Genomic DNA, 67164 nt, shown 5'->3' with positions numbered 1-67164 from the left:
TCATTTTCCTTGTAATACTTCATCATGAGAAGTATGGCTGCTGTGCCAACCTTGTTGTTGGTCAAAACTTCCTCACTTTCTATCTGCTGGAGAAGTGTCCTTATACCAAGGTTTCATTTGAGCTTCTGGCTGGAGAAATAGTTAACAATCCTTCTGCCTTTGGTTATGAGGGCCCGACTTAAGCGCTCACTGATATCAATACCTGTGAGTTTCTGAAAGTGGTTTGAAAGACCTTTCCGAGTAAACAAGAATGGCCACTGCTCCTGAATTTCAGCTACTGAAAGTGAGGGACAACTGTTAATAAGCTGCCGCTGAGAAATATATGTGAGGCACATGAAGTCATCCACATCAGGTCTCTCCACAGCTCCAGGTCCTTGTGAATTAAAAATTGTTAACAGGATGTCTTTCTTTTGCAACCCAGTCTTTCTCCCTTTTCAGTAAAATCTGCAAATGTTTGAGGGTATCTGTTTAGTTTTTAATGATCTTAGCAACCTCTTCACAAGATGCACGTTTAGGGTTTCTGCAGAGGACTTGCATGGCCTCCACAACAATTCTAACCATACTTCTCCTGTCCTCTGGATGAGCTGGCAGCTGTGGTTGCCAGAATTTCACCGTGAAAAATAAACTGTAAATGTAGAACACAAAACGGTTTCCTATTTTGGTAACCATAAATTTCACAGTAAATAATAATTTATTTATTTTTTACCGTAAATGACTATGAATTTAAAAATAAATTGTAAAATTGTTTATGGGTAATTCATGTGAAAACAACAGACATTCCGTTAACCTGATTACAGTCTTACTTCGTTAAATATAGTGAAACTGTATAAAATAATATAGGGCTTTGGAGCGTGATGTCCCGGGAGGGGGCGTGGCCAAGATTTCTGGTCGAGCCGCCATCTTAGTGGGCCAAACAAAGCACACGGGAGCGAAAGCACACGGAAACATTAGCTATGGTTCGTACTTGCTGTGTTGTCGGTTGCAACGTTAGATCACACGATCGGGAAGGCAAGAAGCTGGAAAATGGGCTTTCTTTTTATTGTTTCCCCTCCTGGAAGCAATGTGAGGGATCTCATGTATCCGATATTACTAAACGAATGGTAAATGGCCTGTATTTGTACAGCGCTTTACTAGTCACTAAGGACCCCAAAGCGCTTTACACATCCAGTCATCCACCCATTCACACACTGGTGATGGCAGCTACATTGTAGCCACAGCCACCCAGGGGCGCACTGACAGAGATGAGGCTGCCGGACACTGGCGCCACCGGGCACTCTGACCACCACCAGTAGGCTACGGGTGAAGTGTCTTGCCCAAGGACACAACGACAGAGACTGTCCAAGCCAGGGCTCGAACTGGCAACCTTCCGATTACAAGGCGAACTCTCAACTCTTGAGCCACAATAAGATAAGATAAGATAAGATAACCTTTATTAGTCCCACACGTGGGAAATTTGTTATTGCCACCACGAAGACGTCAGGCTTGGATAGCAGCGGTGAGACGAGCTGATATCGAGTTCTCTGCAATCCCCAGTTTTGTGTTGGTTTGCTCGCGACATTTTCTTTCCGGTAAGTTCTAAATAAATTCATGTCACTCTTAATAGGCTTTTAGTGTTATTTTAAATGTGCTGAGGTCATAGATAATTAGATCAAACATCCTAATGAGTGATGCTGCAGAACCAGATCATGTTGACGGAGTAGCTTATTATTTGGCATTATTGCAGGCAAACCAGCATATGAAATGGATATAACAAATCCAGACTGGGCTCCAACGCTGCACATGGGGCATGACGACATACCTGTGTCAAACTCGGACCGGTGTTCTGCCTGAAAAAACGTCCTACCCAATGTTTCTGCGCAGACGCGACGCATGCGCACAACACCAACGCCGAATTAACTTCTTTTTCTGTCACCCATCCGGAATACTTCTTAAGGTTAAGGTTATGGTTAGGGTTAGGTTTAGTCGCAAGTCACCATCAAATTAGAATACGGGTAGCACGTTTTGTCAGAGTAGGATGGTTTCTCAGAACACCGGCATGCAAGGCAAGGCACACTTTTTGGAAGAAGTCTTGTGCTTGCTTTAAACGTGGTTCCCAAAAATCTACATCAGGGAAGATGCGTATCACAGCACAGTCTCTTTGTGTCCATACGACGAGGTCACAGTGGCTGGCGCCGGTAACAAAGGTTTGTGTTTGTACCTGAGAGTAGTATGGGTGCGCCCGCTTCAACTGAAGACCATTAACAGCTACCTCCGAGCAAAAGGCTTTGTCCTGTGCCAATGCCTGCTTAAAAGGACACTTTATCTCCAGACACCCCTTCCCACAACATTCACACATTGTGAGTCAGTCTGGAGATGTTCCGACTTCAGGAAAATTGGTGTTCACACAGAAACCACATAAACGAACCTGCAGTTTGTGGTGATGTGCTGCCATTATCTCGGTGTAGGCCTTTCGTGCGTCCTCTTCATGCTTGATGCCCCATCTTGTTTGCACAGTAGAGGTCCTTTCGGGGGTAACACACACGATTCACAACACTTTGGGCTGGAGTGTCCAAACTTGTAGCAAAAACAGCATGCATCACCGAAGCTCTGATTCTCCCTGCACGCCAGCGAAACCATGCAGGGGTCATGTGCTGTGATCTAGTCTGTGCTTCAATTTCTTCTGCCTGTGCCTCAGTAAGAGTTGCTGCCGTAAGAAACTTTACACAGTGCACCTGAAGATCTGGAAGGCCAAGGGACTCAGCGTCTCTGTTGTGTAATGTGAGTGACTGGGTAGTGTAATTGGTGTAATAGTTTTATAGATTTCAATTCCAGACAAACCCACAGTGTTACTGTGTTCCTGCAGTGTATCCAGTAACGGTGACAAATCCTCCAGCGTAGCAGTTGGAATTTGCCTTTTTTGCGGACGCCTCCTTTTGTCTTTCACTGCAGAAGGTGTGTTTATGTTTTCATCAAGAGCAAGTTTTTGGGCAGCAGCTGAGGAGAAGACAATGTTATGTGCAACCTCGGGCTGTATCTTGGTCATATTTCCGGGCAACACCCAATATGCAGGCTCATCTGTTACAGTTCTGGTGCCTCTGATACACACTGTAGCCTCGACTTTAAACAAAAGAGCAGTGACATGGATGGAGGTCTCTGCGACTCCGGCCATGCATGTGCAGTGGGCAGCCTCAACCCTCCCATTGGTGCTCACAATCACCCATGGCTTTTAAATACACGTAGACATTGAGGGCTAGCAGAAGGGGCTATGCGCTAACCTGCTGCTCTCTAGCAGGTAGCTCCATGCCCTCCTGGGTTTTAAAGGCACCTTAGAACACACATGCATCAACACTACAGGAGGGAGGTTTGGAGTCTTCACATTTCCCCCCCCGTTCTCTGCGGCCTGCTGGAGCGGGGGGGCTAGGAGGAGGAGTTGGCCGTCCGACTGGGGTCTGGAATGTGGGGCCTCCCTGCTGCTGCAGAGTCGGGGCGGTCTGCTTCTCCCCACCCCAAGGAAAAGGGTAACACCACCGGGGTCTGGGTGCAGTTCCCCCCTCCAGGGGCAAGGGTACCTAGACCCGGGGCTTAGAGTACGCTTGGGGAGTGTGATTGTGTGTACAGTGTCTCTCTATGTCTGTCTCCACGTTGGGTGAGTGTTGAGTAATTGCATATGAGAGCATGAGGGTGGGAATGGATGTTTGTATCTGTGTGTGCCTGTATGTCTGTGTCTATATGTCAGGTTGGGTATCAGACGCCACCTCCCTGGGGACATCCCAGGTCCTCCAAGGTATGGAGGCCTATCTCCCCCACCACTTCCCCTGCCAGCGGCAGATGGCCTCAGACATCGTGCGTTGGTGGTTCTTTGTGTCTGGGGATGGGCGTCCAGGTACACACCGGCTTACTCCTTGGTGGCTGCTTATCGGGGCCTGGAGCCTCGGGCTCGCTCGGGCCACTTCGGGGGTGGGGTGCCCTCGGCCTCTCGGCCTGGGGCTCGATCACTCTGGCACAGCTGGCTGCCGGCGGAGCTCACGGGCATGTCACTGCAACCCCCCCGGCTTCTGCTCCGCGGCTGCTGAGTGACCCCTCATCTGGGACTCTCCTCAGCTCTTTCTGGGACAGTGGCGCGGCTGCCCCTCTGTTGGTCTTCCTTGGTCTCTTGTGTTCTGAGGGCCTCTGGATGTCTGGAGTTTTGATCTCCTCCATACCTGCTTCATGCCCTGGTGGACGGGGCTGTGGCCCCCCCACACCCTCTAGCAGATCATTACATGAAGGAACCTTTTAAAACAAACGCATTCATGCTCACAGGTGTACACACGGGTGATCGCACCCACAAACTACACCCTTTTTGGCTCCTACCTCAAAGCACACTGTCTTCTGTTGATCTTATGTGCTGCACAATAATGTTTAACATTTAGTATTTACAGTTATATTCCCATATATCATCGTGATGTTGTTTATTCTATTGCTCTCATTTTCTTCTGCTTGTTTTCTTTTTTCATTCTCAACAGGTGAAATTAAAAAAGTATCTACTGTTATCTATTGTTAGCTAGTTTATTGTGATGGTGTTGTTTTTATTATGTTGCTCTTTGGTGATCGTGGTGATCCAGGTGTTTTGTTTGTTTTTCTTTTTTGTTCTTCCCCCCTTTCTCACCATCTCTTCCCCCCTCTATTTTTCTTTCTCTCCCTCTCTTTCTTTCATTCTTTCTCCCTGTCCTATCGCCCAGTCATGTCTGTCCCGTCTTTAAAAAATGAAAATAAAATAAATACATAATTATAATAAAGGTCAATCAAATGGACCAATATGGCAAGGCCGTGATGATCCACTTGGTAAAGTAAATCCACTTGGCATCTTTCTTGGCCTTCAGACAACAATTCTGATGGCTAAAGATCCAAACGGGACAGGCAATAAAAAAATATATATATATATATATATTACGGTAAATTAATGCAGCTGTGGTTGCCAGAATTTATAGTGATAATGCAGAATACATAACGGTGTACTTTGTTGATAAATGTAAAATTCACAGTGAACTTTGGTTTTTGTACAATAATTACATTGAAATAAAAAACTAATATAATCTAAACCAGTTAAAATACATTTTTAATAAGCTTGATTGCTGTCTCCTATTGACAAAGCACAGAAGAGCTGTATAATACAAAGCATGTTTTTTTTTAATTCAAAAGTTCATATTTACAGTAAATTATTGGCAGCTGTTTTAGGAGGTACAGGGGCGTCAAAAGGCTGCTGGTTATATCCAGGTGATGCAGAGAGCATCCCTCATGACTGAGGGCCCTTGTCTGTGTGGTAACGACTGGGTTTTTCAACAGGACAATCCTACAGTACACAATGCCCACAGGACAAAGGACTTCTTCCAGGAGAATAACATCACTCTTTTGGACCATCCTGCGTCTTCCCCTGATCTGAATCCAACTGAGAATGGACAACAGTTCCAGACAGTAGACGCCCTTCGTGTGGTCATCTTCACCACTTGGAGAAATGTTCCCACTCACCTAATGGAAACACTTGCATGAAGTGATCAACAATAACAGTGGACCTATTCATTACTGATTTCAAGTTTGGACCTTTAATTTCTGTTTTGGGGGTTTACCAATGTTTTTTTGGAGGTGTGGTCCTAAACTTTTGATCAGCTGTAAAACAGCCTGTTTCAGTTTAAGCATTGTTTTTAATAAATTACATGCTCAAAAAATGTTTTGCTTTACTCCTATTTCTGCTTGTGGCATGTTGAAGATCTACTTGGAACCTTGTTAAGATCCAACCATGCAAAATATCATTTTTTTGCCATTTTTAAAATGGTCTTAAACTTTTGATCAGGACTGGCCAAGCTAAAAATAACACCAATTAGTTTTCTTCAGCCACATACAACAGTGGACCAAGAAGTGCAGTTTTTGTTCAGACAAGTTTTGAGCAATAAAAAAAGTAGCTTATATGTAACCTCCTTTATTTGTTGATGAAAACAAACAAACTGAAATAAAGTTATCATGATGCATTGGAATATTGAATTGTATCGTTGACACGATAATTGCAATTGAATTGAAATTCGAGTAGGACTGGGTACCAAAACACGATACCTTTTTAGTACTGACTGAAAACATTCAGTAGGTATTGATACAAAAGAAAATTATATTTTCCGGCGCAAAATTTCTGTACTTTTCTAATAAAATCTCTGTTATTGAGGCTCACAGGTCCTTTTCTGCTGCTGTGCATCACATGCCAGCAGTGGCTTCACACATGCGCGATTCATTTGCAGTCTGGATGCAGTGGGGTAAAAATCATCTGTTCCATCTTCCACTCCACCACGTCACCAATTATGAGAGGCAACAGCCTTAAAAAGTTCCAGGTTTATATTAACTGTCCTGAGAGTTTGTTTGAGGACTGACTTCAGACAGCTTTGAAGAGGTATCAGAGTCAGAGTATTTAAACTGTTTAACGCTCTGATTCAGAATGGAGTGGGTGAACCATTCTTTTTTTTCACAAACAATTTAAGAAACAGCGCAACATCATATGACAAAATGCCCTAAAAATGTTGTGTCCTAATCAAAATGGCAAACCTTGCTGACAGATGTGAAAATATTTTTAAACAGTTGAAAAGCTGACTCAAACTTTACTCCTCCTATATCTGGTGTACCTTCAGCCTTGAGGTGTTCAACAGGAGAGTTGTACATCTCTATGGTGCATTCTGCTCCACACTGATTTCGATCACCACCGTGAAAAACAGATTGTGTCATTAAATAATATCTACAGAAATGATGTGTACGACTAAAGCAAAAGCCACCAGTGCAATGTAAGCCTAAATTATCTCCAGCATGCAAAACAAGGTTCCTTTAACTACAGTTTTATCAATTTATTTCCATAACCTAAAGGATTAACAACGCCAAGCAGGTCGCAATGAAATACATAACCCCTCAGTGACTTCACTGACTTGGCACAGAAATCAAAAAGGAACATTTAGCTGCTCCTGGTAAATTAAACCGGCATTTGTTTTACAGTAAAGCTAGCTAAAATATTCAACCAGCTGCATTAGCATGAGCTTTCTAGAAAACTAAATCGGACTGAAGGCAAAGCCTGTGACAGAGGAACGCTTTCAACACAACAAGAAAACTGACCAAGGTAACTATGGTTACAGCTGATATACGTTTCACGTCTGATCATATACTTACATTGAAATAGCAGGTTGTTGGTTCAGTGCTGGGTGCTGCTGTTTGGAGGACTACACGCTTCCAAGGAGTATTGGTGCCCTCTGCTGTTGCAGTACCTCACAGTCAGACAGCTATCTCTGACAACATAGCACCCTCCTCGTCTAAGTTTTTTTTAATATATATATATATATATATATATATATATATATATATATATATATATATACTAGGGGTGCAACGATATTCGTATCGATATTGAACCGTTCGATACAGTGCTTTCGGTTCGGTACGCATATGTATCGAACAATACAACATTTGTAATTTATTTTATCAATTTTCCTTCTGACGATGCTGTCTGTGTTGAGCGCTCAGTGAATCTGTGTTCGACTACTCCGCCTAGGCTGCACTGTCGAGCGCAGATCCACTGAGCGCTCAACACAGACAGCATAGTCAGAAGGAAGAGAGCAGGGCAAGCTAGCGAGACAGAAGTTAAGCTCTACTTGCAACAGGCAAATTGAACCTCATTCAGATCTGGCGTTTGGAATTATTTTGGTTTTCATGTGACGTATGACCCTGAAGGTAAGCGAGTCATGGACTAAAGTAAAACAGTATGTTGGATGTGCCATGCAATGCTCAATTACATTGGTGTGAACTAGTGTGTTAGCGCAGTTAGCTCGTTAACGTGTTTGCCGTCTAGCCCCATGCACGGAGTGATCGGCGGTAGCTCGTTAACGGAGATTTGCCGTGTTGTGGCGTTAAGGTCATTTCAACGAGATTAACCTGAAAGCACTAGTGGGAACACAACGAATATGACTGCACATTTACGCCGACATCATCCTAGTGCAAAGACAAAAACAACAAGCATGCTACTAACTTTAGCCGAGTCATTTAGACAGCTGTTAGCACATGATTCTCCTTATGCTGCTGAGAATATAGCCCAGAAGAAGCGGATAGTATAGCTTTTATTTTGGAAAGAGCTATTTCTCTGTAACAAACTCTCTTTTCCAAAGATGAGTGATTCCTCAATCAGATACAGGGCTTGCAATATCGCTAGCCCGACGTCCCGGAGCTAGCGATTTTTTCAGTCGGGCTACCAAAATCTATCTCTTCCCTGCCCGTCGGGCTATTGTAGGAAAAATATATGTCAATGCTTTTGCATTCTTTCAGAAATGTAGCTGGGTAATTATGTCATTGGCATCGGTGAGCCACTGTCAATATGTGACATATTGAAGTCGCGTTTGAATTTGCGCTTGTTTTTTTGCTTTCACTTTGCAATCGTGCGAACTGTGTATAGAGAGCGACAGCACTGATCTGTGAGTGATGATAATTTGTGCACCAATTCCTCTGACATCGTCTTATTAATCGTTAGCTTACTATGCAAACATGACAAGTGAAATCTCCCGCAGCTTAAACATGTGAGAGGTTGATCGCGCAGAGAATCGCTGAGCTTATGTGAGTGAGCGTGTAAAAGCATTTCAGTTCTGCTGAGCCAAATAAGACAGGTCAGGGTGAAGAAGTGACAGCCAAAGAAAAGCTTACCACAAAACGGAGAAGTTATGACAAATCAGACTATAAGGCAAAAAGAAAGTGCAGCTTTATGGTTTCATGGACAAAATAATTTCTGTGGCTGCAATATGATGAGCTAAATAACCAGGGCTGCACATAAGTGGTCCGCAGGTGCGCATTCGCTGTCAAAATAAAAAACACGCACAAGGGTTAGGGTTAAATTTAAAAACTGTACTTTTGAGTTAAAATATATATTTATAATTTTAATAAATGACAAATTAAAAATGCATGAACATTTTTTTTGTATCGGAAAAATATCGAACCGTGACACCAAAGTATCGAACCGAACCGAACCGTGAATTTTGTGTATCGTTGCACCCCTAATATATACATATATATACATATATATACATATATACACATATATATATATATATATATATACATATACACATATATATATATATATATATATATATATATATATATATATATATATATATATACTTTGGTGTCACGGTTCGATATTTTTCCGATACAAAAAAAATGTTCATGCCTTTTTAATTTGTCATTTATTAAAATTATAAATATATATTTTAACTCAAAAGTACAGTTTTTAAATTTAACCCTAACCCTTGTGCGTGTTTTTTATTTTGACAGCGAATGCGCACCTGCGGACCACTTATGTGCAGCCCTGGTTATTTAGCTCGTCATATTGCAGCCACAGAAATTATTTTGTCCATGAAACCATAAAGCTGCACTTTCTTTTTGCCTTATAGTCTGATTTGTCATAACTTTTCCGTTTTGTGGTAAGCTTTTCTTTGGCTGTCACTTCTTCACCCTGACCTGTCTTATTTGGCTCAGCAGAACTAAAATATATATCGTGCTGCTTTTACACACGCACTCACATAAGCTCAGCAATTCTCTGTGCGATCAACCTCTCACATGTTTAAGCTTGCTGCGGGAGATTTCACTTGTCATGTTTGCATAGTAAGCTAACGATTAATAAGACGATGTCAGAGGAATTGGTGCACAAATTATCATCACTCACAGATCAGTGCTGTCGCTCTCTATACACAGTTCACGCGATTGCAAAGTGAAAGCAAAAAAACAAGCGCAAATTCAAACGTGATTTCAATATGTCACATATTGACAGTGGCTCACCAATGCCAATGACATAATTACCCAGCTACATTTCTGAAAGAATGCAAAAGCATTGACATATATTTTTCCTTCCTACAATAGCCCGACGGGCAGGGCAGAGATAGATTTTGGTAGCCCGACTGAAAAAATCGCTAGCCCCAGGACGTCGGGCTAGCGATATTGCAAGCCCTGTATCTGATTGAGGAATCACTCATCTTTGGAAAAGAGAGTTTATTACAGAGAAATGTCTCTTTCCAAAATAAAAGCTATACTATCCGCTTCTTCTGGGCTATATTCTCAGCAGCATAAGGAGAATCATGTGCTAACAGCTGTCTAAATGACTCGGCTAAAGTTAGTAGCATGCTTGTTGTTTTTGTCTTTGCACTACGATGATGTCGGCGTAAATGTGCAGTCATATTCGTTGTGTTCCCACTAGTGCTTTCAGGTTGATCTCGTTGAAATGACCTTAACGCCACAACACGGCAAATCTCCGTTAACGAGCTACCGCCGATCGCCCCGTGCATGGGGCTAGACGGCCAACACCTTAACGAGCTAACTGCGCTAACATACTAGTTCCCACCCATGTAATTGAGCATTGCATGGCACATCCAACATACTGTTTTACTTTAGTTCATGACTCGCTTACCTTCAGGGTCATACGTCACATGAAAACCAAAATAATTCCAAACGCCAGATCTGAATGTTGCAAGGAGAGCTTAACTTCTGTCTTGCTAGCTTGCCCTGCGCTCTTCCTTCTGACGATGCTGTCTGTGTTGAGCGCTCAGTGGATCTGCGCTCGACAGTGCAGCCTAGGCGGAGTAGTCGAACGCAGATTCACTGAGCGCTCAACACAGACAGCATCGTCAGAAGGAAAGTTGATAAAATAAATTACAAATGTTGTATTGTTCGATACATATGCGTACCGAACCGAAAGCACTGTATCGAACGGTTCAATATCGATACGAATATCGTTGCACCCCTAATATATATATATATATATATATATATATATATATTATATATTATATATATCCCACCCAGGGACGCCAAAGAGAGGGAAGGTAGTCAGAACTGAGGGGATTGAACTACCAGAAGGCAACATTGCAGACATGGAGGACAGTTACAAGTACCTGGGGATCCTGCAGGCGAATGGGAACCATGAAGAGGCCGCTAGAAAAGCTGCAACCACCAAGTACCCGCAGAGGGTCAGGCAAGTCCTGAGGAGTCAGCTGAATGGTAGGAACAAGGTCCGGGCCATCAACACATACGCCCTGCCCGTGATCAGGTACCCTGCTGGGGTAATAGGCTGGCCAAAGGAGGAGATAGAAGCCACTGACATAAAGACAAGAAAGCTCCTTACCATGCATGGAGGGTTTCACCCCAAGTCCAGCACCCTGAGGCTGTACGCTAAGCGGAAGGAAGGGGGCCGAGGACTGGTGAGTGTCAGCACCACAGTCCAGGATGAGACAACGAACATCCAAGAATACATTGGGAAGATGGCCCCAACTGACCGAGTGCTCAGTGAATACCTCAGGCAGCAGAAACCCAAGAAAGAGGAGGGAGACGAGGAACCATCATGGAAGGACAGGCCCCTGCACGGTATGTACCACCGGCAGATAGAGGAGGTGGCTGATATCCAGAAATCCTACCAGTGGCTGGACAAAGCTGGACTGAAAGACAGCACAGAGGCACTAATCATGGCAGCACAAGAACAAGCTCTGAGTACAAGATCCATAGAGGCTGGGGTCTATCACACCAGGCAAGACCCCAGGTGCAGGCTGTGTAAAGATGCCCCAGAGACAATCCAGCACATAACAGCAGGGTGCAAGATGCTAGCAGGCAAGGCATACATGGAACGCCATAACCAGGTGGCCGGCATAGTGTACAGGAACATCTGTGCCGAGTATAACCTGGAAGTCAAAATGGGAGATGCCCCCAAGGGTGGTGGAGAATGACCGAGCTAAGATCCTGTGGGACTTCCAGATACAGACGGACAAAATGGTGGTGGCTAACCAACCGGACATAGTGGTGGTAGACAAACAGAAGAAGACGGCCGTAGTGATCGATGTAGCGGTTCCGAATGACAGCAATATCAGGAAGAAGGAACACGAGAAGCTGGAGAAATACCAAGGGCTCAGAGAAGAGCTCGAGAGGATGTGGAGGGTGAAGGTAACGGTGGTCCCCGTGGTAATCGGAGCACTAGGTGCGGTGACTCCCAAGCTAGGGGAGTGGCTCCAGCAGATCCCGGGAATAACATCGGAGATCTCTGTCCAGAAGAGCGCAGTCCTGGGAACAGCTAAGATACTGCGCAGGACCCTCAAGCTCCCAGGCCTCTGGTAGAGGACCCGAGCTTGAAGGATAAACCGCCCGCAGGGGCGTGCTGGGTGTTTTTTTTTTGTTTGTTTTTTTTTTTTATATATATATATATAGGCTATTAATGGAACCTATTCTCAAAGGGTCTCATTTAGGTTCATCCTGGGATAATATGGCAATGATATCAGAGCGTCTGATGAAAAAGGGGGTTACCACTGTAAGGCATTTGCTTGAACTTGTTGGTGCCAAAATGGATGATGCTGTCTCCTTGGCAAGAAGACTGGAGGTTCAATCTCTCCAGATTGTAGGCCTGATGTTGACAAAATTCAAGCGAGTGCTATCAGAAGATGATAAAAGACTTTTGAATGGAGGGGCCAATGGACTTTTCACACCTGATGAAATGGACCATTTCTTTAGATTGTGCATTAGGCCGCAGCTTAAGGGCTTTCAAAGCCCTGGTCCTTTTTTGGAGAAGGAGAAATATCCTGGACAGCACTGGATTTGGTGAATGTACAAAAGTACAAAAGATGTGTTAAGATGCTCTGAACAAAGCAAAGCTAAAAGGTAAAAATGATACACCTTGGAGAGATTATTTTAAAGTTGGTTTTGATGTGAAACCTGTATGGGGGTTTCTGTACACCATTGACTAAGAACACTGGTGATTTACAGTGACTGGTTGTTATATAGCACTTTTCACTTAAAGCATATCTAACATTCACACTCCAATGGATGCATCAGAGGGTAACATGGGGTTAATATCTTACCCAAGGATATTTGGCACGTAGACTGGTGGAGCCTGGGATCGAACCACCAACCTTCCGGCGGGTAGGTGACCCGCTCTACCACCTGAGCTACGGCCTCCCCACCCCCATGTGACCATCATTAAGCCTAAGGTTTCAGATAAGTGTCCTTTTTGTTCAATGAGAGAAACTATTTTTCATGGTTTTGGGCAGTATTTCAGATTATTGGATTTATTTTCAGTACTTTGTGGTATTTGGGATTCCTTTGGAGAATGTTTTACAACACAGTGTTTTATTTTTGGTTTCACATACGACAAAAGAAAGGAGAAAAGGGACCAATTGCTGAATTTTTTCCCGGGTCAAGCAAAGGTGGCAATTTACTTGAGTAGAAAATATAAGGTTGATAATAGACAAAATACTGATTGTGTAGAGCTTTTCAAGAGTATGTTAAGTATTATTTCAAAATGGATGAGTTGGATGTTTTTTGAAATCTTTGGGAGTATGAACTTAGTCGGTTGTCTTTAACAAATTCTGAACTTTAATTTAGGAATGTGTTGATTTGAGCTGTATTTTGCATGATTAACTATTAAGTGAATAAATGTGTTTTTAAAAATCAAATCTCTCTCTCTCTCTCTCTCTCTGGGGCGGAACTCATTGCAGATTCATGCCCTCGGCCCACGCTCCTCGGAGGAAGAAACACCTGAGCCTCATCAGTATGGCCAGCATTTAAGCCAGGGAGCGACTGCTGTTCTTCGCTGGATCCTTGTGTGACTCGCGTTGATGAAGTCATGCCTCAGCAAGTATTCTCTCGTGTCTTAGTGCTTTTGTATTGATAAGTGGTTCTCTGTGTACAGACTACCTGGACTGTTTCTCCTGTGTTTCCCGTGTGGTGAGTGTCAGAGAGAGAGACTGGTCTCGTGTGTGGTTTGTTTGAAGAGGAACGAGTGCTTTTACCCTCCGCTGGAGGATCCAAGGGGCAGCTTCAGCCTTCGCCTGTCTCTGCTGGATGGTCCATGGTACCTCTTCTGCCTCTGCTGGAGGGTCCAAGGGGCCCGTCCAGCCTTCGTCTGCCTCCACTGAAGGGTCCGAGGGCCCCTTCCGGCCATCGTCGCCTGCAGTGCCACCACCTGCAGCTTTCACAACATCGCCTGCAGCTGCTTCATCTGGTCCTTTCTCGTCTGGTCCTACCTCTTCTGGTCCTGCAGTTGCTACGCCACCGTCTGATCTATGTCCAGGGCTTCAACTTCATCGGCCACTTTCCAGGCCACAGGCTGGACGTCATCGCCATCGTGGGCGGCCTCTGGACCTGCTTAGTCGCCGCTGCTGCCTTCTGAGCAGTCGGCCCCCTGAACTGTTCTGGTTTGGACCGCTGTGCTGCTGGCCTCCTGGTCGGCCTCCTGAGTTGTTTCCACATGGCCACTGCCTTCCGCGTGGTTGGCCTCCTGAACATTTTCTCTCTGGGCTCCCGTGCTGCCATCCTCCAGGTTGGCCACCTGAACTGTGTTTTGAACGGTTCCAGTGCCATTAATAGACCTTTTGTTTTCGACGCTCTGTTCCCTGCGGTCCTGTGCCTTTTGTGAACATTTTGTTTTGGACATGAGGGCTGAGGGCAAAAACAACAAGAACAACATAAGAAAGAAAGAAAACAAAATTTAGAAACAAGCAGGGTTACAGGAGATGCCAGCTGTGCAGAGGTAAGCCTGTGAATCTGAATTTAACTCCTATATATGACCTCCTACTACAGAGTGTGATGACATCACTATGACTTCACTGGCTTTGTGCTTAGATGTGTGGTGATTGGAAGTGTCAGTGTGGTGCTGTCTGGACTGTCTAGAGACAGACTAGACTGGCTGCACCACACTGACACAGACACATCAAACCTCATCTGAGGCCAAAAACCACAAGAATAACATTTTTTAAAAAAACCAAAAAAAAACGTACCTCAGAAACATGCCGGGTTACAGGAGACGGCAGCAAAGCAGGTGCTGCGACATCTGCATGTTGCAGATGCTAACAGACTAAATAAACTGATCCGCAAGGCCATTAATGTTGTGGGGATGGAGCTGGACTCCGTTGGGGTGGTGTCAGTGAGGCGGATGTTGTCCAAGATAAAGAAAATGCTGGATAATAACTCCCACCTACTCCATGACATGCTGGCTAGTCACAGGAGCACTGTCATGATCCGGAGTTTGTGACTCCGTGTTTATGTTTTAGTAGTTATTATTATTCTGGGTTTTGTTTTCATGTGTTCCCCAGTCTGTGTGAAGTTTGTGTGTTGTGTCATTGCGTGTATGTGTTTCCTGTTTTATTTTGAAGGTCTGCGTCTTATGTGAGTGTTTTCAGTTTGCCTCCCTATTACTCGACACTGTTGAATGTGTTACACTGTTTTCTTGACATGCTTTACTGCTGAATCATAAAAAGAAAGATTGTTCAGGAGACTTTGTGTCTAGGGCAGGGGAGATAAACCACATTCCATACCCCCACCTTCTGTAGAAGCAGAGGAGCAAGGAGCCGAGGTCATAATTTAGGCGCCGTAAGGGAGAAAGAATGTGAATGTTTAGGCTTTTACGACTAGGTGGGAGCCACTAGAGGCTATAAGAAGCTGAGCAACCCGCCACCATTTTGAGATTTTGCTGTGACGCTCTTCATGCATGTCTCCCCATCATGATGGCTTATGCTCATAAGTGTTGAATTGTATGGAAATAAATGATTGTTGATTGAGCATTTATACACCGAGTACTGTCCTTCCTTCAGCCCAAAGATTAAAAGAATTGGGAGATTTCAACAGTACGAACCAGGCACCATGGACCCTGCGGCACTCAATCCGTCCGAGGAGCTCCAGGATGACATCAGCTACAATGTGGAAATCCTCCTCGGGCTGTGGCTGGAGAATCCTCCATACGAGCTTTGCCGCACCGTTGAAAACAGGCTACAACGGCTCTTTTCCGGCCTGCCATGGCTTTTGAAATCGCTTCCTCCGACCATGCAGGTTTTTCTCCGGCACACACCTCACCTTCTCTCAGCCACTCCTGCCTCGCTGCCTGACTCGCCGGGTGTGATCTTGCCCGGCCCGTCAGAGCCGTCTGCAGGGAGGAAACCCCGATCGCGCCACCGGCGCACCACCCCACAGCCGGACGTTCGGGCTTCTAATTCGCCGGCTGTGGTGAGTGAGGACTCTTTTCAGTTTTCTGACTGTGTGACTGTTCATTCAGGGGCTGTGTTCTGTGCTGCAGATGATTATGTGAACAGCGTATCACCTGCTCAGCAGCCACTCTCAGCTCAGTTAGCTGCCCCGCAGCCACTCTCTGCTCTGTCACCAGTGTCTCCAGTGCCACTTTCAGTTCAGTCTCCAGCGCCCCCAGTGTCACCTGTAGTTCAGGCTCCAGCGCCCCCAGTGTCACATGTAGTTCAGGCTCCAGCACCCCCCAGTGTCACATGTAGTTCAGGCTCCAGCGCCTCCAGTGTCGCCTGTAGTCCAGGCCCCTGTGTCACTGTTACTCGTAGTTCAGGCTCCAGTTTCACCAGTTTCACTCCATGCAGGGAGAAAGACTTGTTTCTACTCAAGGTTCCTAGCTGATTCTGGACCCCTGAAGTTTAAGCAGCCACCTGAGAACTGCACCATGTCAGCGTTGCCTGGGCAGAGCCAGTGCTCAGTGCATTGCCAGTCGCCTTTGTGTCAGCTAGTGGCATCCATGACTGCTGGCTTAGTGATGCCTTCTGCTGGAGGGTCCGATGGACCGCTCCGACCTTTCGTCTCGTGTCTCCGCTGGAGGGTCCGAGGGACCGCTCCGGCCTTCGTCTCGTGTCTCCGCTGGAGGGTCCGAGGGATCCTTCCAGCCTGCAGCGCCTCCGGCTCCCACGCCGCCGCCTGCAGCGCCCCCGTCTGGTCCAGCTTCAGAGCCTTCAGCCTCGTCTGGTCCAAGCACGTTCAGAGACTGAGATTACCAAAAAGCACCACTGAACAACACAGGAAATCATTCCTACCTGTGGCCATCTCCCTGCACAACTCCTCCATCTAATACACTGTAAACACTACAATAGTTACACCCTTTTGCACACGCTCCTTTCTACTTTTCTGTAATATTCCTGTCGATATTCTTGATATTTATTTATAATCACCTCTGTTAATCCTTGTATTTATTAGTGCTATTTTTAAACTTCTAAATCTGTAACATATTGTATCATTTAATTTGTTTAGTCTGTTATCCGAGCAACTGTAACCCACATAATTTCCTTAGGGATTAATAAAAGTATTCTGATTCTGATTAAATAGCAGCATATGCAGCATGCAATAGCATGCCAACTCAGTTTTTTGAATTTTATTTTAATAAAAACAAGATAAATCTGACAAAACTTAAAACTCTGCTTTTTTTTAAGGAAGCTCAGATGTGTGAAGCAAGGTGTTTGAGTCAGTGAGAGGCAGGCGGTTAATGAACAAACTGCTGTCCATCATGAACCAACCCATCACATCCACTCCACTCCACACTCCTTCTCCCTCAGACTAATTGAACCTAACAGCCATAAAGAAAGTTTCAGAAAATTGTTCCTACCATACTCTACCCATATGGAAAAGATATATATAAATCTTATAAAGTTTTTATCTGTCTTGTATGAAACTTGTATGAAAAGCATACAAGAGTGAAAACACATATAAGATCCCTTGAAAAATTGTATAATGAAACTTGTATGTTTTGTATACATACTAAAAAATATATGAAAGTAATGAGAAAGTGGCCACTTTCATGAGTAAATCATATAAGTTTTTACTATTTCTTTTCCATATGGGTATTAAGCTGTATAACAACTCTTAATTCTATGATAGGTGATTTATAATGTACATATTTATTTATTAATGCAATTTGCACTTCTCTTCTCTCTTACACAATGTCCCAATGTTTCATAAGACATCTTTCATAAGACTGTGTGTCTCACACACACACACACACACACACACACACACACACATGACATATGCAAACACTGTTTAATTTGTGCTCAAGCCTGTTTAACCACTTTCTGAAACTGCAAGGACACAGGAATTTTAAACTCAGTAAGTTTCTGTGAAGCATTAAATTTCCTGCTCAGGTTACAGTAATGATAAGTATCTAAAAGCAACATTTCAAATATGAGCCAGCTGAGACAGGCCAGCATTACATATCTGTGATGGTGAAATGTGAATCTCCAGTTTTAGTTGACAGTTTGAAAAGTAACTTATGATCAGTGGAGGGACAATCAGGTGTAAGGATCGCATCAGGAGCAAAATATGTAAGGGACGGAAAAACTAAAATAAGTCTCACTAGCTGTGCTGCTAGCATGGCTATAAAGAAAAGCTTTACTGTGGGAAAAGAAAATAAATTATCAAATGTGACTGCCTGTCCACTCAAAGGCATGTTTGCACTATAGACATGTACAGTAAAATTTATCTAAGTCTGCAGAGCACACAACAACCTATTCATAATGAGAAAAGAATATTTAAAAGTACACAAACTACTTAAAAGTTTGAAAGTGTTACCCATCACATTCCAAACAAATGGGAAAAGGGTTTCTTATGTTCAATGGAAGCTGATAAAATGAAAGAAGACAAAAATATCACACACTTCTGTATGTCTCTTGGCCTTGAATTTGTTTTGTCACAAAACATTTTCAGAGACAGCTTGTCTGTTTTGTTTCTTTTTCCACAGACAAGATAAACTGGCTGATCTGCCTTGCAGCACAGCTATGTCGGCGTGTCTGATATAATCTGGTGCAATAGGGCATCGCTTTGATGTACTTTTAAGTTGCAGTATTGTTTGTGGAGCTGCATTTGCACTTCCTCAGAAGACTCAGTGAAGATGGCACAGGTGGTTTTTGCACTCTTAGCTGTGTTCCTGGTGTCACTCTGCACCGGACAGGACTTTTGCCCAAAGGAAAAATGTCCTCAGTACAAAGTGGTTGAGACGCACCAGGTAGGCTTTGGAACAGTTCACATATACTATTGTTGTGTTCTTATTTCTAGTCGCCAAGTATAGTTTTTGCTTCTGTTGTGTGCAGGACTTTGAGGTGCGCTTATATGGTGCTACCGACTGGATTACCACAAAGCTCGACAGCACCAGGATCAGGGATTATTTAGCTGCAAATTCACGCCTGAAGACCTACGTCAAGAGACAGGCTGAAGCAGGTACATGAGGCACTGAAATATCACTCGAGTATGTAATTTAGTTTGTGATGGCAGTAGCTAAACTAAACATGGAACTGTATAAATAAGTAATATGTTGATCTAAGATCTAAGATGGTGTGCAGAACTTCTAAATTAGTTGAGAAATGTAAGATTAAAATCAACATAACAACAACTAGAATCTGATACCTTGTATTTCTTTAGTCTTGTGTTACCTGGTTTAATATTCAAGTTGCCATATTAGAACCTGAGCTGTTGTGGAGGGAAATATTTTAAGAGAGTAGGATATTTGATAAATGCAATCATTTATTAACTGAAATAAACCCTGGTCCCTAACCAGTACTTGACAAACAAAATCCTCTTTAAAGAGTTCCCACAATAACTTGCATCATATTAAACTGTTACAGGTAAGGAACAGTTCATTTTCTATTTTTTATTATGTTCTATGGGGTTCTTTGGCAAAAAATTAAGATTTCACATCATATCTTAAGAAATATATCACAAATTGAAATTTGACTCTTCAAGTTTTTTTTTCTTTTTGTCTTAAAAAACAGATTTAGTCCTTAGGCTTCCCACTTATTGGGGTGGCTTTAGCTCTGGTGGTAGAGCAGGTCGCCTACTAATTGGAAGGTTGGTGGTTTGATCCCCATCTGCTACAGTCTGCATGCTCTCCAGGTGCATCAGTGTATGAATGTGTGTGAAAGTTAGATAGAAAAAGTGCTGGACGAATGAGGCCTAGTTGTGTAAAGTGTTTTGAGTGCTCAGATAGAGTAGACAAGCATTATATAAGAACCAGTCCATTTACCACTTTGAGTTCTGTACAGTGTTTGTTTCTTTCAGGTTTTGAGATTCCTGATGATTGCTGGCCTGTACTGGTCACTGTTACTGAAGGTGAAGGTGATCCTAAAATGTCGGTGTCGTGGTTTGTTCCTTCTGGTGGCAAAAAGGGAGAAATATATGATCCATTAGTCAAACTAGAAACTAAACCTGAAGCCACTATCTATGTAAGGTGAGCGGTGTGTCCATTTATCTTTTAAATCACTTTGATTTCTTCAGTAGATCCAAAGTTTTTCATTTTGCAGTTGTATTGTAGAATAAAACTGCAAGTTTGTGCAAAATTGTGAAGTTCTAAATGAACAAAATCAGTCATTATGACAGAAAAGAGAATTAAAAGAGAGCAGCTAACACACAAGTCTAAATCTCACAGGGAAAGATGACTCAATTTTGCTTTTCTTTGTTTTAAGGGTTTTCGGTGGTGCTCCAAGCACTGAGACTGGCCAGGAAAACACAAAGACTCTTCGTGAGGCCTTGGCTAAGACTGGGAAAACCTTTGATCCCAGCACTCATGCTGCAGCTACCTATGAATCCTATTTTTCTTTTACTCACCACAATGAAATCTGGATCAGTGCTGCCTCACAACAACAGAACTAAGTAAATGCTCTTGTCAGGTTGCAGACCTTTTGCATTGGTTGCTGCATAGATATGATGTGTGCACAAAGGAACAGGGAAGAGAGAACCTCAACAGAACTAAGCAAACTGATTTCTGGAATGTTGTGGTTTAGTTTAGTTCCTGGAACTGAAAACATAGTAACAGTTTGTTCTACTTTTTCTTTATTCTCTTTCATCTGTGAATAGAAAGTAATGATTTCAGATCACCCCTTAATCCCAGGAGGACTTGGCTCACAAAACATTGTTTGCTGGTTGATTGTTTAGAACACCTTGATAACTTTTAGAGTCTAACATGACATTTTATGTCTATTTCTGGAGTTATCATATATATTGAAGAGTTTATTTTTAACCATCTTATTCTTAAAATTTGAAAAGTGCATTGTCCCTAAGAGATATAAAATTGTTTTGTCGTTTTTCTAAATTCCTGTTATTTCTTACTGGGTAATTTATATTCTGCAATAAAACAGCATTTTGTGAGCATTTTGCATTCTGTTATTGTGAAATTTTCTATAACTACACCTCCTATAAAAGTCCCTTCCCCACCTATACCTCACCTATACCCCACCTATCACTTTCATGAGCAAGTTCAGAGACAAGCTAGAAGATTCCACTCAGAAGTCTGCTGGACCAGAACGGGTGAATTCCCATGCCCTCAAGGCCTGCTCCCCCCAGCTTTGTGAAGACTTTTATAAACTGATGAGTCTGAGTCTGCAGAGGGTCATTCCTTGTTCCTGTACCAAAGACACCACGTCCCAGTGGCCCCCAGGATTACAGACCTTTAGCACAGGCTTCCCATGTCATGAAGACACTGGAAAAACTCATTGTTGACCAGCTCCAACCTATGTTCAGGCCACATTAGGTTCCCCTTCATTTTGCTTACCAGGCCCCCCTTGGAGCTTGGGACGCCATCTGTTCAATCACCCATCTGGACCAGCCAGCGAGCACTGTGAAGATCAGGCTTTTTGACATTTAATACCATCAGGCCGATCCTCCTCGGTGATAAGCTGACAGCGATGCAGGTGGATGCCTCTCTTGTATCCTGGATTGGTGATTAGCTGACAAGAAGACCACAGTCTGTGCATCTCCAACACCGAGTGTGTATAAGGTGATCAGCAACACAGGGGAACCACAAGGGACCATCCTGTCCCCTTTTCCTTTCACCCTCTACACCACAGACTTCAGCCACTGCACAAAGACCTACCATCTTCAGAAGTTTTCTGATAACTATGGTTGGATACGACGAGTGATGAGGCTCAACATTACAAAAACCAAAAAAGTATTTGTGGACTTTTGAGTTGAGTGAGAACCAGGAAACCTGTGACCCCTGTTTCAATCCAAAGGGGTCAATGCGGACATTGTGGAGGACTATAAATACCTTGAAATACACAGAGACAATAAACTGGACTGGGTTAAAAACACCACTGCACTCTACAGAAAGGGCCACGGTCGTCTCTATTTTCTGAGGCAGCTGAGTTCTTTTAACATCTGTCGGACAATGCTCAGGATTTTCTATGAGTCTGTTGTGGACAGCAGTGTTGGTCAAGTTACTTGAAAAAAGTAATTACTACCTAACTACTAATTACTTCTCCAAGAATGTAATCCCGTTACTTTACTGATTCAGTTCTATTTTTTTTTCTGCATAATCCATCATATAAAATTGAATCAAATGAAAAAGTCTCTTTTTAAAAATTGTTTTATTAGTTTTAATCTTTTGACTTTATGCACATTGCATTAAGCAAAAATTAAATTACATGCAACAGTCTTTGACTTGCGTTTAACATTTAAATCTATTTTCTGCATATTTCAGCATATAAAACTGCAAAAAATAAATAAAATTTAAGATTCAGCGGTTTCACATTCCCGTGGCAGCATGCTAGGTATTCACTCAGATTTGAAGTTTTTTCGCTGTAGAAAGAAGTTTTCTTCCCACGCAGAGTGTACAGCGCACACTGTACAACAGAAGAGCCACCTCCACGGGACAAGACTCAGCTGTCCATCTGCATCTAAAGGACAAAGGTCACTCTTTCGAGGATGCCAATGTTCACATTTTGGACAGAGAAGACAGGTTTGAAAGAGGAGTGAAAAAAGCCATCTATGTACAGTGTTGTGATGGCCAAACCCATGGCCACACTCTAAAGTCGGTAACTTTTGTATTTTCATTCTTCATTTTGAACATAGTAATACATTTTAGTTGCCAATAACTTCATTGATTGGTTTGGATACATTTGTTCTATTTGTAAGCGCGCACATTTAGTTTACTTATGTATTCATACTACTTCATTTCTTTGCTTTCTGACTAACTTTTGTCTTCTTATTTCTTACCTGCCATCATCCCTGGGAGTTGCTGGACAAAAGATGGTAGCCAGGGTTTGAAACCATTAAATATGGAGGAAGATAATTGGACCACACCACCACTTCCTGCTGAAGGGGGGAATGTGTGTTTTCTTTACTTTAAAAATAAAGTATTTGTATTTAATTAAATATTTGAGTTTAGGGTTTAATGGGGTTTTTTGATTTTCTTCTTTAGTGTTTAGTTTATTAACAAACTAGATTGTACTGCATCGTTTGTGATTTATGATTGTGTTTTGTTTGTTACCCCTCATGTGTCACAATGGTCTGATCAGCCATTATATATACCCTTGTATGTCATTTCATGTTTAGGTCAATTATGTATGTTTGGGCAGTCATTTGGTTTGTTAAGGTTGCAGTCTTTGCCTGAGTTCAGTTTTGTTTCTTTGACCTCTTTTATGAGCTCAACATTTATTAGTCTTGTAAATCTAATTTTTGGGGGTTAAATAAATGGAAACTATATTTTTCTAATAATTCCTGGGCTCCTCCTGTTTTTCAACTCGGTCCATCACAAGTGTGAACGACCATCTTTGAACACAGGCGGCAGTTTACGACATCAACTGTCTGCCATCTATAATCCAGTTCTGAGATCCCTTCCCAGACACCTTAACGCCCACTCACATCCTGGGCCATCTGACCTCAGGAAATCACATGATAGGGGCTAGGTTACACAATGAGCTCATCCGACACCTTAGCTGATAGTGACCTACACCCATTTTCACACCTTGGCTTGTATGATTAGGTAGAGGATCATTAGGGGGTCCATTGTCCCCCTTGGGGGGACACTCCCACAGGGCTTACATCTTGGACTCTCCACCATTTGACCCTAGAACTGAAGAAGCTTCTCGGATGAGAGGTGAAACGTCTTCAAGCAACTGAAAGAAGTCCAGACGCTTTTCTTTCTAAACTCCTTAGACTACGATGACCTGGATGACTGAGAACCTTCACCTCACCTGAGGCCAAAAACCACAAGAACAACATAAAAAAACCCAAAAATAAAACAAAATCAAAAACGTACCTTAGAAACATGCCGGGTCACAGGAGATGGCAGCAAAGCAGATGCTGCAACATCTGCATGTTGCAGATGCCAACAGACTAAATAAACTGATCCGCAAGGCCATTAATGTTGTGGGGATGGAGCTGGACTCCGTTGGGGTGGTGTCAGTGAGGCGGATGTTGTCCAAGATAAAGAAAATGCTGGATAATAACTCCCACCTACTCCATGACATGCTGGCTAGTCACAGGAGCACTGTCATGATCCAGAGTTTGTGACTCCGTGTTTATGTTTTACTAGTTATTATTATTCTGGGTTTTGTTTTCATGTTCCTATGTGTTCCCCAGTCTGTGTGAAGTTTGTGTGTTGTGTCATTGCGTGTATGTGTTTCCTGTTTTATTTTGAAGGTCTGCGTCTTATGTGAGTATTTTCAGTTTGCCTCCCTAGTCTCGTCACGTTAATCACTCACAGCTGTGTCCCCCACCTGTGTGTGATCTCCCTGTGTTCTCTGAGTGTTTTTAAGTCTGGTCTTCTGTCTTAGTCGTTGCTGGTTCGTCTGTGTTTCCCCTCGGTCTCCCTGCGTCTCTCCGTATGCAATTCCCCGGACCTCCCTGCATCTTCGTTTCTGGTTTGTTTTGTTAGTTTTACCCACTTTAGGTTTTCCTGTTTCACCTTCACCCACGCCATTGCTGTTTGTATTTTCTTTTGTTAAATAAATACTCATCTGCACCAGAGCTGCCGCATTTTGGGTCCTATCTCCAATTCCACACGTCTGCCACCGCGGATATGACAGTACGAACCAGCCAGCATAGACCCTGCGGTAGTGATGTGTCCTGTGTGTCGAAGCTTCGAATCGTGCGTCGGGTAATCGCGGGGGCGTTTTTCTGAAGCGCGTATCGAGGCTTGCTTTGATTACGTATGCAGTGACGTTCGAGGCCTCGCGGGCAGTCCGTACCACGTGACTGATTCAGGGACTGGTTCATCGGTTCGCGCCAGATTCGAAATAACATGGGCAGGAAAACAGCTGATTCCCCATCACACCATGTTGTGGAATTGGATTACGTACGTGCTACATAGTTACTTGTGCATTTCTTCTTCGATGGAACCAGCAAGGAAGAGATGGTTTTTTTTTTTAATTTTGTCTCTCCTAATAAAGTATGCACACAGTAATAAATATCACAAATGATAAACACCAAAATATAAATAAACAACACTACACATCCTATAATCTGATTTCTGTCTTTTAGTTTATTAAAAAGTGAAGCACCAAACACTAGTTTGTGTCATTATCCAGATGTACATAAGGTTCACACATCATTATAATCAAAGAGCCCGCTTCACTTGAATTGTCCACTTGATGGCGCAGTAGAGCAAATGAATCATCACAATGCTTCGAACCATGAGTCGACCAATTGGATGGAAAGCTTCAGTTCATCATGAGGCTTCATCTCACCATCACTACCCTGCGGCACTCAATCCGTCCGAGGAGCTCCAGGATGACATCAGCTACAATGTGGAGATCCTCCTCGGGCTGTGGCTGGAGAATCCTCTGTACAAGCTGCTACGGCCCTAGCCTCTCTCTCTCTCCTGAGGGTGCCTGTGTGGGCGTGTCCCACTACCTCCCCTGCCTGAGATGCCACCTTTCCCTCCTGTACAGCTGACTCCCATCAGCAATTAAGGGTATTTAAGCCCAGAGCAGGGTGAGCTCTGGGCCAGAGTGCCATTTTGTGTGGGTACAGCTAGTGAGCTGAGTGTTTGCGGTGGTTTCCAGCTAGTGAGCTGTGTAGTGTGGTTTCCAGCTAGTGAGCTGCGCTTTCCTTTTGACTTTTTGCTTTGTTTGACCAACGCCTGAGTTTTGTTTGTTTCTTTTATGGTGATAACGGCTTGTCCGTCTCTTTTAGTTGAATAACTTCAATAAAACTGTTTTATTTAACTGTTTTGCCTCCCTGACTCCTTTTTCTGACCCGGTCACTTTTCTTACTTCCCCCTCATCGCCTAGACCCCCCCAGGGGAATGTAACAAGTGGGGGCTCGTCCGGGATCTTTGAAAAGGGAATTCTGTGTTGGATTTGGGTTTTTTTTGATTATCTCACTTTGTCACCTTTTAGAGATTCACAACTTCCCAGTTTAGTTAGGTGAGTGTCCAGCTGAGCTTTGTTTTAAGTTCTTCCTTCGGGCACTCTTTTTTTTGTTTTGCCTTTTTTATTTTCGGAGTAAGGGCGGGGATTAGTTCCCTGTTGGGGGTAGGCAATTCAGGGCCCCGGTCGCTGAAGTTCTGCCTTTCAAGTTGCCTCGAGCCCAGCACGCTCCAGAAGATAGGTAGGCAAGTTTGTTGTGCTCAGGAACTGGGTAGGTCGTGTGTTGTATGGGTGTGTGTAGCAGAAGGTAAGTTGGTCAAGGAGAAAAAGTTGTTCGGTTACCATTAATTGTTGGCTAGCCTGTGAGAATTGGCACAGGTGTGTGTGTGTGTGTGTGTGGTGGTGGGTTTTTTTTTTTTTTCAGGCTGGAATGACGTTCCAGTTGAATCAGCTGGAGCTGACGAGCACTGGGCCTACATCTGTTGGTGAACAGGTGTCCAGAGGCTCGTTTATGAGCAATAACATCCACCTGGTTCCAGTTTTCTGTGAGTCCAATGTTCATAGCTTCTTTATCGCCTTTGAACGCATAGCGACCGCACTGCAATGGCCTCAGGACATGTGGTGCGTGATGTTACTATGTAAGTTGACAGGTAAGGCTCAGGAGGTTTGTTCTGCTTTGTCAATGGAGGACTGCTTAGTTTATGAAAAGCTTAAAAGTGCTGTCCTCCAAGCCCATGAACTCCTACCTGAAGCCTATAGGCAGAACTTTCGAGGTTTGGAGTTGGCACAGGGTCAGTCCTACCTTGACTTTGCTAGGGAGAAGGCAAAGCTCTTTGATAGGTGGTGTTCTGCAAGCCAGGTTAACGACGTGGGGTCCATACGTGAGCTTATGCTGGTGGAAGATTTTAAAAACTCGGTTCCTGAGTCTATTTCTTGTTATTTAAGTGAGCAAAGGGTTTCCACTCTACAGCAGGCTGCCATACTGGCAGATGGGTTTACCCTAACTCATAAAACAAACGCGGTGGAATGTGACATCCCTTCTCACGGTAACACATCTTGGAGAGCTAGGAGGGAGCCAGCTAACAAGGCTGAAAAATTTGTGGTTTCGAGACCCAAAACAAAGCTTTGTTTCTTCTGCCACAACCCTGGACACCTCATTGCTGACTGTTCGAAATTGAAACTCAAACGGAAAGCCGACTCAAAGCAAAAAGTGCCTGCTTTGAGAAAAGCTAGTCGTGGTTCTCAAACCGACCAGGTTGCCAGGCCTAGTAAAAGGCTACACTTGGAGCATAATTGCTCAATCGTGTCATGTAGTCAGTGTGAGAGGTCACCTAACCCTGAGCTGCTGCTGGTTGACAATGTCCCAGTTCCTCAAAATGACCTGCAGGTGGACAGATCATGTATAACACCACCACTCAGACCTGCACCAATGACTAACAAACATGCCTGTACCCGTGACCTGAGCAATCGTCTGAAAACTGTTGCAGTAAGGTCTTCTGACTGCCTGCTGTGTTCTCCACATGTGATGGCTCAAAAAAGCCCTGGCTATCACATGAGACATTGTTTTGAGGGTCTGCGGCCACCCTCAGTAAGTATTTTGAACCCATTGAGATGGGGTTGGCAGTTTCTGCGGGCAATGCCTAACCGTTGCTACGCGGTTTGGTAGGTGGAAAGCCTGCATTTCATCCTGACACGGCTATGGACTCACTTTTGGTTATTGTGATTTGACAAACCATGGGTTTGCATTTAGCAAACCCATGGTTTGCTGCAACATCTGCATGTTGCAGATGCCAACAGACTAAATAAACTGATCCGCAAGGCCATTAATGTTGTGGGGATGGAGCTGGACTCCGTTGGGTTGGTGTCAGTGAGGCGGATGTTGTCCAAGATAAAGAACATAGTAATACATTTTAGTTGCCAATAACTTCATTGATTGGTTTGGATACATTTGTTCTATTTGTAAGCGCGCACATTTAGTTTACTTATGTATTCATACTACTTCATTTCTTTGCTTTCTGACTAACTTTTGTCTTATTTCTTACCTGCCATCATCCCTGGGAGTTGCTGGACAAAAGATGGTAGCCAGGGTTTGAAACCATTAAATATGGAGGAAGATAATTGGACCACACCACCACTTCCTGCTGAAGGGGGGAATGTGTGTTTTCTTTACTTTAAAAATAAAGTATTTGTATTTAATTAAATATTTGAGTTTAGGGTTTAATGGGGTTTTTTGATTTTCTTCTTTAGTGTTTAGTTTATTAACAAACTAGATTGTACTGCATCGTTTGTGATTTATGATTGTGTTTTGTTTGTTACCCCTCATGTGTCACAATGGTCTGATCAGCCATTATATATACCCTTGTATGTCATTTCATGTTTAGGTCAATTATGTATGTTTGGGCAGTCATTTGGTTTGTTAAGGTTGCAGTCTTTGCCTGAGTTCAGTTTTGTTTCTTTGACCTCTTTTATGAGCTCAACATTTATTAGTCTTGTAAATCTAATTTTTGGGGGTTAAATAAATGGAAACTATATTTTTCTAATAATTCCTGGGCTCCTCCTGTTTTTCAACTCGGTCCATCACAAGTGTGAACGACCATCTTTGAACACAGGCGGCAGTTTACGACATCAACTGTCTGCCATCTATAATCCAGTTCTGAGATCCCTTCCCAGACACCTTAACGCCCACTCACATCCTGGGCCATCTGACCTCAGGAAATCACATGATAGGGGCTAGGTTACACAATGAGCTCATCCGACACCTTAGCTGATAGTGACCTACACCCATTTTCACACCTTGGCTTGTGTGATTAGGTAGAGGATCATTAGGGGGTCCATTGTCCCCCTTGGGGGGACACTCCCACAGGGCTTACATCTTGGACTCTCCACCATTTGACCCTAGAACTGAAGAAGCTTCTCAGATGAGAGGTGAAACATCTTCAAGCAACTGAAAGAAGTCCAGACGCTTTTTTTTCTAAACTCCTTAGACTACGATGACCTGGATGACTGAGAACCTTCACCTCACCTGAGGCCAAAAACCACAAGAACAACATAAAAAAAACCCAAAAATAAAACAAAATCAAAAACGTACCTTAGAAACATGCCGGGTTACAGGAGATGGCAGCAAAGCAGATGCTGCAACATCTGCATGTTGCAGATGCCAACAGACTAAATAAACTGATCCGCAAGGCCATTAATGTTGTGGGGATGGAGCTGGACTCCGTTGGGGTGGTGTCAGTGAGGCGGATGTTGTCCAAGATAAAGAAAATGCTGGATAATAACTCCCACCTACTCCATGACATGCTGGCTAGTCACAGGAGCACTGTCATGATCCGGAGTTTGTGACTCCGTGTTTATGTTTTACTAGTTATTATTATTCTGGGTTTTGTTTTCATGTTCCTATGTGTTCCCCAGTCTGTGTGAAGTTTGTGTGTTGTGTCATTGCGTGTATGTGTTTCCTGTTTTATTTTGAAGGTCTGCGTCTTATGTGAGTGTTTTCAGTTTGCCTCCCTAGTCTCGTCACGTTAATCACTCACAGCTGTGTCCCCCACCTGTGTGTGATCTCCCTGTGTTCTCTGAGTGTTTTTAAGTCTGGTCTTCTGTCTTAGTCGTTGCTGGTTCGTCTGTGTTTCCCCTCGGTCTCCCTGCGTCTCTCCGTATGCAATTCCCCGGACCTCCCTGCATCTTCGTTTCTGGTTTGTTTTGTTAGTTTTACCCACTTTAGGTTTTCCTGTTTCACCTTCACCCACGCCATTGCTGTTTGTATTTTCTTTTGTTAAATAAATACTCATCTGCACCAGAGCTGCCGCATTTTGGGTCCTATCTCCAATTCCACACGTCTGCCACCGCGGATGTGACAGTACGAACCAGCCAGCATGGACCCTGCGGCACTCAATCCATCCGAGGAGCTCCAGGATGACATCAGCTACAATGTGGAGATCCTCCTCGGGCTGTGGCTGGAGAATCCTCTGTACAAGCTGTTACGGCCCTAGCCTCTCTCTCTCTCCTGAGGGTGCCTGTGTGGGCGTGTCCCACTACCTCCCCTGCCTGAGATGCCACCTTTTCCTCCTGTACAGCTGACTCCCATCAGCAATTAAGGGTATTTAAGCCCAGAGCAGGGTGAGCTCTGGGCCAGAGTGCCATTTTGTGTGGGTACAGCTAGTGAGCTGAGTGTTTGCGGTGGTTTCCAGCTAGTGAGCTGAGTGTTTGCGGTGGTTTCCAGCTAGTGAGCTGAGTGTTTGCGGTGGTTTCCAGCTAGTGAGCTGTGTATTGTGGTTTCCAGCTAGTGAGCTGCGCTTTCCTTTTGACTTTTTGCTTTGTTTGACCAACGCCTGAGTTTTGTTTGTTTCTTTTATGGTGATAACGGCTTGTCCGTCTCTTTTAGTTGAATAACTTCAATAAAACTGTTTTATTTAACTGTTTTGCCTCCCTGACTCCTTTTTCTGACCCGGTCACTTTTCTTACTTCCCCCTCATCGCCTAGACCCCCCCCCCCCCCCAGGGGAACGTAACAAAGCTTCGAACCGTTGAAAACCGGCTACAACGGCTCTTTTCCGGCCTGCCATGGCTTTTGAAATCGCTTCCTCCGACCATGCAGGCTTTTCTCCGGCACACACCTCACCTTCTCTCAGCCACTCCTTCCTCGCTGCCTGACTCGCCGAATGTGATCTTGCCCGGCCCGTCGGAGCCGTCTGCGGGGAGGAAGCGCCGATCACGCCGCCGGCGTGCCACCCCACAGCCGGACGTTCGGGCTTCTAATTCGCCGGCTGTGGTGAGTGAGGACTCTTTTCCGTTTTCGGACTGTGTGACTGTTCATTCAGGGGCTGTGTTCTGTGCAGCAGATGATTATGTGAACAGCGTATCACCTGCTCAGCAGCCACTCTCTGCTCTGTCACCAGTGTCTCCAGTGTCGCCCGTAGTTCACGCTCCAGCGCCTCCAGTGTCGCCCGTAGTTCAGGCGCCTGTGTCACCAGTTTCACTCATTCACTCCATGCAGGGAGAAAGACTTGTTTCTACTCAAGGTGCTTTTCATGGTTTAGCCGCCATTGGCACAGTTTGCCGCTCCAGGGCTTCCCCAGAGGCTAGGTCTCAGTCCCCAGCTGATTCTGGACCCCTGAAGTTTAAGCAGCCACCTGAGAACTGCACCATGTCAGCGTTGCCTGGGCAGAGCCAGTGCTCAGTGCATTGCCAGTCGCCTTTGTGTCCGCTAGTGGCATCCATGACTGCTGGCTTAGTGATGGCTTCTGCTGGAGGGTCCGAGGGACCGCTCCGGCCTTCGTCTCGTGTCTCCGCTGAAGGGTCCGAGGGACCGCTCCGGCCTTCGTCTGCAGGCTGGAAGGATCCCTTGGACCTTCCAGCCTGCAGCGCCTCCGGCTCCCACGCCGCCGCCTGCAGCGCCTCCGGCTCCCACGCCGCCGCCGCCTTCAGCCCCGTCTGGTCCAGCTTCAGAGCCTTCAGCCTCGTCTGGTCCAAGCACGTTCAGAGACTGAGATTACCATAAAGCACCACTGAACAACACAGGAAATCATTCCTGCCTGTGGCCATCTCCCTGTACAATTCCTCCATCTAATACACTGTAAACACTACAATAGTTACACCCTTTTGCACACGCTCCTTTCTACTTTTCTGTAATATTCCTGTCGATATTCTTGATATTTATTTATAATCACCTCTGTTAATCCTTGTATTTATTAGTGCTATTTTTAAACTTGTAAATCTGTAACATATTGTATCATTTAATTAGTTTAGTTTGTTATCCGAGCAACTGTAACCCACATAATTTCCTTAGGGATTAATAAAAGTATTCTGATTCTGATTAAACAGCAGCATATGCAGCATGCAATAGCATGCCAACTCAGTTTTTTGAATTTTATTTTAATAAAAATGTATAAAACAAGATAAATCTGACAAAACTTAAAACTCTGCTTTATTTAAGGAATCTCAGATGTGTGAACCAAGGTGTTTGAGTCAGCGAGAGGCAGGCGGTTAATGGACAAACTGCTGTCCATCATGAACCAACCAATCACATCCACTCCACACTCCTTCTCCCTCAGACTAATTGAACCTCACAGCCATAAAGAAAGTTTCAGAAAATCGTTCCTACCATACTCTATTAAGCTGTATAACAACTCTTAATTCTATGATAGGTGATTTATAATGTACATATTTATTTATTAATGCAATTTGCACTTCTCCTCTCTCTTACACAATGTCCCAATGTTTCATAAGACATCTTTCATAAGACTGTGTGTGTCACACACACACACACATAGTGATGACATATGCAAACACGGTTTAATTTGTGCACAAGCCTGTTTAACCACTTTCTGAAACTGCAAGGTCACAGGAATTTTAAACTCAGTAAGTTTCTGTGAAGCATTAAATTTCCTGCTCAGGTTACAGTAATGATAAGTATCTAAAAGCAACATTTCAAATATGAGTCAGCTGAGACAGGCCAGCATTACATATCTGTGATGGTGAAATGTGAATCTCCAGTTTTAGTTGACAGTTTGAAAATTAACTTATGATCAGTGGAGGGACAATCAGGTGTAAGGATCGCATCAGGAGCAAAATATGTCAGGGATGAGCTCTAAGTCTTAAGTTCAAGGATCTTTAAGGTCCTAGATGGAAAAACTAAAATAAGTCTCACTAGCTGTGCTGCTAGCATGGCTATAAAGAAAAGCTTTACTGTGGGAAAAGAAAATAAATTATCAAATGTGACTGCCTGTCCACTCAAAGGCATGTTTGCACTATAGACATGTACAGTAAAATTTATCTAAGTCTGCAGAGCACACAACAACCTATTCATAATGAGAAAAGAATATTTAAAAGTACACAAACTACTTAAAAGTTTGAAAGTGTTACCCATCACATTCCAAACAAATGGGAAAAGGGTTTCTTATGTTCAATGGAAGCTGATAAAATGAAAGAAGACAAAAATATCACACACTTCTGTATGTCTCTTGGCCTTGAATTTGTTTTGTCACAAAACATTTTCAGAGACAGCTTGTCTGTTTTGTTTCTTTTTCCACAGACAAGATAAACTGCCTGATCTGCCTTGCAGCACAGCTATGTCGGCGTGTCTGATATAATCTGGTGCAATAGGGCATCGCTTTGATGTACTTTTAAGTTGCAGTATTGTTTGTGGAGCTGCATTTGCACTTCCTCAGAAGACTCAGTGAAGATGGCACAGGTGGTTTTTGCACTCTTAGCTGTGTTCCTGGTGTCACTCTGCACCGGACAGGACTTTTGCCCAAAGGAAAAATGTCCTCAGTACAAAGTGGTTGAGACGCACCAGGTAGGCTTTGGAACAGTTCACATATACTATTGTTGTGTTCTTATTTCTAGTCGCCAAGTATAGTTTTTGCTTCTGTTGTGTGCAGGACTTTGAGGTGCGCTTATATGGTGCTACCGACTGGATTACCACAAAGCTCGACAGCACCAGGATCAGGGATTATTTAGCTGCAAATTCACGCCTGAAGACCTACGTCAAGAGACAGGCTGAAGCAGGTACATGAGGCACTGAAATATCACTCGAGTATGTAATTTAGTTTGTGATGGCAGTAGCTAAACTAAACATGGAACTGTATAAATAAGTAATATGTTGATCTAAGATCTAAGATGGTGTGCAGAACTTCTAAATTAGTTGAGAAATGTAAGATTAAAATCAACATAACAACAACTAGAATCTGATACCTTGTATTCCTTTAGTCTTGTGTTACCTGGTTTAATATTCAAGTTGAGCAGGTCGCCTACTAATTGGAAGGTTGGTGGTTTGATCCCCATCTGCTACAGTCTGCATGCTCTCCAGGTGCATCAGTGTATGAATGTGTGTGAAAGTTAGATAGAAAAAGTGCTAGACGAATGAGGCCTAGTTGTGTAAAGTGTTTTGAGTGCTCAGATAGTGTAGAGAAGCACTATATAAGAACCAGTCCATTTACCACTCTGAGTTCTGTACAATGTTTGTTTCTTTCAGGTTTTGAGATTCCTGATGATTGCTGGCCTGTACTGGTCACTGTTACTGAAGGTGAAGGTGATCCTAAAATGTCGGTGTCGTGGTTTGTTCCTTCTGGTGGCAAAAAGGGAGAAATATATGATCCATTAGTCAAACTAGAAACTAAACCTGAAGCCACTATCTATGTAAGGTGAGCGGTGTGTCCATTTATCTTTTAAATCACTTTGATTTCTTCAGTAGATCCAAAGTTTTTCATTTTGCAGTTGTATTGTAGAATATAACTGCAAATTTGTGCAAAATTGTGAAGTTCTAAATGAACAAAATCAGTCATTATGACAGAAAAGAGAATTAAAAGAGAGCAGCTAACACACAAGTCTAAATCTCACAGGGAAAGATGACTCAATTTTGAGTTGAGTGAGAACCAGGAAACCTGTGACCCCTGTTTCAATCCAAAGGGGTCAATGCGGACATCGTGGAGGACTATAAATACCTTGAAATACACAGAGACAATAAACTGGACTGGGTTAAAAACACCACTGCACTCTACAGAAAGGGCCACGGTCGTCTCTATTTTCGGAGGCAGTTGAGTTCTTTTAACATCTGTCGGACAATGCTCAGGATTTTCTATGAGTCTGTTGTGGACAGCAGTGTTGGTCAAGTTACTTGAAAAAAGTAATTACTACCTAACTACTAATTACTTCTCCAAGAATGTAATCCCGTTACTTTACTGATTCAGTTCTATTTTTTTTCTGCATAATCCATCATATAAAATTGAATCAAATGAAAAAGTCTCTTTTTAAAAATTGTTTTATTAGATTTAATCTTTTGACTTTATGCACATTGCATTAAGCAAAAATTAAATTACATGCAACAGTCTTTGATTTGAAGAAATGTGTCTAACATTCAAATCTATTTTCTGCATATTTCAGCATATAAAACTGCAAAAAAATAAATAAAATTAAAGATTCAGCGGTTTCACATTCCCGTGGCAGCGTGCTAGGTATTCACTCAGATTTGAAGTTTTTTCGCTGTAGAAAGAAGTTTTCTTCCCACGCAGAGTGTACAGCGCACACTGTACAACAGAAGAGCCACCTCCACGGGACAAGACTCAGCGGTCCATCTGCATCTAAAGGACAAAGGTCACTCTTTCGAGGATGCCAATGTTCACATTTTGGACAGAGAAGACAGGTTTGAAAGAGGAGTGAAAAAAGCCATCTATGTCCAGTGTGAACGACCATCTTTGAACACAGGCGGCGGTTTACGACACCAACTGTCTGCCATCTATAATCCAGTTCTGAGATCCCTTCCCAGACGCCTTAACGCCCACTCACATCCTGGGCCATCTGACCTCAGGAAATCACATGATAGGGGCTAGGTTTCACAATGAGCTCATCCGACACCCTGGCTGATAGTGACCTAAACCCATTTTCACACCTTGGCTTGTGTGATTAGGTAGAGGATCATTATTAGGGGGTCCATTGTCCCCCTTGGGTCTTACATCTTGGACTCTCCACCATTTGACCCTAGAACTGAAGAAGCTTCTCGGATGAGAGGTGAAACGTCTTCAAGCAACTGAAAGAAGTCCAGACGCTTTTCTTTCTAAACTCCTTAGACTACGATGACCTGGATGACTGAGAACCTTCACAGAGACAGCCCGCACTAATGTTTTTGTCACTTTTTACGTAATGAAACTGGAAGTAATGTCAGTACTTCCATGCTTTAACCTCTGCATGGCCGTACCCTCTTCTGCACTATTATCCATTGTTGAGCTACACACATCCCACACTGTAAGTATGCACAAATGACTTAATTCTAGGGCTGCACGATTTTGCATAAAATGAGAATCACGATTTTTTGGCTTAGAATTGAGATCACGATTCTCTCACGATTTTCTTTTCCAGTATAAATATTTATTGCACTTATTAACTGCACATCAACTTCGTAACAGTTGAGACTGAACATAAAAACAATAAACAAACATAAAAACAACAAATGTCTCACGTTTTGTGGTTGCCGCAAAATGTTGTACTGCTTGAAATTCCGCCTCCACCGTTGCTCGACACTGTGTGTATAGAGCAGGTAGTGCAACAATAGAAAAATAGTTGCGGGACGGCACTGTGTAGTGTTTGTCTAGGGTGTTGATCATTTTCCTAAATCCCTCGTTTTGCACAGTGTTGGTGGGAGCCATATCCTTGGTCAGGTGATAAGTAATAGCCTCTGTAATTTCTTTGTGCCTGCGGGAGTTCGACGGGTATAGGGAAGCGCTGTATAAGGTTCCCGTTATTGATGTTTGGGTGGTTGACCGGGACGGATTTTCTCCTGTTACTTTCTCGTCATCCCTGACGTGCTCGCCGTTGTTTTTTCCCTGCTAATTTTAGCATCACACGGCACAGCTTCTGCATCACGTGGTATAAGGCTCCGCCCTTGTCATTTGTTGAGCAGGAAGAGTGAGCGCTTGTTTTCATGCAGATTACGTCCCGGATCAAAATGCGGTACAATCGTCATCGTCTTTTTTTTTTTTTTTTTTTTTTTTAATGGTTGTCATTTGAAAACGAGATCACACATAAGTATGAATCGAGATCGCGATTTTCTAACGATTAATCGTGCAGCCCTACTTAATTCTGCAACATAATAAAATATAAAGCAACATATAACTGAGCATTTGCTTTAACTTGCTGAATGTTTGTCTGCTGGCAACAGAATGCTTACACAAACAAACCCAGGATAGTAAGTGCAGCAATGTTACTTTGACAATAGCAAATCATAGCTAATACATATATAGAGAGAATAATGTGCATAATGTGCATAAAGTCAATACTTCTGGACAAGTGCTCATCCACTTGTCACAGGTGGCCAGTGCCATCCTCTATTCTGTTGCATGTTGCATGCTGGGGCAGCAGGTTGAGGGTCGCAGATCCAACAGATTCAATATACTGATCCGCATGGCCAGTAATGGTGTGGGGATTGAGCTGGACTGGCTTAAGGTGGTGTTAGTGAGACGGATGTTGTCCAAGATAAGGACAATCACTCCCACACACACCATGACATGCTGGGCAGTCAGAGGAGCACTGTAATGCATGTAAAAAGACAAACTGGCCTGCCTTGCAGGTTGAATGTTATGCAGCACACCCACATACACTGTAAAAAAGAAAAAGTTGAGAAAACTTAAAATTTCAAGGCAACATGATGCAAGAGATTTTTGAGTTTTCTCAACTTCTGCCAACTGTAGTTGACTTAACTAATATTTTCATGTTCTGCCAACTTGGATCTACTTGTTGACCTAATTAGGATAATCCTGTAAGTCTAACAAAGAAATTCTGGTTTCAATGCCATGTATTTCTGCCTTCACCAAACAAAGATATTCCTGTTGAATTAACATACAATTATTCCCTCCAAGGCCATGTATTCCTAAATTCACCAAACGCAGATATTCTTGTTGAATAATCATACAATTCTTACTCCAGTGAGTTGAAAATTTACCAATATAAATAAAGAAAAATGTATGCTGTTATCGTACATGAAAAAAACACTCAAACAGATATAGAATAAAACAAAGCACAACTGAATGTTATGTAAAAACGTATTTATTTTTTTCAACAGTGCTTTCAGTATATTTCAGAAGGTCATGGGCAGTGGGGTGAATTTCTGTAAAAAAGCAAACAAACAGAAAAAAACGTGTTGCCAGTTTCTTTAGGGTGCTTTGAGCACCCCAGCAGAGACATTAAAATTCCAGAGTCCAGAAAAAAAGAAAAGTGTCCAGCAGCTTAGTCATTCACGTTCACACCCTGGCTGTCCTGTAAAAGCTTAACTTAACTATTGCACACTAAATAGGGTAGTGCAACAAACAATTGCCTATGTACCCAGACATCGACATTTTACATGGGCTTACTATGATGAACTACAGAAGTCAAAAGTTATTAGAAATGTTACCATCAATGAACAGCGAACTATCAGGTAAAATACCAGTTCCATACTTCAGGTGGAGTGAAAAACACTGTAACAAATCTTTTAAAATCCTACAAGACAAAATTTCACCATAGATTCTCAATAATACAGATTCATCTGACTAATATTTACATTTCAAATAATCCCTTATCCACTTCAACTTCATATTGATCGACCAGGTCAAAATGAACCATTCTGTTTTGACTGTTCCTTCTTTTCTCCCTTCTTCCTTTCCTCCCTCTTTCCTTCACTTATTCCTAATTAATTTTAACAGTTCAAACACTAAATATGCAACTCTTTGTAACAGGTGAACGATTATATAGAGGGAAAGGGGTTGAACTACTGGGTTTTTTTTTTTACATGACTCTACAATGCACTTGAACATGTTTAAGAACAAGTTAAACTCATGTCTGGCTTCCCCATTAACAGTCACAGCAAAAGCTTTGTTTTTAGAGACCTTATGCGCTGTGAGCATCGAGAGCCACCGAGTTCAAAAAAGATGCCCTGAATTGCTTCAAAGGTATAACTCATCTGCTTTGGATAATCAATGTTGAGGGCATACAGAAGGCCAAAGAGGTATGCCAAGGCAGTAGAGAGGTCTGGAATGTTATGTAGCACGATGTCCCCTTCCAACACAACAGCATGTTCTCGCACAGACGTATCGGCATCGTCATCTTGCAGGATGGTGAGGATGGCAACTGATGCACCGTTCAACACTGGTTCCAAAATGTCAGTGTCCTGAAGAGAAGAAAAGTAAAATATGAATTATTGAAAGCTAAGAAAAATTAAAGACAAAATACATTTCTAAAGATCTTAACTTTAACCTCTATACCATGATGCTCATTTGACTCATGGAGGTTTTAAAAAGAAAAAGCTTATTTTCCTTTAATTAACAGCACAATATCTTTCACCAACCAACCTTGTGATGAGTTTTGTACAAAAATATTTTCTGCTGTTGAACACCCACTAACAATGCCCAGGTGCTCCTCAGCAGAAAAAAAAGCAGCGAGAGTTATGACAACTGCAATCCTCACCATAAAATTATCTGGACTGCACTGAGGAAGTGGACATTTCCATTTTGGATTAAATCATCTTTTAAAAACATCTCATAGCAATTAGTTTTGCTTGCATTACTTTTTTGTACTTACTAAGCACTTCAGGAAAACCTGTGTTGCATCCTCTCTGAGGAAAATGGGCAGGCCTCTCAGTGCTGCTGTCTTTCGGTGGGACACAATGTCAGATGTCTAAAGAGCATTCAGTGGAAAACAAGCATTTAAATTAGTATAGTAACGTGGTGTACCTACACACAATGCAAAATCAGAACTCTTATAGTAATGAAAATAAAATACAGATCAGGCCCAGCAACATGTAAAACTTAAAAAAACAAAACACCATTTTAACGATTTTACTTTCTTTTTACAAATTAAATAAAATACCGCCAAATAAAAACAAAGTAATGACTGATGACATTCATTTCCATTGATGTGTTTTGGCTGAAGCCAACATTTTTTTCTGTTATGACAAAGGTATACTCTCTTCTAAAAATGTCAGGTAAAGGAGCACTTACCTGTTCATCAAGTTTATCCAAGAGGTCTTCCATGTCCTCACCAAGAGCTCCCTTCTTAGACCGGTATAGTTTCAGCAGGCCAGGCACAAATTTGTTGAGGGATGCATTGAACGTCCCTAGGAGGTCTTTGCTTGTGATCCGATGAAATTCTTCAGATATCTAAACAAGACAATAACCAAAATATTGCCATTTATTCAGCACAGAAAATTTCTGGGTAGCTGCCTTGTACAGTCTGCACCATGTTATATGCCTGACTGTGTTATCAACCGCAAAACCTACTTCAAAAATCTCTCATGAATACACATTTTGCACAGGAATAGAAACACCCTCCACAAAAAACAGTATCAATATGCAAATACATATTATGTTCTACGTTGCACCAAAATCTGTGACGAATCAGATTATGTGACCTGCCTTAGTATTCTTTCCCTAAAAATCTCAGTCTATAGAAGTCCTATTTCCAGCACTAAAATAAAAAAAACATACATGCTAAGTCAAAAATTATGTGATTGACTTTCTGTTTCACAGGAAGAACAATTTTGATTTAGCATGGGGACTCTTTTCTTGTACTGGCAGAAATGTTCAGGGTAAGAATATTATGACAGGTCAAATAATCTAATGGGTCACAGATTTCAATGTGGACTGGTTGCACAAGGTATAATAAAGTTGGCCAATGCATTACACCAGCAAATACTGTACTACTTCAATAATAGTCCATCTAGTATAAGTCATGCCCAATTTGAATAATAATTAAATTATAAATAAATTTGGACACTCTTACCTCCTCAGAGGAAAACAGCCCAGGCCATCTCTCCTGGACCTCAGATACCATAGGTTGACACTCCACAACCTCTCTCCGCCTGAGAGAAAATGTCAGCGCCATCTTCTGCTGTATGACTTTCAAGTTCTTTTGTTTCTTCTTCATTTCACTGACCAGAGCAACTCTTTCCTCTTCAAGAGTAGAATCATCATGGTGCTGTGGATAATCTGGGACATGATTGACCTCTCCACGTTTGGGCTTTTTAAGGGTGAAAGGACTGCTGGCTTCATCTTCTCCTTTCCTTTTCCTGTTTACATTTACTTCATTGCAGCCTGCCCGACGAAGCTTTGATCTGTAGTTTCCAAGTTTGTGCTTGATACTTGCTTTCCATCCCTCGTAGCCTGTGATGCTACCTGGCTCCTTCAGGCATGGATATTTGAGAACCAGTGCAGAAGCCACTGACTCAACCTCATCTTTCTCAGGGTAGGCTTTAATTTCAAACACTGCCTCTGCAATTTTATCCAAAATCTCCATCTTCATGTCTCTTGTTACTGCAAGGCCCTTCTTAGATTTTTCATATGTCACATTAGCCTTACACAATTTCAGTTCAACATCATGTGAAAACTTGGGAATAGAAAATGGAGAGGGCCACTCTGACACATGTCTTAAGTTCATCTGGATAGTATCGGTCCAGCTAGGCCTGAAATCATCAGAGTGCACACTTATTGTGTCCTGGGAAGAGACTGAAGCAGAGGACACTGAAGCAATGGATTGGTTAAGTGTAGATGAATCACAGTTCCACATTATATGCAGGACTGCACGCTCAGCTGGTAATTCAGATATTGCTGTAAGATTGCATATTGCATTTCCGAAATCTGGATCCTCAAACTGTAGTGAGAAGTCACCTGCAAGTTCAAGTCTTTCTTTAAGTATATCAATCAATTGTCCCACAGATGCTGGTACTTCAGGAAGCTGGACTCGCCGGGCTTCTCTGGAGGAAAGAACTACCCGAAGTAACAAAGTCTGAAAAGAGGAGAAAAAAAAGTTGGCAGAAAATCAATAGCCAAACACAATTAGAAGACAGTTGACACCTATACCATACAGCTGCCTTTTTCCAGATGAATCTGCTGACTACATTTGATTTGCAAATGATTTAGTCTACAAATGTAAAAAACACACACACACAAAATTTTTTTAAATAAAGCTCAAGTCTATATCCAAGTTTTCATTTTCTTCAGCCACTGTACTCAACTGGCCTACACTTGGGAAAACCTTCAATTCATTCAGCACAAAACTAATGCTTAATGAGGAGAAAACAAAGGAGAGAGAGATAATTTGGTGAGGATAGCAGAGTGATAGAAGAAAGAAGTGTGTGGAGAAGAAAAGAAAAAGCAAGGGGAAATGAGTTTTGAAGTAGAGTACAATAGAGAAAAAGGGTGGGTGAGAGGGGAGATCAGAATAGGAGACAGGGTGGAGGGGAGAGAACATACCATTATAAAGTTGCTTTAATAGAGAAGGTACGTCCTTGGGGTCACCATCAGCTTTCCACCAACTGTGTATGCTGTTAGAGGGTGATAATCCGTCAGCACATCTGGATCCAGCACAAGAAGGTCTGCACAGGTGTGTTCAACAAGCTCATAGGACCTGAAATGTTCAATGTACCAGGAACTCAGTCTTTTACAAATGAATGTCACCTCCTCTGCATTGACAAGAATGGTCACAATCTTGTGGAATTCTGGGAGGCCACTGCATTGCCCAGCAGATAAAATCATGCCCGCCACATACTGTGTCCCAAAAAAATGAACGGTTTTAGACAGAGACACACTGTCTAGATGAGGGTACTTCTTTTGTATTTCACACTTGATTGATGGATCCAATTCTGAAACCCTGACCACTTTCACATTGTCAACATAGAGCTTTGGTTTTAAAAGGTTCCCACTATCCAGATGGTATGCCATCATTTGCTGGTGTTTCAAGGAAAGAGTTAGCAGCACATTTTTCCAGTTGTGAGTGTCATGGACCACCTTTTTAAAGAAGCTATGTTTTGCTTCAAATCTCATCGTCCACAATTCCACTAACGGCCCATAGCAGCGTATAAGATGTGGGTAGTGGTCAATGAAGTGGTGTTTTTGCCTTAGTCTGAAGTCCGGAAAGGTACTGGTAAGCAACAAGCGATGATCCAGTAGTTTGCAAGATAAATAACACAATGCTTCCTCAGTGAGTCTGTTTGAGACAACAATGTCAACAATTTCCTTGAGGTCCATTAAAATCTCCCAAGCTGGCTCCTGTTCTGGTATCTTACATCCAATTATAAAAGGAAGTAAGCGCAGCAGTGTCCAATTTTCATGTCCATTACCAAAAACTGTTCCTTTCTCAAAGCTTGTTTTTGGAATTTTTTGAGGCTTGTTTACTTTGTCCGAATATTTGTAGGGAAATGATTTTATGAAGTTGTTTAATGTATCAAATGTAATGAACCCTTTTGAGATCAGCTTTTTTAAACATAAGGACAACTCCAAAGGAATGACGCCTTCAAAAAGGTCATGCAAAATATCTGGAGGAAATCCGGTTATTGGGTGAAAGAATAGTAAATGTTTGCTCAGTACACATTCCCTTTTTACCCCATTAACACTTTGGAGGTTGTCAGTTTGCCTAAGCTCTTCCAGAAATGAATTGTGTTGATCAACACCCCTCAATTGGAAGTCATTAACTTCAGTCGTTGCAATTTTGTCCCGACTTATCAAACAAAAGCGACAGAACTTGTCAACAGTAAAACTTTCATAAAAGCCTGCCAGACCATGTGCACCAAGGTTATCTGCGCTCACACAATATACAGTGCCCTTAATAAACTGGCTTACAACTTCCACAAAAATTCCCTCTTCTTCTAGACACCTTATATCTTTAATCAGTGGCTCAAAAAACTTTTCATAACCATATTGTTTGACATCCACACTTTTACCTAAGAGAGCAAGCTGAATTGAACAAAGATTAGATCGAAATCTGGGTGGTAAATTAAGAACTACCCAATATACTGCAGTAATCTTGTGACGTTTTCTAGAGGTGCCCAGTGGGTTACAAACTTCAAAATCATCAATATACAACCCCAAACTGATACATAAGTTTTGTTGTCCCAGTAACTTATTGCCCTTGTAGTACTTGCCGTCTTGAAATGACTTAAAGTGTCCAGATAAAGCTTCTTGATTAAATACAATTTGGTCCAAAAAATCTGCCCGTCCCAGTAAAGTCTCAAGTATCTTAGTGACAGATATATAAACAAAAGAGTTTTTATGAGCTGTGTTGTACAGATACTCTGTGGGTTCTACAACAGAAAACTGCTCTTTGAAATATATATTCCTTCTGTGATCTGTAGATAGGGAACCTTTCTCCGATGTTGTTAAAAGCAGTGGATTAGTTTGAACTAGGGCATTAGAAATGTCTTGCAAAACACAATCATTTACTTCTATTTCATGCTTTGAAAGGATCTCTTTTACACTGGTGAGAGTATGAATGTTAGAGAAAGAGAGCAGGTTATGGAAATCCTCTACAATCTTTTGTGTTGCAGCTCGAGAAACATGCAACACTGTTTGCATACACAGAAAGAGAGATGCCAGTTTGTGTTCAAGTGTCTCACTATCCACATCCTTTACAATCTTGTCAAGCTCATCTGGTCTCACAAAATTATAAGCTGATGTTCCTGCTTCACAATCAGATTGCTCACTTTCAATTATCTCATCTTCAGAAACAGTTCTTGCAATTGTTCGAAAATCCTCAAGTGTACAATTTTTATGGTTTCGACTTCTGTGAGAACTGAAGGTTGGGCGAATGTTTGTTTTAAAATTACACCTTAAAAAGGGACATTGTACGGTTTCTCGGTTCTTTAAATGATGTCCAAGATGGTTCCAAAAGGTTTTCTCACTGCAAATCTCCTTAAAGTCACACAATTCACACTGAAATGTGGAATTTTTGTGGATTTTTACTATTGAGTGTGACCTTGAGAGGTGTGATTGTAATGCTCCAGGTGTTTTAAATACACATACACAGTCTGTGTGAATGCATGGCCAATGTGCACCTTGTCCGTGATGAAGGCGGAAATGTTTCAAAAGAGTCTCTTGACTGGAGCTTGTGAATTTGCAAAATCGGCACTGCATGAAATCCACCCCTGAAACACAAGAGACATAGTCAATTTTGCCAAAAGCACTTTTGCAATGGGATAAAACATCCATATCTAACACACAGAAGGAATCCATAGATGCAGGAGCTGAATACATCAACAAGCCAAAACCAGAGACATCATGAAAAAAATATGTAAGGAATCATATTAACTTACATATGACCACTTGTCTACTATATCAAGTATATGATTGATAACATACATGACATGTAACATAAATGCAAGCTTGAATTCAAACATTTTTTTGTTACTATGATAAAAAAAATGCAATAACTATAGAAAAAAATAATACTATCTGTAACACAATATACATCAGCAACACACAATCATTCCTTAAATATTGTCTCCTTCCCCATTATGTAAAAAGCTCTGAAAATGTAGCAATCTTATAATACAGAGCATGAAGTACAACTTTAATTTGCGTGTGACATTAACTTACAGTACATTAGGCAATCTTACACCAGCTGACAAACTGTCAAGTCAGCTTTAAACATTACTTTAAAGTAACAGTGCTGCACCGGATAAACGGTGACTATTGAAAAAGTGAAAAAACAATATTAGACAATATGCAAGTTACTTATATCACTGTCATATAATTGGCGCACATATCCTACACCGACCCATGAAAGCGTCTCCATGACAACGCGTGCTTGGCCCAGTTTGTTGTCAATGTTAACATAACGTTTTCATGCAAAGATAACATTGAAACTGGTTACAAAACGGGTAATAAGCTAATAAGTTTTACCATGGCAGAAGTGCTGTAAAAAGCCAGTGTGAGATACCGTCATTTAGTGATGTCTGTCTAAATATCAGAGTGTTTAACATTAAACATTACTTTTTGCGCTGGCCACTACTCTGAGCTAAAGCCTTCAGAGGCTGCTTGTAGCCCGATTACGACACAGCGGCGCGACGAAGGCTGCCCAAATTCATAGTGGACTCCTCTAAATTTGTCCGAGAAATACGTCCTCCTTATAATAAGCATCTCTTAAAATGTTTGCAATATTGAAACATTTCAATATAATGTAGAAAAAAAACGAGAGAAAAAAAGTTACGGATCGGACTCCCCGATCCTTATTGCGCATGTGCAAATTCTACCTGTGGAATTAGTTTTAATATTACTCTTTCTGGGTCACAAAATAAACTTTTAAGATATTTTCAGGCGTTAATGTAGCTATGTAAATTGCTAATATCTGTTCAGTTTATTAAGACAACATATACTTGCAAGAGTGCGCCGACGCTTTCGGAGACGTCTGTTACCCACCAGCTCGATAGCTAGCCAAGGGGGGGGGGGGGGGGGGTGTCAATTAAGTCACTTAGATAACTTAAAAATGCTATTGTTGGCCTTTTTCAGTGTTTTACTAGTTCCATTCTCCCGGGTCCTCAGGAGGATGCAGCCTAGGCGCTTGTAGAAAATCTTAATAACACATGTAGTTAGCTTACCTGCTAGGGTAAATGGTCGGCAGCTCCAGCACCTGTCCAAAAGAATTATACACTCCAACTGCAGAAGTGAAAATCCTCAATGGTCGAAAAATTGCAATTTGCATCCAAATCCAGCCACGATGGTTCAAATTTTCTTAGGAGGTTTTTAGTCTAGAACACATGGTAAACCACTATCACACAGCTCAGGTCTGCTCAGGCTCAGTTGAAAGTCCGTTTGGTTTAGTTCAAACTTGTTCAGACCACATGTGCCAGTCATCTACGGGGTTTCCCACTGGTTCCCAACTTGACTCAGAAACTCTGCTCAAAAGTTGATAATCTTTGTTATGCTGTCTAGAAAATCTTAGTTAGGACAACAATGAAAGAAATTTGTTGGGTAGACAAGCTTTTTTAGGTTGTAAATAGAAAGTTTTATTTCTAAGTCAGTTTAATTTAAAAACTTTAGTGAAATCAACAATTGCTAGTTATCGTTTTTACAGTGTAGTTCATGTGGGTGTGCTGCATAACATTAGACGTTACACTGTGATTATCTTATTAAACAGGAGGACTTAGTCCAGAGCTCAGTTCATCAGGAGTCTGTGATCATGGCACAGGTAATGTTTGCACTCTTCGCACTTTTTCTGGTTTCAGTCTGCACAGGACAGGACTTTTGTGTGGGAAAGTGTCCCCACTACAAAGTACTCGAGGCCTACCCGGTAAGTTTTTGGAACAATTCAGATACAGAATTTGTGTCATCTTCATTATAATGGTTCTTTAACATTTGTGCTTCTTTTGCATGCAGGACTTTGAGGTGCGCTTATATGACACTTCCACCTGGATTACTACCAAGATTGACAGCTCCCAGTCCAGTGATGTCCTCGCTGCAAATTCACGGCTGAAGGATTATGCCAAGAAGCAAACTGAAGCAGGTATACGAGGAACTGAAAGTGCAAGTGTGTGATGTAGTTTGTTTTGTAATGTTGATGTTTCTTTTCAAACACAGTAATCCAAGAGATTAGTTGTTTCAAATGGGCCATAAGAGGACCATAGCTATACAAATCAAGTTAATTCACTAGTTATTGACTGATGCGTAGGATTACAAAAATTAAAACTGATTATTTCCTGGTACCACTTGTAAGTACGAGGTAAGCAAAGTAAAGGAAGACAAGGTCTTATTATATATATATTTTATAAAAGTATATAAAACAGGTACAACTAGTTCTTCATAAGAAGAGTTGTTTGATTTTTATTCAAAACTGAAAGAAAGAAGAAAAAGGGGAGCTCAAATCTAAAATTTGTAACTTAAACACATTTGTACTGTTTTATTGTCCATATTAAAGAAATACTTGATATAGCATGGAGTCATTTTTCTTATTAAAAAATGTATTGAATTTAAAAAAAATATTTAAAGACTATAAAATTTCATAAATCACTGACTTATTTCAGAAATGTTTTAGCTCTGAATTTCTGCAGCCCCACACATTTTCAGTAAAATGCACCTTCAAGCATGTTTTTCTTTCTTTTTCTCTTTCAGGTTTTGAGATCTCTAGTGACACTTGGCCTGCACTGGTCAAGGTCACAGATGGTAAAGGTGATCCTGAATTTGCCTTGTCCTGGTTTATTCCTCCTGGTACCACAACACCTGAAAATTCTGATCCCTTGGTCCAACTGGAAAGTAAACCTGAAGCCACTGTGTATGTCAGGTGAGAAACAAGTCCATTTATCTAGTTTTTCCCCAGAAAACCAAGAAAGACTTTAATTCAGCAGTTATTTTGTAAATCTGTAAACATGTTACCACCTAACAAATACTGAAAAGGGAGGAACATTAATTTTGGACTAAGCTTCACCAGATTCCAATTTGGGGGTCAGAAAGAGAATTAACTATGAAGTTTCACATACATAATATGCAAAATTACTTACAGAGTAAACTTCAATGATAGCAAGTTTTTAAAAGCATTAAAAGGAGGGCAAAGCCTAAATCTCTTTAGTCTTTGGCCAACCTGAAAGATATCTAGAATTCTGCTTTGTTGTCTGCTCTAAGGGTTTTCGGTGGCGCTCCAAGCATCCAGAGTGGCCAAGAAAATGCAAAGAAGCTTCGTGAGGCCTTGATTACAGCTGGGAAAACCTTTGATCATGACACTTACAATGGAGCTGGATATGAATCATTTTTCTCTCTTACTCACCACAATGAAATTTGGATCTACGCTGCCTGACAACAGCAGACATCGTGAGCTGAACAAAATCTTTTCATCATGTAATCAAAGTGGGTTTTTCCATAGACATCATTTACTGTTTCACTTGCAGTAAAAAATCATGCACTGTATTTTTTGGGGGGCATCCGTAGATTTTTTGTTCTACACATCTCCAAAGGGGTTTACTTTTTTAAGTGTGTGTTTTGTGTCTTTTTCTATTTCTTTACTGTTTGCAAAAGCCCTTGTTTTTAATTTCATGCATTGGTAGAATGTTCCTTACATGAGTCAGCCCTGGAGGAACTTTCCTGCAGGTCTCCAATTACACAGAAATGCATTTAGACTTGTTTGTGCAAAAGCTGAACATACCTCCAGGGTTATTGTTTCTGGGCTACGTCCTGACATACTGGTTTATCTGCATGTAAATAAAGATTGCTCGCAAATGATAACACTTGACTACCTTAAGAAACTAAAAGATCCTCCCATTCCAAAAACATTACCCTTTCTGTTTGTTTGGATGCATAATTACATGAAACTGCTACAGTCACAGAAACATGGCTAACTACAACTGAAATAAAAAAGCCATCTACTTTGTAATAAAAAGAATTTGTAGCATCTGAGCCTGTTTGTTTGTCCTTGTTTTATATTTTGAAAAACAAAAATAAATTATATATTTTTTAAAAAGCCATCTACATAGCTACACCTGAAGATTGCTAACATCTACCTTCAAAGAAGAATAGCTAACAACGCATAATCCACAGAAAGACAGCGCAGTAGGCTAGAGCAGATTTTCCAGTGAGCAACATGGGCATATGCCCATGCCCACAGTTCATTACATTTTTAACTAGCTCCCACAGTAATATATTAAATACCAGGCAAAGTAAATCCCACAGATATGGAGACCAACTCTCTCTTCAGGGTGTTTTGTTGCTTTAATTAATTTATTATTAACAACAATATAAAATTATGCACAAAAGGAATTACTAAAAAAAAAAAAAAAAGTGGCTTTATTTATATATGTTTATATATAAATATATACGGTTGCCCCTAGAGACAAAGCATGTACAAACTCCAAAAAGCACGTACAAATTCCAAAGCATGTACAAACTCCAAAACACATTTCTAGCATTAATTGGACTTCCAAAACAGAGCTACCCTAGATCACTTAAATTACACAATTGAAAGCATATGTGTATTGTTTGTGTATTTACACACAAGCACTCATAGATATATTCAAATAATTAAAAAAAAAAAAAAAAGTTCATTTACCCGTCACTACCACACACCAAATCCGGTCGTTGGTACTTCCTGGCTTGTGTAGCCACTAGGTAACAAAAAGCTCAACACTGCCCCTTTTTTGTACGTGTTTTGGAGTTTTTAAGTGCTTCGGGGTTTGTACGTGTTTTGGAGTTCGTGCATGTTTCGTCTCTAGGGGCCACCGTAAGTATACTTTTATTTATTCACTCCACATAAAATGTAATAAATAAATCATATAATACAAAAAAAACCCCAACCATTTACATTTCAACTTTTAACTATTTAAATTTTCAGCTTTTTCCTTCTAAACAAATTTAAAGTGAAACAACACAATTAAATATAAACGTGAAAAAATATGAAAACAAAAAGAAGATGCACATTCTCTGTCATATGGGCCTGCATGAATAAACTTTCTGAATCCTTTATCATCCGCAACTGAAAATAGTTGTGGATCATTGTCAGGGACCAAGCAGTAAAGCATAAAGGACACAGGTGGTTTCAATTTTTAAAAAAGGGGGGGGGGTTTATTGACCCAAAAATATGAAAATATATTTAACAAAGCCAAAACTTAAACAGGCAGACCAATAAAAGAGGTCAACTCAATAGACTAAACTCAAGATAATAATTAACAAAACCTCAAACAAACATATTGTAATGACCTGGCTGGGGTTGTTAGCCAGATGCATTTTGGGTATTGTGTTGTCTGTGTTTTCTATCGTTCTGCTAGTTCCTATGTGTTTGATTCGCATGTTGTGTTAGTGTTATGTTAATGTAAGCCACAGTGAAGTTGATGTGTGTTCTGTGGAGTGGGTTGAATTGGCATGGTTGGCTGACACCGCGACTCTATGTGGTGGGAGCGGGATAGGGGTTCGGTGTCAGCAGCGTTACGTTGTTGTAGAAAAAGATGGTAAATAAATGACTGGTGTGAACCACTACTGCCTCCTGCTGGATCATTTGGGGATTATCAGTCTGCTGCTGAGACGCTCGGGGTCGTGCGGTGTATGAGGCACGAGCGCTCTCCATCCGTTGTGAAGTTTAGCGATAGCCGCTAGCGCCCCGCTAGCCGTTTAGCTAGTGAGCAGTTTAGCCAGTTTAACTCCACTAACCCACGGTCGTTACAATATGATAAACTGACCTCCTGAAATGACACACAGGGGAACTTAAATACTGGTTTAGCTAAACCAAATGACACACATGGGGGAAACAAGATGGCTGCCATATAACCAACTAATACAAAACAATTAAACAAACATGAAACACCCCCCGGGCAATGAAGCATGTGGTGCAATCCAATTAGGCTGTCAGTGGTACTTCAGGTCTCCCAGCCCTTTGCCACACAGGAGGAGAAGCCAACCCCCAGGTAACTCAAACAAAGATAGATGTATTAATATAACATAAAACAGAACTTTGACCTTGCAAGGTTAATATGTGTGCACGCCATATAAACATTGGAAGGTATGATGGAAAAATAAATACATTTAATAAAGAAACAATATTGAACAATAAGTAGAATATTTAGAAGTAGTGACTGTAAATTAAACTAAAGTGAATCAGCGGGTGGTGAGGTGTGGAGCTTACCATGTTTGGCATGCCATCACAGTGACAATTAAAAATTAATGAATCAATGGTATGGAAGTGGAGGAAGCAAGAAGATGATCTGCGATGTTGAGAGTTATTGTGAATGAGTTAAATAAAGTTTGACTTATCTGGCTGTTTTGTTTTGCTTAATGCACCTTATAATCCGATGCGCCTTATGTATGAAAATAGACCTGTTCATTGATATTGCGCCTGATAATCCGGTGCGCCTCATACTCTGAAAAATACAGTAATTGTGTGCAATAGCTACATATATAATCAGATCAAGTTCTGCTGGCATTTTTGGTGTTATTTTCTCAGTTTCATTTAATAAAGAAACAATATTGAACAATATGTAGAATACTTTAAAGTAGTGACTGTAAATTAAACTAAAGTGAATCAACGGGTGGTGAGGTGTGGAGCTTACCATGTGTGGCATGCCATCACAATCATTACTATACTTTTCTAATGTGACGTTGTTTCCCTGGCTCTCTTTCTCTCTCTTTCCCTCCAACTCTCTTGCTGTGCTACTGCGAGTGTAACTACCGCCCCTCCGGCCTCTTCCCAGCGCAAGCACAGGGCTCGCGTGCGGAGTGAAGCGGAAAAAAAGTGCAAGAGAGAGAGGGTGAGAGAAAGAAGAAAAAAAAACCACGGCTCCCAATAAGGAGTCGGCTCGCGTAGTTCACTTCAAAGAGTCGGCTCTAAGAGCCGTTTCGTTCACGACCGACACATCACTACTATGTAGAGCCTGCATAAGCAGAGGTGGCAAAAGCACAGACATTCTGTACTTAAACAGAAGTACAGATACTAGTGTTAAAAAATGCTCCATTAAAAGTTGAAGTACTGATTCAACTTTCTGCAGTGTACTTTCCAGTTTTCATAAATTTCCAGTTTATCAAACACCACTGAACAGTCTAACCTCTCTTCTTCCTCTCCTGTCCTTATCTTCATCTCTGATTGAAGCTGGACCTTTAGCTAGCAACTAACCGTGAAAAACACAGCACATAAACAGTTTGTGTGTTTGCTGATGCTTGTTGAGCTGATTGAAATGTTAGATTTTAAATTGCCACTTATAAAAATATTACTCCCTTTATGCTCGCTCCTCTTCTGTAGGATTAGCTGGATGTTAAAGTTGCAACTTATAGACAGCTGCAGATGACAGATGCAAAAACCTTTGTGCCAAAGGTTTTTGCATCTGTCATCTGTTTTTATGTCACATCTCCTGGTGATAAATACACAAACAGGACTTCATGTGTTACTGTTTGGGCCCAAATGAGTTGAAGGCTCGCAGTGGTGCAAATAACTCCCCTCAAATGCATTAAACCAAACGTAATGGGCCCATTTTGAAAATGTAAGGAATAGAAAGTACATGTATTTGTTTAAAAATGTAAAGAATAAAAGTAAAAAGTAGTCAGAAAGAAAACTACTCAAGTAAAGTACAGGTACCTGAAAATCATGCTTAAGTAGAGTAACAAAGTATTTGTACTTTGTTGCTTCCCACTTCTGTGCATAAGTAGCCAAATTTGTTGCCAACATTTATGCTTGTGGGTGGTTAGATATATATATGTTAATTACTGTGTGTGTCCCGATGTGCTGGCCCTTAGGATAAGATTTTTTTCCTTCTGAGTTCACACTCTTTGTTGTGGTAAATTCTGTTTGTTTGTTTGTTTGTTTGTTTGTTTGTTTGTTTTTCAGAGCGAAACATATTTGTCCTGAGACTTTTCTACTTCTTCGTTCATGCCCTAACATCCATTTCATTAGTCTCAACAATCTCATGACATTTGGGGGTTCTTATATTTATGCTGTTATTTTATTTATTTACTTTTTAAACTGAGATAATTATTGCTATTCTTAAAAAAATGCAGAGATAAAGTAGCAATCAATGCGCTGGAATTGGCCAGTGCAGGCTGTGTCTAACTGACGTGTAGTTACATTTCTTGGATGGTGCATTAAGGTTATGGGGTAGGGGTTTACAGTTACATTGTTAGTTATGTTGTACATTTTTTTCACACGTGTCTAAATCAGGCATAACTTAACAGCTTCTCATCTGACAGGTGCAGCTAATGCCAGTTAATGAGCTGAGCTCATTAACTGGTTTCAATTTTCTCTTTCTCTCTCTGTGATAACAGCAATAGTCAAGTGTCAACACTATGCTAATGCTGCTGCTGTGATTTAGCAGTACATTTTTCCCCAAAAAGAAAAGTATTTCAGGGCTTAAGTTACTGTGGAAAAGTCTTTGGGACACCAAAGCAGGGTTAACTGCTCTGGCTAGGCCTGTTAGCAGCTAATGCTAAATCAAGATGAAGGGTTAATGCTGTCTTGATGCATGCTCGTTTTCAGTAGAAGAAACGTTTTGTCACACAAGTGACTTCTTCAGTGTGCAGACTTCTACTAAAGATGCTAAATCCAGATGAACAGGATCAACTTTTTGAGAAAGGTTAATGCGGTTTCCTTCACTTTTTAGATTGGTGAAGAACTATTGCTAAGTAGGCCATAGATCTTAAACCTCTCTCCCTCAGTGTTAGTAAATAGGTTTTGCGTATAATTAGAATGATAAAATTCTCCTCAGATAAAGCTGCTTTCTGCCATTATTAGTAGTTCTTATCACACTTGATGCTGTTAAACTGGGTTGCAACATCTTGACAACAGCTTCGACTAGCTGCTGCAGACATGAATAAACTTGCATATCACTGTTCAGGAATTGCAAATAGAGTAGAGATGCTGAGAGCAGGTCCAGTGTTTACACTCCAAAACCATGAGTGACTGTTTTCAAACTGACAGCATGAGGTGCTAGACAGCAACTGGACTGACAGGAGGACCTGATGCATCATAGGAATTTTTCGTTAAGTTAAATGTGTTTGTAAGCTAATAAGTAAATAACTTCTATAGCTAGCTAGCTAAAATGAGCATTCAGCTCATGTTGATAACACAGCTGATGTCAACAAAAGAGGATTACAGCTATACAAAAAACAAAATGTTTAATAGTTATTTGTTAAAACCAAATGGTGACAAATATCCAGGTTACAAAGCAGTCTGAATTATACTGAGTTTACAGGTTTAGGACTCTGCACAGCTAATGTGTTATTCAGTGATACCTCTATCAGTTTTTCGGTTATCCTACAGGTGACCACGATGGAGAACAACCGAACCACAACTGGAAAGCTGCTTCTTAAAACCAGCTTCTAACAGTGTGTCTGCTAATCCAGTTGATGTATTAAGAAGAAATGAACTTGAATGATTGCATGATTAGATGGTGTATAAATTATAGATGTTAAGATGTGTCCCTATTTCTGTATAGCGATGTATATTACACATCTTACTTAAGCAATTCAACCCAGTATCACAGCAAAACAGAACAGACATGCCAGTCCACCAAGGGCAGAGGCAAAGTGTGAAACCAGTTGAACTCTTTTTGATTTAAATGTCACACTTTTTTTTTTTTTTTTTGCCTGTCCCGTTTGGCTCTTTTGCCATCAGAATTGTTGTCTAAAGGCGAAGAAAGATGCCCAACGGATTTACTTTACCAAATTGACCATCCCAGCCTTGCCATAATGGTCCATTTGATTCACCTTTTATTGTTTATTTTATTTTCACTTGCTGAATATGGGACAGACTTGACTGGGGGAAAGAAGGGGAGAAAGAAAAAGGGAAAGAGAAACAGCTGAGAAGAGGGACGGGGGAGAAGGGCAAAAAACAAAAACCAACAGAATGGGCAGAAAAAGAAAAAAAAATGCATATATCAATCACCTGGATCACCTGCTGAGAAAGAAAAAAGAAAACAAGCAGAAGAGAACAAGAGTAATAGAATAAACAACATCACAATGATATATGGGAATATGACAGTAAATACTAAATATTAAACATTATTGTGCAGCACATAAGATCAACAGAACACAGTGTGCTTTGAGGTAGGAGCCAAAAAGGGTGTAGTTTGTGGGTGTGATCACCCGTGTGTACACCTGTGAGCATGGACGCGTTTGTTTTTTGTTTTTTAAAAGGTTCCTTCATGTAATGATCTGCTAGAGGGTGTGTGGGGGCCACAGCCCCGTCCTCCAGGGCATGAAGCAGGTATGGAGGAGATCAAAACTCCAGACATCCAGAGGCCCCCAGAACACAAGAGACCAAGGAAGACCAACAGAGGGGCAGCTGCGCCACTGTCCCAGAAAGAGCTGAGGAGAGTCCCAGATGAGGGCTCACTCAGCAGCCGCGGAGCAGAAGCCAGGGGGAGTTGCAGTGACGCGCCCGTGAGCTCCGCCGGCAGCCAGCTGTGCCTGAGTGACCGAGCCCCAGGCCGAGAGGCCGGGGGCACCCCACCTCCGAAGTGGCCCGAGCGAGCCCCAGGCTGGACGGGCTCCTCGGGCCCTCCAGCTGACGTGGCATGAGGCTGGACGGGCTCCTCGGGCCCTCCAGCTGTCGAGGCATGACCAGCAGGTGTAGAGACCACCGGCTGGACAGAAGGCTGAGCAGGTGATGGAGCAAATGACTGAGCTGCACAGTGGGTTAAGGGCTGGGCTAACGGAAGCACAGGAATGTAAGCTACGGACCGGGCTGCTAACAGAGCTAATGACTGAGCTAATGACTGAAAGGCATGCAGTAGCGATGGCGGTGTGGATTGCAGACCGAATTCTCCTGAGCCCTCAGTAGAGACAGGGACGGGTGCAGGAGCATGCCGGACACTAGCCACTCCCACCCGAGGAGTAGGTACGGGTGCGGAGACGGGCTGTATCCTGGCTGCCCTCACCCTGGGGACCGGAACAGGTACCGGCAACGGCTGGGCAACTGCCCTTCCCACCCGAGGAGCAGGTACGGGTGCAGAAAGGGTCAGAGCCTCAGCCGGCCTGGAAACCAGAGCGGGAGCCAACTGGGCCTCAGTCTCCCCCACCCGAGGAACAGACACGGGTGCAGAGGTACGCTGGGCCCGAGTTGCCCCGGGAGGAGAAACACGAGCAGGAACGGGAGTAGGCTCAGAAAAAACAGTCGCAGAAACGGCAGGCTCAGGGTCAACACATACAGGGTCGACAAAAACGGATCTATCAAAAATGAACCCGCCGTCCACTTCATGTTTAGCAGTCTTAGCATTTGCAGTCCTAGTTTTAACAGCTTTCGAAATCCGTGGGTTAGTGGTAGCAAAGCGGGTTGACTCAGGGATAACTGAAACGGACCTGACAGAACCTGAACAGACGGAAGCGGAACCGAGTGTGTTTGTCCTGGTAACGTAATTAACAGTCTTTCCCTTAACCGTATGTGCAGGCTTAGGCGAGCGGGAATTGTCTTTCATCCCTCCCTGTGTAGAGGGAGTAAAACAAAACGGATCCTCCCAGTCCACGTCGTCATCCATAAGGGAAATTCCCTCGGCATTGTCCAGTTTATGGCGACGGGCGCGCCGCTTCCTTCGAGCGGAGGAAGCCGGCGGAGCGAGCGACTGAGCCCCCGGTGCACAACACGGCGACAACGAGGCTGGAGCGTGAGCGCCTGTAGCCACCCGAAAAACTCCCACCTGAAGCGGACGAGGTTTGGAAACAGGCGGGGACTTACGGCAGCTCTTGGGACCTCCGAGAGCCAGCCGAGTCCCGTGAAAAATCCGCTCATAGTCGGGGGCGCGCCACGGCTTCCAGCGGAGCTCCTCCTCCAGCTGGGCGAAGGCTGCCTCCCGACGCTCATAAAGCTCGCGGTCTGCTGAGTCCATAGTGGTCAGGTCGTACTGTCACGGTCTGGCTGGGGCAGACCGTATGTGTTGCAGAGGAGGACTCAAACGCAGACCAAAACGTAGTGTGGATAAACAAAACAAGCCATTTATTGAGGCTAGCAATGAGGGTAAAAATAATCGGGCATCGGTGAAAACTAAACAATAACCTAAACTGGGTGAACTAATAACAAAACATGAAAAAGCTTAACCATAGTGAACTGACATGGGTACCTGGGGATGAGACATGGATGAGCAGACGACCTGACAACAAATGACTGAAAGCACACGGACTAAATACACACAGGAGGATGATGAGGGAAGTGGGAACACATGGGGAAACAGCTGGCACACATGAACATAATGACGTCACAGTGGGAGAGTAAGTCTGAACACGATGAACACAGAAACACCAGACCTCTTCACAATAAAACAGGAAACATAATGAGACATAGACATGACAACCCGAACTTGACAACGTAAGACACAGACATGAAACGCATGAAGAGCAGGGGAGATTTAACATAGTTGGAAACACGAGGGGGAAATAATAAGAACTAGAAACACCTAGGCATGATAACAAATGAACTTAGGAAACCTGAAGGGCTTACATAAACTAAAACTCAAAACGCTGGGTCAACAGACCCAGGATCATGACACCAGGCCCCGATAAGCGGCCGCCAAGGAGTGAGCCGGTGTGTACCCGGACGCCCACCCCCAGACACAAAGAACCACCAACGCACCGATGTCTGAGGGAGTCCACCACTGGCAGGGGAAGTGGTGGTGGGTGGAGATAGGCCTCCAAACCTTGGAGGGCCTGAGATGTCCCCAGAGAGGTGACGTCTGACACCCAACCTGACATATAGACATACAGGCACACACAGACACAAACATCCATTCCCACCCTCATGCTCTCATATGCACTTACTCCACACTCAACCAACGTGGAGACAGACATAAAGAGACGCTGTACACACGATCACACTCCCCAAGCGTACTCTACGAACCGGGTCTAGGTACCCTTGCCCCTGGAGGGGGGAACTGCACCCAGACCCAGGTGGTGTTACCCTTTTCCTTGCGGTGGGGAGAGGCAGACCACCCCGACTCCGCAGCAGCAGGGAGGCCCCACATTCCAGACCGCAGTCGGACGGCCAACTCCTCCTCCTAGCCCCCCCTCTCCAGCAGGCCGCAGAGAACGGGGGTGAGAGAAGACTCCAAACCTCCCTCCACCCGCTCATTGTAGTGTTGATGCATGTGTGTTCTAAGGTGCATTTGAATGTCACACTTCATAATCATTTGGTTTAATTAAATTGAATTGTGAATGATTTTGAATTACTTTAATCTACTGTAAGTATTGCTGTCTTCAACTATTTCTGTATACTTTGAGCTACGGAAAATTCTGGTATCAAAGCTTTCAGGGTTTTTTAACTGTTTTTAAGTTTTCAGACCTTTCTTAAAATTAGAATGATTTCCTGATGTGGACTCCAAGTGGACTTACAAAAAGTATAACTATAGATAGTTTAAAAATGGATGTAGCTAACTATGATGGCTAACTAAAGTAAAAATAATAAATAAAAATATAGCTTGGTACAACAGCTGTACCAGCCTAAGCTAAATCTCACTCACTTGAAATGTAATTCGAGAAGTACACAGAGATGGTTTTGAGTACTTGAGATTCAGGTAGAAATAAAAATATTATATCTTTACATCGACTTGTGTAGGATAATAAAATGAAAGAAATGACTGTTGTATTTCTTAACATTTTAAAATAACATGAGTTATCCCGACTGAAGTAAAAAAAAAAGAGAGAAAAAGATTATTAGAGGGAAATGTGAGTGCGATGCCTAATTTCTAACAGTAGAGGGAGATGTAGGACTGTTTAATAAATTGTTGACGTACACCTGTTAACAGTGTTGAGCAGTGTGTCTTTTATTAAAGAGAAGTGTGTCCTGTTTATCGTTTACTTAGCATATTTCTTTACTTAGCCTACTCATTTGCTATTGTATATGTGTGACCCACAGTAAATATTAATGAATTTTATTAATTTTAACAACAACAGAGCTGATTAGAAAATAAAATCACAAAATAAAAGTACTAAAAACACATAAGAATTTAATGTAGTAGCTTTAGTTTTAATATACTGTCAGTTCCCACTACCAGTAACATGACTTGTTTTTAGTTTTTGAGGGTTATGTTGCTTGTAATGTCTCCTTAGAAGCTTGACTGTGAAAACACTTTAACTATGGTGTGCTATGCACTACCAGTCAAAGGTTTGGGCACACCATCTATGAATGAACACATATGGAACTATGTAGTAAACAAAAAAAGTGTAAAACACGTTTTATATTTTCGATTCTTCAAAACAGCCACCCTTTGATTACTGCTTTGCACACTCTCAGCATTCTATCGATGAACTTCATGAGGTTGTCGCCTGAAATGGTTTTCCAACAGTCTTGAAAGAGTTCCCAGAGATGCTGAACCCTTGTTGGTCCTTTTACCTTCACTCTGCAGTCCATCTCATCCCAAACCACTGTGTTTAGGTCAGGTGACTGTGGAGGCCAGGCCATGGTGCAGCACACTATCACTCTACTTCTTGGTCAAATAGCCCTTACACAGCCTAGAGGTGTGTTTTGGGATCATTGAAAAATAAATGATGGTCCAACTAAACGCAAACTGGATGGGATGGCATGTTGCTGCTGGATGCTGTGGTAGCCATGCTGGTTCAGTGTGCCTTCCATTTTGAACAAATCCCCAACAGTAACAGTATCACCAGCAAAGCACTCCCACACCATCACACCTCCTCCTCACGGTGGGAATCATGCATGCAGAGATATGTAAAAATTCACTTTTTCTGTGTTACACATAGATGCAGGCTATGGAACCAAAGATCTCAAATTTGGACTCATCAAACCAAAGCACAGATTTCCACTGCTCTAATGTCCTTTCCTTGTGTTTCTTGGCCCAAACAAATCTTTTCTGCTTGTTGCTTCTCCTTAGTCGTGGTTTCTTAGCAGCTATTTGACCATAAAGGCAGACTCCTCTGAACAGTTGATATAGAGATGTGCTACTGGAACTCTGTGGAATTTATCTGGGCTCTAATCTGAGGTGCTGTTAAACTGCGATTTCTGAGGCTGGTGACTCGGATGAATTTATCCTCAGCACCAGAGGTGACTCATTTTCTGAGGCGGCCCTAATGTGAGCTAATTTTGTTATACCACTTGATGGTTTTTGTGCCTGCACTTGGGGACACATTCAAACATTTAGCAATTTTCCGGACTGACTGACCTTCAGTTCTTAAAGTAATGATGGACTGTCGTTTCTCTTTTGTTAGCTGATTGGTTCTTGCCATAATATGAATTGTAGTAGTTGTCAAATAGGGCTATTAGCTAACTACCTGACTTCTGCACAACGCAAGAGATTCCACAAATAATAATGTACACAATAATAATAATGTACACTTTTTATTGATCCCCGTGGGGAAATTCTTCTCTGCATTTAACCCATTCACTCAGTGGGCAGCCACCAGTGCAGCGCCCGGGGAGCAGCGTGTGGGGATGGTACCTTGCTCGGGGGTACCTCAGGGTAGCCGTTCAGGGGATTCGAACCCCTGACCTTCCGATCATGGGGCAACTGCTTTACCTACTGAGCTATCCCTGCCCCCCTTTTCTTTTTCTTTTTTTTTTTTTAATATGAATTTTTTTAAATAAATGAACCCTGACAAGGAACACCTGTGAAGTGAAAACCATTCTAGGTGACTACATGATGAAGCTCAGTGAAAGAAGGTAAAGGGGTTGCAGCACTGTCAACAAAGCAAAGGTTGGCTACTTTGAGGAATCTAAACTATAAGATATATTTAGAGTTATTTATCTTTTTTTTCTTTGCTACATAATTCCATGTGTCTTGTTTCATATATTTGATGTGTTCAGTTTGCATCTACAATGTAGAAAGTAGTAAAAATAAAGAAAAATCATTTAATGAGAAGGTATGTCCAAACTTTTGAACGGTACTGTACTTTATAATTCTATTCTATTGCACTGTACCATGTCATCAGAGTCTCTGCTTTTCACCAGTCATGCCTGTCACTACATGGGAGGTGTCATCTACAGTGAAACCCTTGTTCACCACACAACAAGATTTTAGCGGCTGGTTGTTGAGCCACAGAAAAAAACTGGTTGCTAGCAATTACACCAACCACATAGCAAGCAAAAGTTTGCTCGAGGTTGGATTTTGAAAAAAGGGTTGCCAACCACTCTCTAGACCTCCATGCCTGGGGCTTAAACAGTGGCAGTATATTAGCCTCTTAAATGTATCTACATTTTGAAACATTAAGTGCCAAATAGAAGGACATCGCTCTGAAGCTGAGTGACCTGATTAAAGCTTAATAATTTCTAAAGTGCCGCGTCAAGAATTTTTTTAATTTCTTCCAAGCCCATTTTGGAGTAATTTCTCCAGAGCCACAAAAAACATAACTTATTAAAGATGAATATTCACACCAAGCAATAACCTGAATTTCGAGTGCAAAACTAGAGGAGTTCCCCTTCAATCATTTCCACATTGCCGATCACAGTGCATTCAGTAGAGGCCATCTGCTAGTCTCCTTTCTCTTTAGCTGTTCCCATTAGAAGCTGACACAGCAGATCTTCTGTCTCCACCTCACCTTTGTATCCTCCTCTGTCACACAAGTCTTCTGCATGTCCTACTTAAATGCATCCATGAATCTTCTCAGTGTTCTTTGTCTTTTCCTCCTGCCTATTATAATATCCTAGCTGCATATTCACTTCCTTTGTCCTTTGCATATCCACCATCTCTTCTCTGCACATGCCCAAACCATCTCAACTTTGAGTCTGTTACATTGTTGCCAAACTGCTCAACCTGAACTGTCCTTCTGACCAACCACAATCAAACTTTTAACATCTTCAACCTTTCACCTGTGGCTCCCTACCCATCTTTTAGTTAGTGCCACTGTCTCTAAACCATACATCATAGCAGGCCTTACTGTTATATTGTAAACCTTACCTTTAATTGTCGCTGCCATCCTTCAGTCACAAATAACCCCTGTCACTCTTCAGTCACAAATAACACTCTTCTGCAGCCTGCCTCCAACCTGTCATCTCTTTTGTGTCTGTTGTTTTGGATGGTTGATCCCAGGAATTTAAACCCATCCTATCACTGCTCATTGGAAGTTCACCTTTACACCTTTCTGCCTCTCATTCCCATACGAATCTATAAGGCTGTGCGATATGAACAAAATCTCATATCCCGATATAAGAATTCTATCGTCCGATAATGATATAAATCACAAAAATTTAACATTTCCTCTAAATTCTGTGAATCTCGGGCAGCTTGACTTGCGGGAAGTGTTTCCAGCTGCGCGTCATGTAGCTGGAGTCGAGTGTTTTAACCGATGCATGAAACTATACATTTTTAAACATAAGTTGAAACGCCCGCTGTTTTCTTTGTGAGTATTTATTAGAGGGAAAAGCGGGGAAAAGCCTGTTCTAACGTTTGAGTCTAAGGTTTATTTTTTAGCACCTGACGGCTCTTTTTTACTTCTCATCCGTAAATAATCTGCTCTTTCATGTGATTCAGTTTATTTTGAAAAGTCTCAACAGGATCTTGAGCTTTATTGTGAAAGGTTTATATGGAACATAAACAAGCGGACACGCGATGGTGTTACCGTCGTTGTTGCTAACCACAACAAAAACAGGCGCTTGTAGACACTCCAGTGTGGTTATATTAAATATAAGAGAAAGACAGAACTTTAAGAAATGAATATAGCCACTACAGTGACCATCAAAACGATGAAAAAATATTACCGTAAACAGTTTATTTTGCGACACCACGAAACAAACGATAGCGTAAAATGAGTGATAGACGTTTTTATATCGTCATCCGATATATATCATTATATCGAACAGCCCTACAAACCTACATCAACTTCTTCATTCTCTCTTCTTCCTGCACCCCACTATCACTAAAGATCACAGTTTCGGCTGCTAACGTCATATTTCATGAGACAGATGCAAGCAGATGTAGTTGAGTTTTGCAAGTGTCATACTGCCCTGGGAACACAGAGATGTCCTGTAATAAATAAATAAATCACAAGTGTCCATAAAGCTCAGGATTTTTAGTTTTTCTTGACAATTGCAGAGTTACTGATTTAGTGTTTAATATATTTATTATTTTCCACAATGAAATACAAACATACAAAGCATCAAATAAAAGTAAAAGAGGGGAAAAATAAAAAATAAAAATCCACCCTAACAAACAACACCCCTGTTCGCTGTCAAGTAATCAAAAGTTTAAAAGGAAAAACTTACAATCAGTGCAAAATAACACCAGCCAAGGTATACAGAATAAGAAGAAAGAAAAAATAAGCAAACAAATATAATTAAAAATAGAGTAAATAAGTAAGTAAAGGTCATTCCTGAAACTGTGTAGATGGTTGGTCAAAAAATATCAAAAAGGGTTTCCAGACTTTGTTAAATTTATTTACAGTCTCTCAAAAAACCTAATTTTCTCTAATTTAAGATGAAATAATACATCCTTAACCAAATACGAAACTGTGGGCGGGGCTGCGTCCTTCCACTTCAAAAGTATTAGACGTCTTGCCAATAGTGTAGAGAAGGCAATAATTCGTTGACCACCTGCTGGTAGTGCCAGACCATCGGAATTGACCCCAAATAAAAATAAAAGTGGATTGAGTGACACTCTTATCCCAAATATGCATGACAAAGCCCCACAGACATCTGTCCAGAACTTTTGTATTTTGGGACAGGACCAAAACAAGGTCGCCTCTGCCAATTTACATCTTTCGCACGTTGGGTCAATCTGGGGATACATCTTTGCCAGTTTTGATTTGCTAAGATGAACCCTGTGCACTATTTTAAACTGCAGAAGGCAATGTCTTGCACACATGGAGGACGAGTGAATATTACTTAAAACATTGCCCCAGTCTGCTTCAGCAATACAGATTCCAAGATCCTCTTCCCAGGATCACTTGATTGCAGACATAGAACAAGAACCCAGGCGCAAAATCAGAACAAGTATTGATGATATGGCCTTTTTCTTAGCCGGTTTAAAACACATAATGTCATCCATTACATCATTAGGGGGTTTATTTGGGAACCCTGGGATAGAGCCTGAAAGAAAGTGTCGTATTTGTAGGTACCTAAAGAAATTAGAAGGGGGTAAGTTGTATTTATTAGTCAGCTGTTCAAATGAGGCAAACGTGCCATCAATGAATAGTTCTTTTAAAGATCTCAGCCCTCGCCTCTGCTAGCCCTGAAATGTGGCATCAGACATTGAAGGGGAAAAAACATAGTTGGAAGCTACTGGGCTCCCTAAACAGATCTTCAGAAGATCAAAATGTAAACTAAACTGAAAGCAAATCTGGATAGTATTATTATCTACAGGATTCTCAATTGTCAGACTTTTCGGTAACGGGATACATGCACCTACGACAGACGATAGCAAGAAAAAACCAGAAGAGAGCTTCTCCATATCTAGCCATACGGGTCCGCTGCAATCGTGCTGTTAGTGCAGCCAGTAGGTCAGACAGCGTAAATTGGAGGCCCAGTAATAATAACGGAAATTCGGTAGAGCCAGGCCTCCGTCTTGCTTTGACTTTTGCAGATGTGTTTTATGCAAACGTGGTTTCTTGTTGTTCCAAAGGTATGATGTAATTACATAGTCCAATTTCTTAAAATAAGCATTCGGAATGTATATAGGGAGGCTTTGAAACAGATAAAGATATTTGGGTAATACAGACATTTTAACTACATTCACTCTCCCAACTGACGAGAGAGGAAGCGGCGACCATTTTGACAAGTCTTGTTGCATACTGAGGTGTAACTTGCGTTGCAATCTTGAAGGGAACAGTAATGTTTGCTAATGTGGAAAGAGGCATATTTAGAGGCAGTAATTCACTCTTGTGTAGATTCAATTTATAGCCTGACACAAGCCCAAATGTATCAAAAAGTTCAAGCATGTAGGAAATTGTTACCTCAGCTTTGGACACAAACAGCAGGAGATCATCAGCATAGAGAGATTTATGCTCAGTTCCATATCGCGAAATGCCTTGAATGGCATGATTACTTCTTATAGCTATTGCCAACGGCTCAATAGCTAATACGAAAAGGATCGGGCTGAGGGGGGCAGCCCTGATGGGTTCCACGATGTAAGCGGAACGGTTTAGAATAATGGTTATTAGTGAGTACCATAGCTGAAGGACAGGTATAGAGTAATTTCACCCAGGATAAAAAGGAACTTCCAAACCCAAATCTTTGTAAGGTCTCAAATAGATATTCCCATTCTACTCTATCGAAAGCCTTCTCCGCATCCATGGAGAGAAGGCATTCGGAAGCAGCTTGACTGGGGGTGTACATTATATTGAGTAGTCTACGAATACTAAAAAAGGAGTGCCTGTTTTTAATAAAACCAGTCTGATCTGAAGAGATTATGTTGGGTAAAACTTTTTCCAATCGGTTGGCCAAAATCTTCGCTAGTATTTTATAATCTAAATTCAGGAGTGAAATCGGCCTGTAGGATCCACATTCCAAAGGGTTTTTATCTTTTTTGGGAAGTAATGTTATACAAGCTTGATTTAGGCTATCAGGTAAAACACCTTTGGCAAGAGAGTCAGTATATAACGTAGCTAACACAGGGGCTAGTTTTCCAGCAAAGGCGGCATAAAACTCGTTCGGTAAGCCATCAGGGCCTGGTGATCGGCGAGACTGTAATGATTTTATTGCCGCTATGATCTCCTATGATGCTGCAGAGGTGCATCCAGGGTGGAAACCTCATCTGGGGACAATGTTGGAATCTTTAGATCTCTAAAAAATCAGAGAGGAGGTTAGAATCATTGGTATTATCGGAACTATACAACTTATAATAATAATGCTGAAAAGCATCATTTATCCCCTGTTGATCTGTAACAGTTCCACCATCTCGGGTTGCGACCCCATTAATAGTTTGCCTGGCTTTTGCACATTTCAACTGTCTTGCTAGGATCTCTCCCGCCTTATCTCCGTACTCATAGGTATCACTGCGGTTCCTTAACAATAAATATTCTATAGAATGTGAGGCGAGCGCATCATATTCTGCACCCAGTTGCAAACGTTCTTTATATAATTTTGGTGAGGGGTTCTGAGAATTCCTATTATCCAAGTCTGATATTTGCTTTTCCAAATCCTTTAGTTTAGAAGTAGAAGTGCGTTTCTTATTAGCTGTAAACGATATAACCTGGCCGTGAAGATAAGCCTTAAGATCCTCCCAGACCGACGAGATGGAAATATCTGGAGTTAAATTAAACTCCAAAAAGTAGGTAATTTGATCCGAAATAAATTCCATAAAGTTTTCATCACTTAACAAAAGAGAGTTAAATCTCCACATCCGTTTAGGAGACTCCATACCGGGTATATGCAGTGTCAATATTAAGGGCGCATGGTCAGATATTACGATAGGCTGATAATCGCATGACTTAACAAGAGAGGTTAGATTGTTATCAGTAAAAAAATAGTCAATTCTACTGTAGGTTTGATGAGCATTTGAAAAAAAGGAATATTGTCTGTCTTGTGGGTGTAAAAAACGCCAAATGTCCGAGATGCTGTAGGTTGAAAAAAAGGACTGTAAATAAGAAGCTGACTTTGTTGTATCCAGTTCTTACAGACGATCTATCCATCCCAGGGTCCAAGCAAAAATTAAAGTCCCCACCCATAATAACTAAATGGGTATTCAAACAAGGCAGGAGGCCGAGGACGAGTGAAAAAAAATTGGGGTCGTCACAGTTTGGGGCATATATATTTACTAATGTAACATTAATATTAAAAATTAATCTGGTCACTATAACTTATCGTCCGTTTGAATCAGCCAGAGTCGAAGAGGGGGTAAAAGGAACCCATTTATTTACAATATCGCTACACCTCCTTCCTTCGCTGTAAAATGTGAGTGGAAGAGCTGCCCCACCCAACTACATTTTAAACAAATATTATCTGACATTTTAAGATGGGTTTCTTGAATAAAGGCTGTATCAGCACCCGTTTTTTTCAAGTGAGCGAGAACCTTCTTTCTTTTATTAGGATGGTTCAGGCCTTTAACATTCCAGGTCACTAAGTCAATAGAGGTAACCATTGAAAATATATCAAAAATTTTAGCTGGTTGCTCAGACAAGAAACATAAAGCACTTGGTTTTTAACTTGGACAGTTGAACACAGAGAACCTCCCAGAAACCCCCCGAACCCCCAGGTGACACTAGCTGTCAGAACAAACAGCACACCTACCCAATCTAACTGAAAAACTTCCATAACTATCCTACTGTGGCGGAGGCGTGCGAGCGAGCGAGCGCGTGCGTGCGCGCCGCTGCCGCCGCCTGAGGCTACTGAGCCCTGTCGACCAGGGCGAGGCGTGGCAGCAGCCCCGACCAGCCGCTCCAGAACTTGTGTCTGTCGGTCCGTCTGCTCCCGCAGCGCGGCCAGGTGGGCACGCTGGTCGGCCGCCTGATCCCGGCTCATCGCCGCCATCTTCGCCAGCATCTGCGCCAAGAATTGCAGGGGCTGGGCGGGTGGCGCGGCCTGTGGGTCGGACATTTCCCCACCGGCACTTTCCTGGGTTTCGGCACCACTTGTGGAATACACCAGGCACAAACACACGCACACGCAGGTATGTACTGCCAAATTCCACATGTATTTGTTTGTTTACACAGCTGACTCAGTCGCACAGCCTGACAGCTCACGAGCCCAGCTGATCTCTCGCCGCTCCTCCCCGTCTCACTATAAACACAGCGGAGGGAGACCAT

General features: G+C 42.1%; 3 protein-coding genes and 1 long non-coding RNA gene across 4 annotated transcripts; 3 read left to right on the top strand and 1 right to left on the bottom strand.

The window, feature by feature from the left end:
- The first annotated feature begins 18527 nt into the window (after positions 1-18527).
- On the top strand, positions 18528-21312 carry LOC308388637 (uncharacterized protein). The gene is made up of 4 exons (XM_080869477.1): positions 18528-18781; positions 18867-18993; positions 19831-19999; positions 20235-21312. The coding sequence occupies exons 1-4, from the start codon at positions 18668-18670 to the stop codon at positions 20419-20421; spliced, it is 597 nt and encodes a 198-aa protein (XP_080725603.1). The 5' UTR covers positions 18528-18667; the 3' UTR covers positions 20422-21312.
- An 11657-nt stretch (positions 21313-32969) lies between these two features.
- On the top strand, positions 32970-33994 carry LOC308388359. The gene is made up of 3 exons (XR_013970084.1): positions 32970-33152; positions 33238-33364; positions 33831-33994. It is a non-coding gene; the product is annotated as an uncharacterized lncRNA (long non-coding RNA).
- A 4142-nt stretch (positions 33995-38136) lies between these two features.
- On the bottom strand, positions 38137-45950 carry LOC308388303 (sterile alpha motif domain-containing protein 3-like). Its single transcript, XM_080868919.1, has 7 exons — positions 45690-45950; positions 44148-44237; positions 41572-41725; positions 40103-41104; positions 39322-39480; positions 38903-38998; positions 38137-38492 (listed from the first exon to the last, which is right to left on the bottom strand). Exons 3-7 carry the CDS (start codon positions 41572-41574, stop codon positions 38184-38186), a joined length of 1569 nt encoding a protein of 522 aa, XP_080725045.1. The 5' UTR covers positions 41575-41725; positions 44148-44237; positions 45690-45950; the 3' UTR covers positions 38137-38183.
- Positions 45951-46218: 268 nt separating this feature from the next.
- On the top strand, positions 46219-48474 carry LOC308388358 (uncharacterized protein). The gene is made up of 4 exons (XM_080869034.1): positions 46219-46381; positions 46468-46594; positions 47200-47368; positions 47707-48474. The coding sequence occupies exons 1-4, from the start codon at positions 46271-46273 to the stop codon at positions 47876-47878; spliced, it is 579 nt and encodes a 192-aa protein (XP_080725160.1). The 5' UTR covers positions 46219-46270; the 3' UTR covers positions 47879-48474.
- Positions 48475-67164: the final 18690 nt, after the last annotated feature.

The sequence above is a fragment of the Rhamphochromis sp. 'chilingali' genome (assembly GCF_963969265.1).
Source record: "Rhamphochromis sp. 'chilingali' genome assembly, chromosome: 20".
Lineage (NCBI taxonomy): Eukaryota > Metazoa > Chordata > Actinopteri > Cichliformes > Cichlidae > Rhamphochromis > Rhamphochromis sp. 'chilingali'.
This window is presented reverse-complemented; position numbering and strand designations above follow the sequence as displayed.

Excerpts from the sequence above, each read along its gene's own strand:
- LOC308388637 (XM_080869477.1), top strand. The coding sequence starts at position 18,668 with ATGGCACAGGTGGTTTTTGCACTCTTAGCTGTGTTCCTGGTGTCACTC. Across the intron at positions 18,782-18,866 it reads AAGTGGTTGAGACGCACCAG|GACTTTGAGGTGCGCTTATA; the intron begins GTAGGCTTTGGA and ends TGTTGTGTGCAG. Across the intron at positions 18,994-19,830 it reads CAAGAGACAGGCTGAAGCAG|GTTTTGAGATTCCTGATGAT; the intron begins GTACATGAGGCA and ends TGTTTCTTTCAG.
- LOC308388303 (XM_080868919.1), bottom strand. Across the intron at positions 39,481-40,102 it reads GGCTGTTTTCCTCTGAGGAG|ATATCTGAAGAATTTCATCG; the intron begins GTAAGAGTGTCC and ends TGTCTTGTTTAG. Across the intron at positions 38,999-39,321 it reads TGGATAAACTTGATGAACAG|ACATCTGACATTGTGTCCCA; the intron begins GTAAGTGCTCCT and ends AATGCTCTTTAG.
- LOC308388358 (XM_080869034.1), top strand. The coding sequence starts at position 46,271 with ATGGCACAGGTAATGTTTGCACTCTTCGCACTTTTTCTGGTTTCAGTC. Across the intron at positions 46,382-46,467 it reads AAGTACTCGAGGCCTACCCG|GACTTTGAGGTGCGCTTATA; the intron begins GTAAGTTTTTGG and ends TTTTGCATGCAG. Across the intron at positions 47,369-47,706 it reads GAAGCCACTGTGTATGTCAG|GGTTTTCGGTGGCGCTCCAA; the intron begins GTGAGAAACAAG and ends GTCTGCTCTAAG.